This window comes from Canis aureus, chromosome 30 (genome assembly GCF_053574225.1).
Source record: "Canis aureus isolate CA01 chromosome 30, VMU_Caureus_v.1.0, whole genome shotgun sequence".
Lineage (NCBI taxonomy): Eukaryota > Metazoa > Chordata > Mammalia > Carnivora > Canidae > Canis > Canis aureus.
The window spans coordinates 5,993,871-6,065,959 of NC_135640.1; positions in this window are offsets into that span (position 1 = coordinate 5,993,871).

The following is a 72,089-nucleotide window of genomic DNA, read 5'->3' on the forward strand; positions in this document are numbered from 1 at the left end:
TATTTTTTAAAAGCATAAAAACAAATAATTCAAAAACTTTGTGTCAGAAATGTGAATGTTTAAGTAAGATTTAAATGTAAAGAAAAAATTAAAGTCATCTACATTATCCTACTCCAGATGGTATTCAGCTTGTGTCTTTTTTTGCGCACAGCCTTTGAAAGTTATGACTTTAACATAAAATAATGATAATAATAATTGTCATAACAACAGCAACCTCATGAGTTCTAGCTGGGTTATTTGAAAGCGAATGGCGGCAATGCTGGGTTTGTGCAATTTAACCGAGCAGTTCAGCAACCATTGTTATCACTGCAACAAGCAGATGTCACTGCAGACTGTGTGAAAATGTCAGAGAAAATGAAGCAAATCCAAGTAGTAGTCAAAATGAAATCTCACCCTTAAAGTGGCTTCTTTCCCACCCCGAAGATTGTCAATTTGAAGACTCTTTTGTTCGTTTGCAGCATTTACTCTGACTGCAACTCATAGTCTGAAAATATTTCCATTTATCTCGACCTGGAATTACAGCTTCCTTCTCAGGCTCATTAGGTTCTGAGGGGTCTCACCAAAGCCTGTTAACTGCAGAGTCTGATAAAAGGAGCTTGAAACCTGTTCAGGTGCCCATGGAGCCCCAGGGGTGGGGATGGGGTTGGGGGGGATGTTATTAAGTTGCAGAACTGAGTATGACATATTTTCTGGATAAATGGGTAGAGTAATGCATGTGCTGATCTCAGCTCTGCAGGAATAAAGTGCTTTTAGTTCAATCTGTTTTTCACCACCACTACAAACAAGCCTTCTAAGGACTTTTTCATTAAAAGTAAAGCCAACAATCTCTGAACTTAAGCTTGGAATTTGAGAGTGCAATCCTCTAAAATCAGACACTTTATAATACAAGAATGGAATCCTTTTTCTGGGACTAATTTTCTACCCACTCAGGGTGGAGAGTATTTAAGTTTCCACAGTGAAATACTACTACCTGGAAATAGACTCCTATTTTCTTTTTCCAAGTAAAAAGAGCTTAATAAAATGTTCTTAGGGTACATATTCTTTAAATTATAATTTTAAAACTAAACCCAATCTGTAATGTATGCATGTATCATTCATATTAATTTATTTTATCAATAACTAATTTGATCTCATAAAATATAATTTAGGTGCAATATCTACATACACCATATCTGTCAATTTATTATGATAACTCCAATCAAATTTTGAGGGTGCTAAAAATGTCATAAGTTGTAACTCTGGAGTGAAAGCAAAATATAATCTGAGGACAGATGAAATACAAAACTACAGCAAATCAAGGTATTTATAGAGTTCATGGAAGGTGAAGCTATAAAAATTTGGAAAGAAAATTCATCTTCTCTCCATCAAATCATTTTTTCATAAGAAATTGATTAATTATAGATGCAATTTTTTAAAAATCAATTCTCTCACAGAATATTTCAGTGCAATAGTGTTGGAAAGAAAGAGCTGTAGAAAGCCCTGGACCCAGCCTGTCAGTTCCATTGTGCCCACTGTGGGTTCTTTGGCCACTCATCCAACCTCTCAGCATCCTCTTCTGCAAAATGTACCTCCTGGCTGTGTGCGACATCATCTGATCATAGGTGTACACATGGTTTGCAAACTGCTGATACTTTAAAATTTTTTAAATATGAAATATCATATGTCTAGTCTTTACCCCACTGAAAAAGAGAATGAGTTCGTGTCTTGGTAGTTGTGTACTAGGTTGGAGAATGTATGGCGTGGTCTACCTGCAAATCTGGCAGTGCCAGCTCAGTCTGTGGACCTTGAAGCTATGAAGAAGTTGTGTGTCCCTCGGACATCTCCCAAGGGGTCTTACTAGTATCTGAATTCATGACCTGTAGAGTTAAAAATAAAAAAAGAAAAGAAAAAAACAAAAGAAAAAAGAAGGAAAGGAAGGAAGAAAGAAAAAAGAAAGAAAGACAAGGCAAGGATTTTCGATAGCAATGAAGAAAGAGAAGTCTGGTTTTATAATAAAGGGCTTAGGTTCACTAAAACAAAGCATTTGAGTCGAGAGGAAGGAATGATTTCTCTCTTGTAATGAGGAAACCTAGTCCCCAGAAACTGGAGGGCAGGATGGGAATGAATATTTCTGATTCCTCAGTTTTTCCATCCTCCTTACCTCCCTTACCTTATAAATTAGCAGATTTGCATACATAAAATATACCTCAAAAAACTCAATAAAAGCATGGTTTAAAAATACGCAGCTAATTATATGAGAATGTTCATTTCTTTTCCCTATAAGGCAAATGAATATTTATCAAGTTAAATTCCAAGATACTTATTATCTCGCTTGCAATTTGAATATAATTACATCGGAAGGCAATTGTTCTGATGGGTGTAGGCAGAGATTAAAAGATTTGTATGCACTTCTTAAAAATGCAAAGTAATCATCACTTTTTTTTTGTCATTAACAAAGTAGCTCAACCCTTTCCTTCAGCTGAAAAATAAGTTAGCATTAAAGCATAGCAGTTCTAAAGATATTACATAATAAATGAAAGTGGGCGAATAAAAACTAGGTTGCAAGTATTTTTTGGAACCTAAATTTATAAACATGAGAAGAAATACCTGAGATATTTAAAGGGCTTTTTAATTTATTATATTAAACCTCAGATTTAAAAATAACTGCTCTCAAATTATTTCATTAATGTATAATCTAGGTAAATAATAATCAAAATGAACAGGACTTATGAAATAGAAAATAAGCTGCAATTGTCTTTAAATTAATGAAATTTAATTACGCTAAGGCAAATAAAATCAAGGTTTCATACATCTGCATGCATAAAACTTCCATAATCATACAAGGTTTTTTCTCACACTGCATTTTATAACAGCATCAAAATGAACTTCTCCACATATGCACCTTATTTTCTAATCTATAGCTAAACTTCCAGAAGATATAGATTTTGTATTGTATTTCTTTTTGATTCCAAACTATCAAAAGGGTCTTAAAGCTATTTGGTATCCAATAAATATGTTTACTGCTAGCAATAGAAAAGATGAGTTAGAAAATTTGAAAAATTATAACACACATTAGGTAGGAAACTGGACTTGATTAAACTACAGAACAAATAGCTGACCTATTATGTATGTTTTGTCGCATATAAAATCTATTTTATTGTATTCTTGTTCTTTCATATATCTCCCTGCCTGCTATCACAAATATTTTCAACATCTTTCCAGATGAAATATGGAATCTAGAAAATCATAAAAACTGTTTGACTCCAAGTATACTGAGCCTACTTTCATGTTTGACCAAAATACTTTGATAATTTTAAGCAGCAAAACTAAAATGTGGGGTGGTGATATTAGACCAAAACTCATATAACAACTGCCACTGAAGTAGTGGGACAGTCAAAATCTAAAAAAGGCTAATAAATTTTAACTGAGATGAGTTCTAGAGAACTTTATGGCCAAATAGGAATAGAAATACATTACTGCTTAGAAATGAGTTATGCATTTTGTAAAAATACTATATGTACATGTAGTTTGGTTTGAATTAGGGGAAAATAAAACAATCTTTTGGACTCTGGAGCCCTTTTATGAAAGTTCTAATTAATTTTGATAAAGCCCTTTTAATATGGCAAGGAGTTCCACTTGGGCTTATCAATTTAAGAGTTATACTTGCACTCAGTGGACTAGAATCTGCCCTAAGCTAGTTATGCATAACACCTGCTAAAGTTAATAGACGTTCCACATGAGTAGCTGATTTGCCAGAGAGTCATGTGGAATTAACTAATAATGAAATTTGGCTGACAATATCTTTAGTACTTTCATTTAAAGAGTATTTATTACCTTGTACTGCCTCCTTTTATAATTAACTATTTTTTATGTGTACTCACCTTATTTCAGATGTCATCATTCTTTTTCTTAGATGCCATATAATCAGGCAAAGAAAATATTTTTAAAGTTTTTGTCGTCCAATATTCATTACAAGTCATGCAGTGGTGTATTATCACACACACACACACACACACACTCAGAGCATATGTTTAAGAAAACTCCTAAGGAGGGCACTTGATGGGATGAGCACTGGGTATTATACTATATGTTGGCAAATTTAATTTAAATAAAATGTTAAAAAAAGAAAACTCATAAATGGATGGATAATATATTATTTTTGGAAATCCTTTTGGGATCTCACAGACTAAATGAGCTGTCTTCTTTCAAAGAAATATCATTATCGATTTAATAAAGTACTAAAATCGTAAAAGCTGTTGTTCTCAGTAAAAAAAAAAAAAAGAAAATTGCTACACAGAATGGCAGGCATGACTATTCTCAACTTAGTCACTCTTCCCAAACTAGTTTCCTTGTCTGTGTTCACATTTTGATTCACATGATTTGTCCTTCTTAGAAGACCTTTCCAAAATCTCTGTCAAACAGGATCTTTAGTTTGGGTCCCACCTCACATTTTTGGTGCAGTCTTTCCTCACCCCAGAAATTACTCTTTCCATCAAATTGTTACCTTACTTACTCTGGGTACTTTTCTCATAACGAACAAGGATTATATTCCCTGTTTGTGTGCCTTGTTTTCTTACTCAAACTGTAAGCACCTGAAGTATCAGAGGAGTATTTGTAGTTAGACTTTCTTCCTAGGCTCTTATGCAGTGACTTGTACTTGTTTAGAGATGGACTAATGAAAAGTAATTTTTTAATATTGATGCAAAATGAATCCATATGAATGTGAATCCTAGATAAGGTATTAGTGTGATGAACTTGCTTTGCCCAGCAACACCAAGTTCCATTTCCCTATACGAGCATACTTCCTATAGGGAGGAGAATACTACCAGGAATATTCGTGGTGTGTCACTCGTTTATTGAAAACAAAGCTAGTTACTAAGATATATATTCTGTTATTTCTACTATGACAGTCCAGTGATTTCAGATGGAAATTTGCCAGATATTATTCTTTTTGTACCACTTTTTAGGATCCATATTTGTGTCATTTTATTTGATAATAATTGGCATTAATTTTGTATATGTGCTCTATATTCAACATATTAGAGGGTAACATGAAGCCAGAGTTATCATTCTCCCCACCTCCCACAGGAATTTTCAACTTGTTTGGCAAGATAGAAAAATTAACATCTAAGGACATATTACAATTATTTGAAACACAAAGATAGTGGGGATTTGTGCATGTGTCTATAAATAGTTCAGGGAAATGATGTTATATGCTGAGAGAGACAAGAAAAAGATTTTTTAAAAGGCATACTGGATTTCAGATGCAGATGAGGGATCTGAATAGAAATATCCTAGGCAGATGTTACATAGCCTCTAAAGAGAGGATTATATCAATGGGGATAGAAATAGAAGAGTCCTCAGCATATTGGTGATAGTTAAATCCACTTGAGTATACACACTGCCATAACAAATGTAATTGAAGAAGATTAGAGAGTCAAGCACTGTAAGTTCTGAGACAACCACTCTCAACAAGCAAGACAGGATTTAAGAAAAAGTAATCTAAGCTAAGAGAATGGGCAGAGAACAGAGATCTAGAAACTGATAGAGAACTTCAAAGTAATTGGTCAGGAGATATTCGCAGGTTCTGTCAATAGCCCTCTCCCACTATTTGTTATCTTCTTAAATTCTGTCCTTTCAAGCACTGCATATATGTTATCTTCATCGCAGATCTCTCTTCTGACTTCTAGACTTTCATGTTCAGGCACTTTTATGAAATCCTGTCCTGGACCTCCACAAGCTTTCAAACTTTGGTGAGTTGCTTAGCTAGAGCAAAGATAGCTACTTGTCTCTTGTTCCTTAGTAATAAAATATTCAGAGTATATCTGGACACGTGACCAGCAAGAGTAAAGTCAACATTCCCCGGGCCCTCTTGCAGAAAAGTTTGGCCTTGTGACCAAGTATTGGACTGTGGGATGGAAGGAGAAATTTTGAGTAACTTCCCAGAAATGTCTTTAAACAACATAGGCAAAACTTCCCTTACCTTATTGTTTTTCCTTCCAACTATTTTCATACATAGATGAAGTGTATATTTTATTTTGTTTTGTTTTCTTAGATTTTATTTATTTGTTTGACAGAGAGAGAGAGAGAGAGAGCAAGCACAAGCATGGGGAGTAGCAGGCAGAGGGAGAGGCTCATCAACAGGGAGCAGGGAGCCTGATGTGGGATCCCTGGATCCTGACCTGAGCTTAAGGCAAATGGTTAACTGACTGATACACCCAGGCACCCCTGAAATGCACATTTTATAGCTGGACATGGAGCTAGATAAAATATACTATATATGAGTTAGATCTGGAAGCTTAGGAAATGCAAGCAGAGCAACAAGATCAAAGGAGTCTTAATCTCCCACCCTCATGAAAAACTAAGCCAGCCATGGACATATAATTGGTTTTTGATGTGAAACAAGCTCTTGTCTTATTTAAATTACTATTATGATGAGCCTTCTGTCATTACCCACCAAAAATAATTCTAATTAATACAGTATATTTATCACAAATCTCTTTTTACTCTTATATTCCCTGTTTGTGAATAACATCATCAGCAAGTAGCCACTAAAAACAGAACCTTTCCTTTCTCCCTCACCCCTCATGACACCAACACAGGTGTGGCCTCTCCTGCCACTGCCTTAGTTATGCTCTTGTCATTTTTTTTGCCAGGATTATCCAAAATTTGTCACTTCACATGTCCAGTTTTACTCCTCCTCATTCCAATGTCTGTGCTTTGCAACTCAAGTGTTCTTTTTTACAAATTAAAAGTCTTATCTTGTCATTCCTTTGTTTAAATTCGTTTAATGAATTCATTTAACAAATTTCCATTCATTATCTATCAGTTGCTTCCTGATGTGCCTCCTGCCATGTCTGTAATCTCATTGTTCAGATTTCCATACTGCTCCCACTCCCCAGGCTCCAACCATGTAGAGTCTCTTGAAGAAACTCATTTGGCTTTTTCATGCTTTCTTTGGAGCTATTTGTTTCTTTTATGTGAAACTTCCTTTCTCTCTATTATTTAGCAAACCTCTTCTTGCCTTTAAGTCTGTGTTTAATAATATCTTTCTCTTAGAGGCTTTTGGTGAAGACTGGCCCTTTATTCATTCCTGGTACCCCATCACACTCTGGGTGAAGTTCTTTTTCAATGTGATCTCATTTCTCTATACATTCCCTAATGTAGGAACCATCACAGTGTAAAAGATTATTTACTCCTCCACCTCCTTCATCTGTTTCTAGGATTTTTTAGAGAAGGACCTTGTCTTTCATTTCTGATTACTAATGTCTAATGGTGCCTAACATTCATTCGTTTGCTCATGCAGCTGATATTTATTGAACAAAGCTATGAATATGTGAAAGATCACGAGTAAGAATTCAGCAATTACTATCCAGTTTGAAGAGTAGAGATCACATCGTATCTTAGAGGTAAAACACATTCATTACATATGAAGTAGAAGATAAGAAATCTGCTATAAGCAGACCTTGGAGATAGTGCAGGCTCAGTTCTGGAACACTGGAATAAAGTGAATATTGCAATAAAGCAAGTCAAATGAATTTTTTTTTTGTTTGTTTCCCAGTGTGAACAAGTGTTACATTGTACTGTGGTCTATTAATTGTTCAATAGCATTATGTCTAAAAAACAATGTACATAACTTGAATTAAAAAAATATTCCACAAAAATGCCAACCATCCTGTGAGCTTTCAGTGAGTCAATCTTTTAGCTAGTGAGGGTCTTGCCTTGATGTTGGTGGCTGCTAGCTGATCAAGGTGGTGGCTGCTGAAGGCCGAGGTGGCTGTGGCAATTTCCAAAATTAAGACAACAGTAAAGTATGCTGCATCAGTTGACTTTTCCACTCATGAATGATTTCTCTATAACATGTGATGCTGTTTGATAGCATTTTCCCACAGTCAGAGTTTTTTACAAAATTGGAGTCAATCCTCTTAAATTCTGACACTGCTTGATCAACTAAGTTTATACAATATTTTAAATCCTTTGTTGTCATTTTAGCAATCTTCATAGCATCTTCACAGTGAGTAGACTCCGTATCAAGAAACCACTTTTTTTTGCTTATCTATAAAAAGCAAACCCCATCCATTCATGTTTTATCAAGAGATTATAGCAATTCAGTCACATCTTTAGGCTCCATCTCTAATTTTAGTTCTCTTACTATTTCTACCACATCTGCAGTTCCTTCCTTCCCTGAAGTCTTGAACCCCTCCAAACCATCCATGAGGATTGGAATCAGCTTCTTCCAAACTCCTTATTCATGTTGGTATTTTTTACCTCTTCCTGTGAGTCACAAATGTTCTTCATGACGTCCTTTATAGAAGGTTTTCTATTCACTTTCCCAGACCCATTAAAGGAATCATTATCTACTCTATCTATGTCAGTTGTAGCCTTAAAAAATGTATTTCTTAAATAATAAGACCTGGAGGTCAAAATTACTCCTTGATCCGTGGGCTGCAGGATGGATGTTGTGTTAGCAGGCATGAAAAGTACATGCATCCATTTATTCATCTCTATCAGAGCTCTTGGGGGACCAGGTGCGTTGCCAATGAGCAGGCATATTTTGAAAGGAATTTTTTTTTTCTGAGCAGTAGGCATTAAGAGTGGGTTTAACATATTCAGTAAGCCACGTAAAAGCATGTACTGTCTTCCAGGCTTTGTTATTGCATTGATAGAGCACAGACAGAGTAGACTGAGCCTAATTCTTAAAGGACTTAGGATTTTTGAATGGTAAATTAGCATTGGTTTCAACTTAAAGATCAGCTACCCTAGCCCTAACAAGAGAGTCAGCCTGTCCTTTGAAACTTTGAGGACAGGCATTGACTTCTCTCTAGCTATGACAGTCGTAGATGACATCTTCTTCTAGTAGAAGGCCATTGTGTCTACAATGAAAAATCTGTTATGTTTGGTGAGCCACCTTCATTAATGATCTTAGTCAAATATTCTGAACAGCTTGTTGTAGCTCCTACATCAGCACTTGCTGCTTCACCTTGCACTTTTATATTATGGAGACAGCTTCTGTCTTTGATTTTTATGAAGTAATCTCTGCTAGCTTCAAATTTTTCTTCTGCAGCTTTCTTACCTCTCTCAGCCCTCACAGAATTGAAGAGTCGTGGATTAGGCTTTGTTTTAAGGGAATGATGTGGCAGGTTTGATCTTCTACCCAGACTACTCAAACTTTCATCATGCCAACAATAAGGCTATTTTGCTTTTTTATCATTTGTATGTTCACTAGAGGAACGCTTTTTTCACTTCCGTCAAGAATATTTCCTTTGCTTTCATAACTTGGTTAACCGGTGCAAGAGGCTTACCTTTTGGCCATGTCAGCTTTTGAAATACCTTCCTCACTAAGCTTAATCATCTCTAGTTTTTGATTTAAAGTGAGAGACATATAACTTTTTTCACTTGAATACTTGGAGGCCGTTATAAAGTTATTGACTGGCCTAATTTCAATATTATGTCTTAGGGAATAGAGAGGCCCAAGGAGGGGAAAAAGATGAGGAGATAGCTGGTAGGTGGAGCAGTCGGTACACACAGAACATTTGTCCAGTAAGTTCACTGACTTATGTGGGTGTGGCTTATAGTGCTCCAAAACAATTATAGTAACCTCAAATGTTATTGATCACAGATCACTGTAACAAATATAATAATAATAATAAAAACTTTAAAGTGTTGTGAGAATTACCAAAAGTGACACAGAGACATGAAGTGATCAAATGCTATTGGAAGAATGGCCCTGATATAGTTTTTTCATTCAGGGTGGCTACAAACCTTCAATTTGCAAAAAGGTGAAGTATCTATGAAGTGCAATAGAACAAAGCACAATAAAATGAGGTATGCTAGGACAAAAAATAAGACTCAAAGAACTCATGGCCTGTTCAAGTTCAAGTTTATTAATTAGTAAGGTCATATGTGTACAGGAGATGCTGTATATAAACATATATATATATTTGCTGTATATATGTATATATAAATATATATATATAAAACAAATGTGAATATATATATTTCAGAAACCTGAAGACTAATGCATGTCGAGTGAAAATTATCAGGTATACTGCGCAAAAATTTGATTAACCTAGTTAAAAGCCCATAGCATTCTTCTCACTGATGGTTTTTCTATATTAATAAAACTTTAAAGAACTTATCTCAGTGATACCCTTTTTTTGGTCCGTGACATTCTAATCACCATACGTGTAAAACCATGCATGAGTAGATTGAGAATTTAAGAAATCCAAATAACTGTGTAAATATACATAGGTACTTGTTTCATCATTTTTAAACTGCTTAATTTCATCTTTATTTTTCTCTAGATTTGAGGAGAGTAAAGCCTTTTAATTCAGCTTGAACCTTTTCTTAGTATCAAAAATATTTAGGGTTATATAAAAAGTGTAAGTATCAAATGATGTAGAAGGTTTCCTTGTCTGGCAAAAATCTGTTTGTTATAGTCTTACATTTACATCTATGCACATGGGCCAGCCTTGGTCCTTGGGACTTGCGGGCATCCTAGTGTCAAGAGCACTTCAAGATCCCTCTCCTTACCCTTTAATCTTTTCTCTAGATGGAGAGATTTGACTACTTCTAACTTAATAAGAATGTTGTATTTGGTTTACTCTGTAGTTCTTCCAATTAGCTTTCTGAGCTCCTTTTTTTTTTTCTTTTTTTTTTTTTTTTTTTTTTGGTGTGGAGGAGCCTTTAATCTTGTGTAAACTTGTGGAGAAGTAGATGAAGAAAAAGAACACGCTTATTTAAAAAATATATTACAATGAACTGTCAGTACACTTGGCTTAAACCATCTCATACTTTAACTATGTGGAACTTAGTTCAATTATATGATATATAACATAGCTTCTAAATGAGCATCATTTTATTGGAAATTGGCTAGAGTTTGAAATGAAGGGAAGTTCTATAATGAGACCAATGGGAAGAGAATTGTAATAGTCTTAAGTTTAAATACAGCATTCCTCGATAGTTCTAAAGCCTCTCCTTCAAAATTAATGCAGATTAAGATAGTTCCATTAAAGGTATCCCTTGCTTTCTGAACGTTTGCATTATGCCACTTTGCTTAATGAAAGACCTACATTATCCCTGTTTTCGATAACCTAAATAAATCTGAAGAGAATTTTTACTTTTATGAACAAAGCCATTACCATAATAATATAGATCTTTCTCATAAAAGTGAAAATCCTCTTCAGATTTCCTTAGGTTATTGAAAACAGGTACTAATATAGGTTTTTCATAAAAGCAAAGTGGAATAATGTGAACTCCAGAAAGCAGGAGATACTTTCTGTTTTCTACCATTTTGGCTTATAAAAAGTTTTATAAGAGCATGCTACTTTCAGAAAGTGGGGAAAACCTGTCTTTTTAAGACCTGCATGTACATATACGAATGTGCCCATATTTATATATTTCTTTTGAAGTATTAGGTGTTAGAGTTACAGTTTACATTTATCTTTGTAATCAGTAAACTGGAGTAATCTGATGCCTACAGAGTGTAGCCACTTACCTATGGCAACTTCATTAACTCTTTATAAGTACTAATATATAGTACTCCATTGTTCTGAGAATATCAAAGTAACTCTAACAATATCTCACAAACTTGTTTGATACAGAAAGGGCTTATATCATTATCCATTTGCCTCCAGGGACAGTTAATAATTTATATGTCAGGGCTTTAAGAAAACAACTACTTGATTTCTTGAATTATATTAACTCTTTCTTAAAATAGTTATAATGGCAGTATATAAATAAAATGCCAATTTGATAACCAGAAACATTTAACTTATTGGAGGTAGCTCAAAAAAGTATATAAATTCATAAGAACCAATAGGATTAGGAGCTTCAGCAATTGGTTAATTATATTTGCTGTAAACCATCCCATTTATTAACTAATAGAACTGTCTAGTAATTTATGAAAAAATAAATCAATATTTAAATACATTTTTCAGAGAAAATAAATGGAAATACACAGCTCTCAATACAAAGAATAAAGTCAATACCAGAGATTTGATGATGCCAGGGAGAATCAGTGAATCTTGTACTTGAGTCCAGGTCTTATTGGATCTAGCTCAAGATAGGGCATGCATCCTCAGTTTGGCACGTGGTTGCCAGGTCTTACAATTACACTCTGAGGAGCTATTCCACCATGAAAAGTGACTTGTAAAGCTCCGCTTGTAGGCCAGGTGAATGGCAAAGACATCTGACATCAATCAAAGTCACGTATGGGAGAAATAAATCACTGGTGAAATATTGAAGTCTAGTCCTGTGTTATACAGAGTTGCAGGTTCCAAATTAATACTACAGTATGGCGCAGAAACTGAAGCCAAGAAATTAACATAAAACAGAATATTTACATCCCTAGGGTTCTTGAGGATAAGCAAAATCATCTGTCCAAAACCTTTCACAACTCAGGGATAACAGCATTCTCACAGAAAACAGGTCTCATTGAACAAGAGCTAACAATATCACTTAGGACAAAGATGACAAAAACTGATTAAAAAAATGAAAGGACAAGTGGTTAATGAAAATAAAAATATTAAGGTATACCTCCACAGAATTGGAGATGAAGGAACCGTTTGAAAACATGACAACATAGACATGCTTTAGATGACTCAAGAGATTAAATAAGACACGTGAATCAATAAGAAGAATAGGAGAACATGAAATAAAACAAGTAGCTTTGAAAAAAACTAAGAAAAGTAAATTGTATTTTAGAAACATTGTCATCATTGTAATAAAAAAAAACCCAATAAGTCAATTACAATGAAAAAAATAATTACTGTCCTCAGTGGCCATATTACCCAGATTTAAATACAGGGAGACACAGATGTGGAAAATGCTCAAGACAGATCAAAAATATAATAATCAAAAAACAAAAAAGGTCTACTACATGTGTCTTAGAACTTTCAAGCATAAAGAAAAGGAGGGGAGAAGTAATACTTAAAGAGGTTTTTTCTGATCATTTAAAATGCTTAAAGAAAGAAACATGGATTCAAAAGGAAGTAGCACAGCCTGCCCCCCAAATTTAAATAAGCATCAATCTTCTACCCAGTCATATAAAGAAGAACTTAAAATATAGAAGAGCACTCTTTAAACCAACTTTAGGAAAAAAGGTGGATTTTCTAAAAAGAGATTGGGATTTGTTTTTTGTATATTTTTTATTGGAGTTCGATTTACCAGCATAGCATAACACTCACTGCTCATCCTCTCAAGTGTCCCCCTCAGTGCCCATCACCCAGTCACCCCATCCCCCCACCCACCTCCCTTTCCACTACCCCTTATTCATTTCCCAGAGTTAGGAGTCTCTCATGTCTGTCACCCTAACTGATATTTCCCACTCATTTTCTCTCCTTTCCCCTTTATTCCCCTTCACTATTTTATATATTCCCCAAATGAATGAGACCATATAATGTTTGTCCTTCTCCAATTGACTTACTTCACTCAGCATAATACCCTCCAGTTCCATCCACGTTGAAGCAAATGGTGGGTATTCATCATTTCTGATGGCTGAGTAATATTTCACTGTATACATACACCACATCGTCTTCATTCATCTGTTAATGGACACCGAGGCTCCTTCCACAGTTTGGCTATTATGGACATTGCTGCGAGAAACATCGGGGTGCAGGTGTCCCAGCGTTTCACTGCATCTGTATCTTTGGGGTAAATCCCCAGCAGGGCAATTGCTGGGTCGTAGGGCACGTCTAGTTTTAACTATTTGAGGAACCTCCACACAGTTTTCCAGAGTGGCTGCACCAGTTCACATTCCCACCAACAGTGTAAGAGGGTTCCCTTTTCTCCGCATCCTCTCCAACATTTGTGGTTTCCTGCCTTGTTAATTTTCCCCATGCTCACTGGTGTGAGGTGGTATCTCATTGTGGTTTGATTTGTATTTCCCTGATGGCAAGTGATGCAGAGCATTTTCTCATGTGCATGTTGGCCATGTCTATGTCTTCCTCTGTGAGATTTCTGTTCATGTCTTTTGCCCATTTCATGATTGGATTGTTTGTTTCTTTGCTGTTGAGTTTGCTAAGTTCTTTATAGAGCTTGGATACTAGCCCTTTATCTGATACGTCATTTGCAAATATCTTCTCTCATTCTGTAGGTTGTCTTTTAGTTTTGTTGACTCTTTCTTTTGCTGTGCAGAAGCTCTTTATCTTTTTTTTTTAATTTTTATTTATTTATGATAGTCACAGAGAGAGAGAGAGAGAGAGAGAGAGAGGGGCAGAGACACAGGCAGAGGGAGAATCAGGCTCCATGCACCGGGAGCCCGACGTGGGACTCGATCCGGGGTCTCCAGGATCGCGCCCTGGGCCAAAGGCAGGCACCAAACGGCTGCGCCACCCAGGGATCCCCAGAAGCTCTTTATCTTGATGAAGTCCCAAAAGTTTATTTCTGCTTTTGCTTCCCTTGCCTTAATAGATGTATCTTCCATGAAGTTGCTGTGGCCAAGTTCAAAAAGGGTGTTGTTGCCTGTGTTCTCTAGGATTTTGATGGAATCTTGTCTCACATTTAGATCTTTCATCCATGTTGAGTTTATCTTTGTGTCTGGTCCTAGTTTCATTCTTCTGATGTGGCTGTTCAATTTCCCAGCACCATTTATTGAAGAGACTGTCTTTTTTTCCAGTAGATAGTCTTTCCTGCTTTGTCGATAATTAGTTGACCATAGAGTTACAGGCCCATTTCTGGATTCTCTATTCTGTTCCATGGATCTATGTGTCTGGTTTTGTGCCAGTACCAAATGTCTTGATGATCACAGCTTTGTATTAAAACTTGAAATCTGCCATTGTGATGCCCCTGGCTCTGGTTTTCTTTTTCAATATTCCCCTGGGTATTCAGGGGTCTTTTCTGATTCCACACAAATCTTGAGATGATTTGTTCCAAGTCTGTGAAGAAAGTCCATGGTATTTTGATAGGGATTGCATTAAATGTGTAAATTCTCTGGGTAGCATTGACATTTTCTCAGTATTAATTCTTCCAATCCATGAGGATGGAATATTTTTCCATCTCTTTGTGTCTTCCTCAATTTCTTTCAGAGTGTTCTGTAGTTTTTAGATCCTTTACCTCTTTGGTTAGGTTTATTCCTAGGTATCTTATGCTTTTGGGTGCAATTGTAAATGGGATTGATTCCTTAATTTCTCTTTCTCAAGTCTCATTATTAGTGTATAGAAATGCCACTGATTTCTGGACACTGATTTTGTATCCTGCCACGCTGCCAAATTGCTGTATGAGTTCTAGCAATCTTGAGGTGGAGTCTTTTGGGTTCTCTATGTAGAGTATCATGTCATCTGCAAAGACAGAGTTTGACTTCTTCTTTGCCAATTTGAATGCCTTTAATGTCTTTTTGTTGTCTGAATGCTGAGGCTAGGACTTCCAGTACTATGTTGAATAGCAGTGGGGAGAGTGGACATCCCTGTCTTGTTCCTGATCTTAGGGGAAAGGCTCCCAGTGCTTCCCCATTGAGAATGATATTTGCTGTGGGCTTTTCATAGATGGCTTTTAAGATGTCGAGGAAAGTTCCCTCTATCCCTACACTCTGAAGAGTTTTGATCAGGAATGGATGCTGTATTTTGTCAAATGCTTTCTCTGCATCTAATGAGAAGATCATATGGTTCTTTTTTTTTTTCTGTTGCTGATATGATCAATCACATTGATTGCTTTATGAGTGTTGAACCAGCCTTGCATCTCAGGGATAAATCCCACATGGTCATGGTGAACAATCTTCTTAATGTATTGTTGGGTCCTATTGGCTAGTATCATGTTGAGAATTTTCGCATCCATGTTCATCAGGGATATTGGTCTATAATTCTCCTTTTTGGTGGGGTCTTTGTCTGGTTTTGGAATTAAGGTGATGCTGGCCTCATAGAACGAGTTTGGAAACATTCTGTCCCTTTCTATCTTTTGGGACAGCTTTAGAAAAATAAGTATAGTTTCTTCTTTAAACAGTTGATAGAATTCCCCTGGGAGGCCATCTGGCCCTGGACTTTTGTGTCTTGGGAGGTTTTGATGACTGCTTCAAATTCCTTCTTGGTTATTGGCCTGTTCAGGCTTTCTCTTTCTTCCTGTTTCAGTTTTGGTAGTTTGAGGTTTTCGAGAAATGCGTCCATTTCTTCTAAATTGCCTAATTTATTGGCATATAGCTGCTCATATTATGTTTTTAAAATAATTTGTATTTCCTTGGTATTGGTTGTGAGCTCTCCTTTTTCATTCATGATTTTACTAATTTGAGTCTTTTCCCTCTCCTTTTAAAAAAGATTTTATTTATTTATTCATGAGAGAAGAGGGACAGAGGCAGAGACATAGGCAGAGAGAGAAGCAGGCCCCATACAGGGTGCCTGATGCGGGACTCAGTCCCAGGAATCAAGGATCATGCCCTGGGTTGAAGGCAGGTGCCCAAGACCTGAGCCACCCAGGCATCCCTCTGTTTTGTTTTTAATAAGGATGGCTAATGGTTTATCTATCTTATTAATTCTTTCAAAGAACCAATTCCTGGTTTTGTTGATCTGTTCCACAGTTCTTCTGGTCTCTATTTCATTGAATTCTGCTCAAATCTTTATTAACTCTCTTCTGCTTGGTGTAGGATCTATTTGCTCTTCTTTCTCCAGTTCCTTTAGGTGCGAGGTTAGCTTGTGTATTTGAGTTTTTTTCCAATTTTTTCAGGGATGCTTGTATTGTGATATGTTTCCCTCTTAGGATTGCTTTTGCTGTATTCTAGAGATTTTGAATGGTTGTATCTTCATTCTCATTGGTTTCCATGAATCTTTTTAATTCTTCTCTAATTAATTTCCTGGTTGACCCTTTCATCTTTTAGCAGGATGATCTTTAACCTCCACGTATTTAAGTTTCTTCCAAATTTCTTCTTGTGATTGAGTTCAAGTTTCAAAGCATTATGGTTTGAAATATGCAGGGGACAATCCCAATCTTTTGGTATGGGTTGAGACCTGATTAGTGACCTAGTATGTGGTTTATTCTGGAGAAAATTCCCTGTGCACTTGAGAAGAATGTGTACAGTTATGTTTGGATGTAAAGTCCTGTAAATATCTGTGAAGTCCATCTGGTCCAGTGCATCATTTAAAGCTCTTGTTTCTTTGGAGATGTTGTGCTTAGAATATCTGTCATTTGCAGAAAGCACCGTGTTGAAGTCTCCCAGTATTAGTGTAGTATCTAAGTATGTCTTAACTTTGGTTATTAATTGATTGATATACTTGGCAGCTCCCACATTCGGGGCATAAATATTCATAATTGTTAGGTCCTCATGTTGGATAGATCTTTAGGTATGATATAGTGTCCCTCTTCATCTCTAACTACAGTCTTTGGCATAAACTCTAATTTATCTAATATGTGTTTGTGGATTGTTTCCTTGGACTTCCTCTTTCTTTTACAGAGTCCCCCTTTATATTTCTTGCAGAGCTGGTTTGGAGGTCACATATTCTTTCAATTTCTGCCTATCTTGGAAGCTCTTTATCTCTCCTTCTATTCTGTATGAGAGCCTTGCTGGATAAAGTATTCTTGGCTACAGATTCTTCTCATTTAGTACTGTGAATACATCCTGCCAGCCCTTTCTGTCCTGCCAGGTCTCTGTGGAGAGGTCTGCTGTTAATCTAATATTTCTCCCCATATAAGTGTGGGATCTCTTGTCTCTTAGTGCTTTAAGGATTTTCTCTTTATCTTAGGAATTTGTTAGTTTCACTATTAAATGTCGAGGTGTTCAATGTTTTCTATTGATTTTAGGTGGTGACCTCTCTATCTCCTGGATCTGAACTCCCCAAATTAGGGAAGTTCTCAGCTATGATTTGTTCAAATATGCTTTCTACCCCTCTGTCCCTCTTGGTGTCCTCTGGAACCCAGAGTATACATAGATTGTTCCTTCTGAGGCTGTCATTTATTTCCCTTAACCTTTCCTCATGGTTTTTTAATTGTTTTTCTCTTTTTTCCTCAGCTTCCTTCTTTGCCATCAACTTGTCTTCTATGTCACTCACTCTTTCTTCTACCTCATTAACCCTCATCGTTAGGACCTCCAGCTTGGATTGCATCTCATTTAATTGATTTTTAATTTCGGCCTGATTAGATCTAAATTCTGCTGTCATGAAGCCTCTTGATTCCTTTATGCTTTTTTCCAGAGCCACCAGTAGCTTTATAATTGTGCTTCTGAATTGGGTTTCTGACATCAAATTATAATCCAAATTCTGTAACTGCGGCAGAGAGTACTGTTTCTGATTCTTTCTTTTGTGATGAGTTCTTCTTTCTAGTCATTTTGCTCAGTTCAGAGTGGCTGTATGAGCTGGCTGTGTCAACCATGACCTTAGTAATTTTCACCCTAGATGATTCTGGTGAATTCAGAAACCAGAAATTGAAAAGAGAGATCAGAAATAAAAGGACCACTAAAGTGAATAACAAATTAAAAAAAAAGTAGTAAAAAAATAAAAGGCCAGGAATCCTAAAGAAGAGGAGAAGAAAAAAAAAAAAGAAAGAAAGAAACAGAAAAAAGAAATAAAGGGAGAAAAAAGGGGGGGGGGGACTGGGAGATGGTGGTGGTGACAAAGTTGTAGTGAAGTGAGAATGTAGTCTACCTGCGGGGTTCTAGAGGGTGATCCTCTTGGTTCTCTTTAAAACTCAGGTCAAATTTGTAGGTTTCCAGAATGATTTAAAAGTTATCTAGGTAAGTTGGTGGGGACAGGTGAGTTGAGGCACCTACTCCTCTGCCATCTTGCCCCACCCCTCCCCCCAGATTGGGAATTTGACATGAGGTAGACCTCAATAACAACAAATGACAAAAGAAAAGAGAATGTCTTGTGAAAAGGAAATGTGTCAATCTACAATATGAAATTCAATTACTCATTCAAGAATGGGGCTGAAATAAGGTATTTTAAAAAAAACACACTGCATGATATCATTTGGATTTTAGGAGACTCTAAAGTCAGTATATTTATTTCATAATTAAATACAGTGTATATTTTCTTTACCTGATATGAAATACTAGAGTTTATAAATTTTATTATCCATGTACCAAATCCTGCATGAATTCCTAAAAAGTGAATGAATAGATATGTTAAATCTGCGTGCCTAAGGGTAGTAGATAACTTGTAATGGATATTTTTGATGGATTGCTTTTAAAGGATTTATTTTTAGTATATTTCTTTAGCTGTCTTACCTTCTCATCCTTATTTCTTATTGTTTAAAACTGGTTTTAGGGATGCCTGGGTGGCTCAGTGGTTGAGCATTTGGTTCAGGGCATGATCCTGGGGTCCATTGAATCCCACATGGGCTTCTTGTGGGGAGCCTACTTCTCCTCTGTCTATGTCTCAGCCTCTTTCTGTCTATGTCTCTCATGAATAAAAAAATAGAACCTTTAAAATATGCAAAATAAAAAAAAACTTGTTTTAGTTTATATTACATCAAATTATTAAATTCACTCATTAAATATTTTCCTCAGCTATATTTCTGAGTGAATAGTCTAGCTTTTGACCCAGACATCACTTTTATTTCATGACTCAATTATGAAACATGTTACAAGAGTATTAAAAACTTTTAGTAAAGAAATGTAGTGTGATAAAAACATTCAGTCCCACTCCTCTTGGTAAAATTAACTGGTAAAATTAGTACGTGGTCATTCTCATAAACTATTCTTTGGAAAGGCTGGATTATAGCCAGGCCTAATTTGTCACTCTATTTTAGGTATGACTCTCCAGGAGGCACACCTATTCACATAGATCCAAGGTCACAAACTCAAAACTTGGTATAGGTGACAAATAGGTCCTATGAATGAATGAAAGAGGCTGACTGTAAAATACATTTTCTTTGCTCATTATTCACATTTATTATTAGAGAAAAAGGCACTAACATTTTTCTTGAGACCATGGCCTTCCTGGATCACCCTTTATTTCTCCACTCTTAAAGATTACTTCTTTTGTATACAAATTTAAATGCAAGAAGAGTGTTGACAAATAACAATTGACACAGAGCCACTGGTTAGGGTAACAGTAGGGGAGTAGTAGGATCTTTGAGGAAGTACATACCCCATAAAGGAAGGTACCACTATTTAGCTCTAACAAAGTGAGAGAATTACAGGAATGCAGATACAGATCCCAGTTATAACTTGAATGTGGAAGTGCTGATAGGACCCAACAAAACGTGTTTATTGACTTCTGGTTTGCATATCTTTCTTTAGGTCTTCAAGCAAAGCTTTAAGAGTTCTATTTCAGTAACTTACCCCAGAGGAATGTGGAGGCATCCCTAGGTTATACTATACTGGCCTGTAAGACATGATTTTATATTGAAGAATTCCAACTAACTTAGGTTTCTTGGTGCCTGGGTCCTGCCCATGGTGTTTTGTGTTTCCTCACTGTGGTAGTCAGATTAATACCCTTCCACAAATCCCCCAACAATGTCCACATCTTAATCCTTAGAATCTGTGAATATATTATGTTACATGGAAAGGAGAATTAAATTAGCAGGTTGAATCCAGTTTGCTAGTTAGATGACCTTAAAAAAAGGAGATGATCCTGGGTTACCGGGATCAAATGTCCTTAAATGTGGAATAGGGCAAAAGAAGAGTCAGTGTCAGAATGATGAGATTTGGTACTTTGGTGTCTTTGAGGATGGAGGGGTGTCACGATCCAAATAATGCAGGAAACTTCTCAGAGCTAGAAAAAGCAAGAAAATGCATTGTTTCTGAGAGCCTCTAGATATTTCATTTTAGATTAGTGAGACCCATTCCAAACTTCTGACATCTAGAGCTGTAAGTCAATAAATTTGTATGGTTTTAAATAACTATATTTGTGGTAATTTGTTACAGTAGCAATAGGAAACAAATACATTCACTGACATGAATTTGATCTTCCAGTTACTAACTTACCTTGACAATTGATCATTGACCTTTTCATGTGTTTCATCTGTTAGTCTGCATTATTGGAAACTGACTTGTCCAATTAGACATTTCTTTTTACCTACTCCTAATGGTCCTCAGTTATCTGAGATGGTCAGGTGTTGAGTTTAACTTGGATTTTGACCTCACTTCTGCCAATTATTGTCTCTTGGTTTCATATTTTTGATTTCATATTCTATAAAATGGCTACCTTATAGGCTTACTGGAGAGGAAAATTTAGATATTGCATGTAAAGTGAGTGCTTAGCATGGTGACTAACTTATAGTGAGATATAAAAAATCTAGCTGATTTTTTTTTGTTATTTTGCCCTTAAATTTTCACACTGCTTTGTAAGGTGATATTACACACCTTAGTTACTACAATGCTGCCTCATTCTGGAATACACTCTGAGTCTTCGACACAGCCTTTACTCTGTTTCACACCATTCACGTTCATCCTTTTCTTCCATACTGACTTTTATATATAGGCCATCCTTTTGTGTTTCTGCTCCAGTATTGGCATATCTCAGTTGGCTCCATTCAGCAGTCAAAGGAAGCCCATGTCTGCCACCTTGACACTTTCTTATGTAAAGATCAGAGCATTAAAATGATCTTATCAGCATACGTATGAAACTGAATAAAGGAAATCTCATTTAAAATGGAGACAGGAGGCCAGAAGGGGCACTCTCCTTACCGTTGGTAGATGTACCTTGCATTCCCAACAAAAAGAACCCTACTTTATTGCTCCAGCAGGAGAAAGGAAGGATTTCTCTTTGCCGAGCAACAAGCGTAGCCAATAAGAAAATGTCTTAAATCAGTCATGACTTGAGAAACCATCATCACCCTCAACTTTTGCTTTCCCTTCCATGGATTTTCACTCAGAAGAGCCCCTCCTAACTTCCTCCCTTTGTCTATAAAAATATGTTCCTCTCTTTTGATCTCCAGGCTTGTTTTTGCTTTGTCATAGCATGCATGTCCTAAATTTTAATTGCTTTGTTATTCCCCATAAGCCCATTATCTGGTAAAATAACTGGCTCTTTTACTTTTGCGGTTAACAGTAGAAATTTATGTACTCAGAATGTTAAAGAATGATATACAATTCAACAATGTGTATACAATGGACCATCAGAGGTATCTGGATATTTTGCTTCCAAAACATTCATTACTTGTTCATTGTACCACTGTGGACTCAAGTTTTTGACAACCCTTGATAAAATTTTTGACAAAATATGTAATAGGATATCTAGTAGAGGAACCAAGGTCAGTCACTTCCATGTTTTTTCCCTGATTCTCCTTTTTTTTTAAAAAAATAATAGAAGTGATAAGTAATAATAATAACACACCTTTACTGAATGCTTAGATTTTTCAAAATTACTACTCTAAGAGTTTGATTCATATTAACCCATTTAATACTTATTTAATACTTCTCTTTTGCAGAGGAGAAACTAAGTCACAGAGAGGTTAACTGCTTGGTACAAAGCCAACATAGTAAATTAAAAGTCCAGGATTGGAACCCAGGCATAAATTTCAGTGCTTGAACTTTTATTTATTTTTTTAAAATTATTTTTAAATAACCTCTATGCCTAATGTGGGACTTGAACCCACAATCCCAACACTTGCTTTGCATGCCCCACTCACTGGGCCAGCCAGGTGCCCCTCAGAGCTTAAACTGTTAAATGTTACATAATTCTAATAATATTCTCAAAATAATATTTATTACAAGTTTTTATGGACTGAATATGGACACAGAGAGGCAGAGACACAGGCAGAGGGAGAAGCAGGCTCCCTGTGGGGAGCCTGATGTGGGACTCAATCTGGGACTCTAGGATCACAACCTGAGCCGGAAGGCAGACGCTTAACTGCTGAGCCTCCCAGGCATTCCCCATGCAAAATTTATATTTAAAATAGTAACCTCCCATGTGATAATATTAGGAGTTTTTGGAGGTAATTAGGTCATAAAGGTGGAACCCCCATGAATGGGATCAGTACCCTTATACAAAGAGATATGAGACAGCTGGCTTCTCTCTCTGCTCTCTGCCATGTGAGGATTCAACAAGATGGTTATCAGCAAAGCAGGAAATGGGCCCTCACCAGACATGGGATTGATCAACATCTTGATCTTGGACTTCCCAGTGCCCAGAACTATGAAAAATAGTTTATTATTTAAACTACAGAGTCTATGATAAATTGCTATAGCAGCCCAAACTGACTATGACACAGGAATTGAAAGTGATTGCATCTTACTATTTATTGAGGTATATGATTTTTATTTTCAGGCTTTTAAAAATAAGTCATCTCATCTAATTTTTATTTCAAGAGAAATACAGAGGCTCTATATTACAGAGTTAAAGAACAACAAACTCTAATGAGTATATTGAAATAGTAATTTCATTATAAATAAGAAAAAAGAATAAGAGTATAAAGCAGCACAACTACCTGACATAGTGGGATCTTGGTATTTTATTAGTTTTATTGAAATAAAGGTAAAATGTAAGCCTAGTAGCTATTAGAAAGGCTTAACAGCACAGATAAACATTAAGAAAAGTTAGGACTCCATTGGCTGATACCTTCTAACATTTTACTAACCTAACATTTTACTAACTACATAGAAAAGTTTTAAAAATCACTTTCCTTTTCTCTTTGAATAAGACACCAACACAGTTTTGAGTACAGATATTGTGAACAATTGGATTTATTCATCAATGACTCATTTCAGCTCTTGATTTTCTAAATGTTCTATTATTCAGTTTTCTACTAATTTCAAAAGGGAAAACTGTTTAAAATCCAAATTGAGCAGATTTTAGGCTGTCATAGCTCAATCATGTATAGGGTAAAATGTACTTCCAATGTCAAATAAATGTATTTCCAACTGTCATCAAAGAGTTGTCCAGAAAATCACCAAGAACAACTATATATATGTGTATATATATATATATATATATATATACACATATACACACACACACATATATACATATATACATACATAAACATATATACACATATACGTATACATATATATACATAAACACAAAAACATTTTATTTTATTTTTTTTTCACAAAAACATTTTAAAGATGACAGTCATCATGTTAACGTATGTAATGTTTCTAAATACCACTGTCTAGAAAAGTAGGATTTACTTTTGATGCAATATTAATACTGATAGAAAATTTGTAGAGCTATTTCCATAGAAAGAGATTTTGGTATGTGCACTTTGATAACCATGAAATGTGTCATTCTTTGTCATATGAAATAGATAATTACACAGTTAAAAAAAAGTCATATATAATGCCTTTAGGTAATAGAAGAAACAGTATATGCATGGAGATGCTTAGTTAGTTTATGGGATTCCTGCATTTCAGAAGTCCTTTTCTTAATCGCCATAGGATAGTACTGCATTTTATGGAGTTATGGCATTTATTTCTTTAAGGAATAACATCAAGAAATAGAAGCAAGGCCCTAAAATACAAAACATATCTACTCAACAGGGTGGAGATCAACCCTTTCTATGGACAATATTAAACCAATTATATTTTAAAACCAGAGTCCTTAATGTTAATTGCTAACATATTGAAAAGAATACAAACTTTGGAGTTAGATCTCTTTAATCATGGCCTTGACATTTAAGAATAGGCAAACATACAATCCACTTTAACTCCCAGAACATGATTTTCTGTGTATAAAATGAGTGTAGTAATATCTACAACAGCAGAAAATACGAATATTAAAATAAGTGTCTTCAAAAAAAGTCATGCCTGGGATCTAATACATACTGAAAAAAATGACTTTTTTATTTACAATAGAGAAATATTGTATGATATATTCTTGAAGAAATGCACATAATCTGGGCAGCCCTGGTGGCGCAGCGGTTTGGCGCCACCTGCAGCCCAGGGTGTGATCCTGGAGACCTTGGATGGAGTCCCACCTCCGGCTCCCTGCATGGAGCCTGCTTCTCCCTCTGCTTGTGTCTCTGCCTCTCTGTCTCTCTGTGTCTCTATGAATAAGTAAATGAAATCTTAAAAAAAAAAAAAAAAGAAATGCACATAATCATAAAATGAGTGGCAACAAATAAATACAAAACGAATTTTTTCCACAGGAAATTTTGTTATATGTTAAGACTTTGAAATGTGTTTTAAATTATTAAAAAGATGTAATTTGTGCTTATCCATATAATTTATAAAAAGTAGAATGCACACACTTTATTTAACTGTGTCATAAGTCACCCTAAGTGGACAAGTGACGGCTGAATTATTTCCTTGCAGTTCTCTATGAGGTACTATGTATATGAGTCAGTCAGTTTTTTGAAGACACTCTGTCGTGAATTTTACTGGAATTATATCAGAACCAGGTTGATTCTCTCCTTCTGATTATCTTAATCTTCTTTATATACGGTCTTAGAATCAAGCATCATAAGCTAGGCAGAAAGAGAATGGATTTGGTTTGATTTTAAATCCTTCATTTATGAATAAAAAATTGACACATTTTCCTCTGAGCTACGCCACAGGCATTCTTAAATTATCTTGGTGGATATGACCATAATATGTGCAATGGAGAGCAAAAGAGCAAATTTCACTAGAGCAAAATAATAATATTGAAAATGTATTAGGATTGGGAACATGCACGTGGAGCTGGCCATGAGCCATTCCGGAGGCGGGGTAAGATGGCTGAAGAGTAGGGTCCCCAAGTCACCTGTCCCCACCAACTTACCGAGGTAACTTTCAAATCATCCTGAAAAACTACTAATTTGGTCTGAGATTTAAAGAGAGAACAGCTGGAATGCTACAGTGAGAAGAGTTCACGCTTCTATCAAGTACAGCTTGTTTTTGGCCACTCTGCACTGAGCAAAACGACTAGAAGGAAAAACTCACCACAAATGAAAATGTATTATGACTAAGGTTAAAAGCCTGGCAATGGGTCACATTATGGAGAGCTTTGTGGGCTAAAACGATGGGCTTAATTTAATAGGGCTGTCATAGAGAAATACTGATAAACCATATGCAGAGAATAACATGGTTAAAAGAATACTTGAATATTGATCCACTGGTGGGAAGCAGTATGGATTCTTAAAAGCTGTTTTCTCCATTCATTCTATTGTTTAATTATAAGAGTCCTAAAAATAATTGCTCCTTTCTGAAAATACACTTGCATTCTCTTAAGCCAAGGCAAAATTTACTCTTCTACCGAAAGACACTTCTAAAGTGCATTGATGTATGTAAGAAAAACATATCGAGGAAGAAAAAAAAAAGAATACTATTTTAAAGAGTAAACAGAAAAATAATGCCAGGTATAAATTACTTATATTTTACTTGAGCATGGCTGCATATTGTCATTGCAAACAATCGTCCTAACAACCTCAGAGAATTCAGTCTCAAATAAATTACATCTTGATAAGGTATCTACTCTGAATAATTCTGCATTTCTTTTTTGCTTGGTTATCCACAGAGATTCAATTCTGATACCTGAAATGGATAATAATTATGCTGAACATCCTATTGCCAATTCATATTTGCATGAATGGTAGCCTATAGAATTGTACAATAGTTCAATTCAGGGGGACAAAAGGACCTGGCAAGTGAGTCTCATGCTCAGATTACAGGAAGTCTCCTGTCTTTACAGGAAGGCTTCTAAGGGATTCTGTGCATCAAAAATCCATGAGTATCTATTTCCTACATAAAATGCTTCAAGCAGCTGCTTACTTTTTATGTATAACTTTCCTTTCCCATGTTCTTTCATTTTCTGATTACATTAGGGGAAATCCTTGATTAGGAGCCAGTGGTCTTTAACACCTGCTAATCTCCTTTTGAACAAAGAGAGTGTTTGCCAGGCCGGGCATCTGCAGGCAACAAAGGGCTAGAGTGGCACCAGGGGGGCAGGATACAGTGGGCATTCAAATATGCATATCCTGAATCTTTGAATCAAGAGGGTTTCCTTCATTGAACACTTGAGTGGGGTCTCCTGGCAGCTAAGGAAGCCCTGGAGATGTGTAATTAAAGGAATCCATTATGCCCTAAACACAGCGAGACTGTAGCTACTCTTAATTCCCATAGAAATGAGCCAGATCCTTGTACCCACTGCAGAGTGTGTGCTCATTCTCCAGGAAATGCCCGGCTGCCCCTCCACTGTGGGAAGGCAAGTGTGAAGGGGCTGTAGTATGTTTCCTTGCAGTGGAAAGCAGCTCATATATTGTTGAAAAGGATATAGTGTTGAAGCCAGCACCTGGGCTCTCCTAACATCCATGCCTGTCAAGCCTGGCTTAAAGTTTAATGAGGTCTTTTGGGAGAGGACATTCTACATATTTTTAGTACATGCCAATTCTAGTTCACAAATGAAATAAAACCCCCAGACCTGAGCTGCACCTTAGAAATGATTCCATGTACCTTTGTCATTTTCTCAGGAGGGAAATGTAGCCAAAATCAAGCTGTAGTTGCTGGAGGTTCTCAATTCTCGGTTTCCCAGATCTTTCATATTCATATCATCCCAAAATTCAATAAAAAATACTGATTGTTCTTGCATTATATGCTATACTCTCCGCTCCGGTTTGGGGATATAATGGAGAACAAGATAGAAATGGTCCATGACTCCATAGAACTTACTGGCTAACAGAAGATAAACAAGATTTAACCATTATAATAAGCAAAAAAGTTTCTATGTAAACAAAAAAATCAAATAAGGAAGAGTAAATAACATAGATTAACATCAAAGTTAGGCTTTTATTGCTAAAACAGTACATTTTTATTTTTTTTAAAAGATTTATTTATTTATTATAGACATAGAGAAGCAGAGACACAGGAGGAGGGAGAAGCAGGCTCCATGCTGGGAGCCGGACGCGGGACTTGATCGCGGGACTCCAGGATCCCGCTCTGGGCCAAAGGCAGGCGCTAAACCGCTGAGCCACCCAGGGATCCCCAAACAGTACATTTTTAAATTAAAATATAGAGCTACTTGTAAAATTTATGAAGCTATGCTGAAGAATTTGATTACTGAGACATAACATATCTTCTGGAAAGAATGTTATAAAACTTCAACAAAAATATTTTCCAACTTCAGATTTTTGTGGTTAAAGGGGCATGGGTTCATTAAAAATGTATAAATGAATGCATTAATTCAAACAAGTTTTCCTAGGTTGATTAAAATACTTTCACACCTTATAGGAGTAAGTATTCTTTAATTTTGCCTTTTTTAAAATTGTCTACATTGTGTTTCTTTTCTGTTAAATTTTTTACTATTGAGTAAAGAATTGCTTTCTGTAGGTGGTAAATATAATACTAAAATCATGCCTTAAAACAAAGCTGTAAAATACAATAGATGGATTGGTACTAGTTTAATCTTAGATCCAATGTATTTGATTATTGATTCATTTTTGAATAATAGTTTTAAAATATATTGGGGATGAGTAGAGTCTCAAGGCCTATTTAAATATCATATTAAAGCTCCAAATAACTTTCTTTAAAATATATGTACACCATTTTTCCCCAATAGGCTCCATATCCTGATCCAGAGAGATCTATAATTCTATAGCTTAGGTTTTGACACTGACCCTACCTTGTTTTTATAAATATATCAGATTATAAATAAAAAGAATTTAGCAAAACTATAGACTATTCTGAACAGAGTAGATAAAGTAAAATATCTTTGGTCATATAAAACAATAGACTCAAAATAGTAAGACTGAACATTCCAAAGGAAAACATATAAGGCTCTATATCTCTGTTAAAATAATCAAAACTATTTCTACTTATTTTCACTTGGGTATAACAACTCGAGTTCCAATTATAAGTATCAGTCCCAAGTCTATAAAAGAGGATGGCAAAACCAGAAACATTAAGGTAACACTACAAAAGCTGATGAGATCTGGAAATAGTCACTGAAGCAACAATTTACTGCCCTACAGATTTCTAGCTTATAACAGAAACTTAGATGCACACATTCCTTCAAATACCCATAAGACTCTATCTGTGTAGAGGTCAAAATTAACAGCAATGAGAGAATTTTACCACTTGATTACAGGTTCTTAGAAACAAACTCCATAATAATTTATTGCTAGAACAATGCTCCAAAAATATTTGTTGAATAAATTAATATATTTTACAGGGAAGAAAATTACAAAATAAAGAGAAATGTTCAAATTACTATCTGAGAGAGACTAGAGCTGTCTGAGCTCACAGCTCTGGAAGTGCCTCAGTAGACACTAAATCATCATTTATTAGAACTGGAAGAAGAAATTCTTAAATTGGAGATGAGATACAGATAGATTATTTCTAAGTCTCTATTTAAATAGTTTAATATTCCTTTGTGAAGGGGACATTTCCTTTTCTTCAGGGAATATGATGGGCTAATATAGAAAAGCAGGAGTTCATTTTTCATCTAATAATTCTCATATTAAATACGGCAGTACTTCTATATCTTATAAACTTATGAACTTGCCAACACAACATACATTTAAATCAGAAAATCTTATCTTTTGGAACAGAGTGGTAAATTTCAATATTCTGTTTTTTGGAACTGTAGTAGTAATCACTACAATATCTCTCTAACTAATGGCTATGACTAACATACAATTACAAATTTATCGTCAGATGAAATTTCTGCAAGGACCCTAACTCTAGGAAATAATAAACAATAAACAATAAGCTCTATTAGATCTAGAGATTTTTGAGTCTAAAAGAAGATATTTAAAAATAAAACAAATGAAACTCACACAAATGTTAAAATATTTTTTTTTTACTCATGTAAAATCACAAAATAAGTTGAATTCAAAATTTTCTTCTGTTTTTTTCTGTTTGAATATTTCAACATGCAAAAAAACTAAAATGCAAGTATATTTTTTTTAGTGGAGATCAATGAAATATGACTGGTATCACACTATTTGCAAATATGTCTTACATGTCAGCTTTCAATCCATGCAAATGTTTTATTTTGGTAGGAAGCATGGTTTGGGCCCATAGTTTATCACAATTTATGTATGTAACTGTGAGATTCTACTGCAAATCCTTTCAAAAAATGGTTTGGATCAATTCTATGCATAATAGAGAAAAGAAATGAAGAAATATTAAAGGAGAGGAGTCATCTTTCTGTAAAATTAACACATTTTACAGGCAGATAGCTAACCCAAATGATGATGATGAATAGCTTATCTAACATTTTTGAATGCCATCTGTAAGCTTATGCAAAGCTTATACAAAGAATGTGTTTTTATATTGCATTGTTATGTTTTTACTTTAACACTACTCAAAAAAGAGATAGAGTCCATATGTAACATTACATTAACATATGTAATGTTAAAAGAGTAACTACTAGATGGGATAAGGAAGGATAACTATGCTACCATATGTCTCTTAATACTTTCTGGTTTCCTATTTTTAATTATTGGACTTATTCATTAGAGATTCCATAAAGAAAAATTTACTATTTCTGAAAAAATACCATCTCTGCAACCTATAAAGCATAAAAATTTATTAAAAAGTTAAAATTTACTAAAAATTGTCAAAAAATTTAGGCTGCCATTTTATTTCAAGATGGCAGGTTGTAACTTGTGATACACAGTCTTCAAAACTCTTTTGATACTCAGTGTTTTGTTTTTGATGTTGTTATGTCACCTGACTTTTTAGGTAATCACTATAGAACTTTTATATAAACTCCAAAAACTAAATGATTGTGGTAAGAAGTAAGGACAATGAAAAATATTTGTTAACAAGCTGTTATATGCTTGGCAGTTAACCATACAAGTAAAACAAAAGAAGTAAAAACCTCAATTTTATTTGATAAATATTTACTGGCTTAACAGTTTTCTCATCTTAATTTGGATTCCCAATCAGAAAGAAGTGTGCTAGCTAATGAGTTGATACAAATTTCTGGTCTACTTTGCAATTATAGTTTTCAAAATGATTTAATATATAATTCTTCTGGATAATTAACCAATCATTTATTTTAACATTTTATTTGCATGAAGCTATTCATCAGAATCTACTCTTACTTGATAAACTGAAAATATGTTTCAAGTTTCTAAAGCTGATACTTGTATCACCGAAAAGAATAGACAGATAAGAAATAAAAATCTGAAGACAATAAATATATAGTACAGTGACATATTCTGGAATTCTCTTCTTTAATATCTATATGCCATTTAAAATGATTTGCTGTGCAAAGGATTATATATCATACTAGGAAATGATGATAACTTAGACAATGAACTCTGAAATCAAAAGAATAGCATGTGGTTTCCTTGGTGATAATTTACAGAGGGCTGTACAGTTTAAAAGGAAAACATATGCAGAGACGTAAATTTTATGGACATTTGTGCCTTCTGATCATATATCTTTTTAGTTTCCTCTCCAACCATTCCCACTGAACCTCTATTATAAAAATATGTACTCTTCCTGTCAAAATCATATTATGAATTCACAGAGAAATAACCAAACCTCTACTGAAATTTATAGCAGTGATGGCTGAAACATATGCCAAAGAATATTTAAAAAATATATAACCATGGTCAAAAATAAAATAAGATATATTTGTTTACCTAACATAGAACAGTGAGAAGCAGCAGAAGCCACAGATCTGCTGAACTGCGGATTAGAAAAAGGATGCAGAAACATCTTATAAATGGTGAGGAGAACCATGCTTCTGGGGAGAACTGGAACTAGTGTGGGTTCTCGTTGTCTATGAAGGACATTAAATGCCTACAATTATTCCTTAGGTTTACATCTAGCTTTAAGCTGCTGTTCCAGGAATAAGAAATTAAGAAAAGCCAGATGATCAGGACTATAGTCATACCATGCATAAGCTATAAAACTAAATCAAGAATAGCTCCATACAATGAGAGCCCTGTTTACCAACATAAAGTCAGAGTTTGAAATGGAAAACCATACTTGTATGTTACATTATACACTTGTATGGCAGAGGGAAGTATACTTCTAGATATGAAGGGGATGTCATAAATGTGAGGTTGGAGGGAAGGAGTTAATAAAAAAGAGGAAGAAGGAGAGAAGAGTGAGAAGGAACTCTCAAGATGAGCTTGCACTCTCCATTTCATAACATACTAAGAACACTAAAGGAACAAAAGCCAGAAAGTTCTATAAAGGGGTTGATTCATTCCAATGAATTAACTTCAATGAATTCATTTCAATGAGCAATCTGAAAAGGACATAAAATAAGTAGGATAGTGAAATATAAAAATAGAAATAATAGCTTAAAAAAAGAATCACAGTTTATAAAGCAATGAAAAGTAGACATAAATCAAGACCAGAAAGAATTGAAAAGAAGCAAATAGGAGATGATATAGATATAGTTATATCTATTTATATCTATCTTATCTGTATCTATATGTAGATACAATAAATTCTTTTTTATATGACAGAAGAGACACAGGTTAGGTTGGTCACAACTGAAAACAGAATTAATTATAAATAGAGATGAGAAAATTAAAACATGAAAATAAATTCGAGAAATGAAGAAAATGGATTGAGGTGTTCCAACAGATGTCTAATAAAAGCTCCAGAAGTAGAAAAGAAAACACAGAATGCAGAAGTGCTATTCAAAAGGAAAATGCCTGTAAGTTTTCAAGAATTGAAAAAAAAGTAAATCCTGAAAGAGAAAATATACATCCAGTATTGAAGAAAAAAAGTAAAACTACATCCAAACTCAGAAAGTTTGAATTGAAAATAAAGACTGTGATTAAAAAAAAAAAAGTTACTCAGAAGGTAAAATGAAATTATCTATAGATGTTATTTATGCAATAGAATTTTATTAGTAAAAATTTTTTACAGAAAAAATGGATTAGTATTTTCAAATTGTTGAAGTAAAATAACTGTCAGTCAAGATAGTATTCTAAATTCTGTCACTCAAAAAAAAGGGCAGCATTTTCAGGTATAGTTTACCATTTACAGATTCTAGAAAAAGAACGAGTAAGGTATCTTGAATCTAGAAATTTAACTCGGAGGTAATGCAAACTAAAAATTAGTCAGAACAAGTTGGAAAATATGAATTTAATCATCATCAACATCATCATAAAATTAGTAGCTAATGAGTTAAAGGTAGATGAGATTCACATCTTTTGTTTTTTAAAGAGTTTATTTATTTATTCATGAGAGACACAGAGAAGCAGAGACACAGGCAGAAGGAGAACCAGGCTCGCTGTGGAGAGCCCAATGCAGGACTCAATCCCAGGACCCCGGGATCACAACCTGAGCCAAAGGCAGACGCTCAACTGCTGAGCCACTCAGGTGACCCGAGGTTCACATCTTTTAAGAGAGGGGGATTGATGTACTGAGTATCCTTAAGTCCAACAAATTATGAAGGTAAATGTTTGATAAATTATTAAATGTAGTAGATAACATAATAGAAATAAAATCTGTAGTATCCAAATCAGTAAGAAAAAATCTGAGAGAAGTCTATAAAGGCATTTAAGAAAAAAATGATTAAAAGATGAAACATATTAGGGATAGTAGAAATGAGTGAAAATAGATCAGTAATCACAAGGTAAAAGGGCTTTAAGTTATTAATTAAATATTAATTAAAATATACAAATGATCAGAAGTTATTATATTTTATATTTTAGCAATATGATATTTGCAAAAAACATACCCTAAACAAATATGCAATTAATATGGAAAGAATAAAAAGGTAAAAGTGACAAATGCTTTCACCAGGCAAATGATAGCCAATATAAAGCTCTTATAGTTATATTACTATCAATAAAAAAATTGAATTTAAGGTAGAATCATAAAATTGTATGCAGCCAATGATACCATCAAAAATATATAAAAACTGATAGAAATAACAGAAAAAAATAGGTAATTTTATTCAACTTAAAAAGTGAAAGAAATACTACTGATGCATATTCATGGGCACTAAAATGGTAATAAAAGAATATTTTAAATCATTTTGTAATAAAAATGCAAATTTAGATGAAATACACAAATTTATTTTAAAAAATCTAAAAAATTGACACATGAAAAATTTTAAATCCAAATAACCCTCCATCTATAAAGACATTAAATTCATAACTAAAATTTTCAAACAAATAAAACTGGCCAGCAGGGTCCAAACAGGAAACACAAACCCTATTAGCAGTCTCCAAGCCAAGTTGCCTGCTCATTCTGGATATCCCACAATCTAATATATTAATAAATCCCCCTTTCAGTATTCTGTTGTCTATAATTAAGATACTTCACTGGTGCAATAGTGGAGGGATATAGCTATCCACAAAATTTTTACAAGAAAATTTGCCCTATCAGATATCAAGACTTGAACTATAGTATATAAAACAGGGTACTATTGCTTCAGGGAGTAAATGAAAGAGGTATCACAGACATGAATCCACAACTATATGGACGGTGTCCAAATGTGTAGGGATTGCAAGAAGAACAACAAAGGGAATTTTAAATCAATAGTTTGGGGTCCACTGGCTTTCTATGAGAAAATAAAGACATAAGATATTTTGGTACTTCAAAGCCATACACAGAGAAGTACACTACTTTCAAAGGGATGTCAATTAGGGGCACCTGGGGGCTCAGTCTGTTGAGTGTTGCTTTGGGCTCAGGTCATGATCTCAGGGCCTGGAATTGAGCATCTGCATCAGACTTCCTGCTCAGCAGGGAGTCTGCTTCTCTCTCTCTCTCCCTCCACCTCTCCCTACAGTTCTCTCTCTTACTCTCTCTCTCTCTCTCTCAAATAAATAAGTAAAATCTTAAAAAAAAAAAAAAAAAGGAATGTCAAACTTATAGCTGAGTACTCTTATGAGAAAAATGTAGGAGGAAGATTTTTCAGGTTAAGAAAAAAAAAAAAAAAGGATCCCTGGGTGGCGCAGCGTTTTGGCGCCTGCCTTTGGCCCAGGGCGCGATCCTGGAGACCCGGGATCGAATCCCACGTCGGGCTCCCGGTGCATGGAGCCTGCTTCTCCCTCTGCCTGTGTCTCTGCCTCTCTCTCTCTCTCTCTCTGTGTGACTATCACAAATAAATAAAAAAATTAAAAAAAAATACTATAAAAAGAAAAAAAAAAACCTTAAATAAGACCCTCCCCCACCAAAAAATAACACATATAGATAGCAAAACATGGATGATTTTATAATAATATAAAACATGCTAACAGCAAAATTACAGTTTTCTGTAGAACTGTACTGTAATAAAAATTGAAAATTATCTTTGAGAAAAGATAATTGTGATATTTTGACCAGCAATTAGTATACACAATTGTCTAAAGAATTCCAAAAATAAAGAGATAAGATGAAACCATCCTGTACCATAGAGTAAAAAAGATTTTCAAAGAAGAAATCGAAACTGCTGGTATGTACATAGAATGAAGTTCAAGCTCAAGAGTATTAAAAAAGATGGAAAATTTAGAAAGATCAAATCATCATGTCTAGACGTATGACTTACCCAGAGTTGATGACATGGTGAAATCGGAGCTTATTCAGTGCTTGGTGGGTATCCACATTGGCACAGACTTTTAATCCCGGTAGTGACTGGGCTTCTTTTTCCCTCTCAACTTCCCTTGCTTTGAAGTCCACTCTGTTAGAAATGCATGCACTTACCCCTGCTTTTGTTTGGTCAGTATCAGCATGGGATATGGCCCTGAATCTGTTGACTTTTAATCTAGACATGTCTTTAGATTTAAAGTGGGTGTTTTATGGACAATATATAGTCAGGTCTTGTTTTTTTTTTACCTACTCTGATGGTCTCTTTTAACAGGGGCATTTAGACCATTGACGTTCAGAGTGATTATTGATATAGTTGGATTAATATCTACCATGCTTGTTATTGTTTTATTTTTGTTCTTGTTTGTAGGGTCTGTTTTTGTTTTTCACCTTTTCTCTGCTTATTGTGGTTTTTAATGAGCATATGATGATTCCATGTTCTTTCTTGTCTGAGCATAATCAGTTATACTTTTCTTTTTACTTTTTTTAGTGGTTGTCCTAACATTTGCAAAATACATTTGCAGCTAATCCAAAATATTATATCAAATAAAACTATACCACTTCATGGTTAGCACAAATATCTTAAAATAACAAAATATTTTTTCTCTCTTCTCCCATCCTTTGTAACTTATATATAAAAGCATAAATGAGCACATATGTGTATATATGCGAATAATATATATGCATAGAATATATATATAAACATACATAGTCAAATGCATTGCTGCTATTGTTAATTTGAATAAACTGTTATGTTAGATTAATAAGAAAATGAAGAGTTTTTACTTACCTTCAGGTATTTCTTCTTTGATGTTATTCCATACTTCATGTAGATCCGAGTTCCTGACCTATAATACAAGTCCTTCTCTCTAAAGAATTTTAAGTATTTTTTGCAAAGCAGGTCAACTGGCAACAAATTCCCGCAGTTTCTGTTTATTTGACAAAATCATTATTTCTTTGCTGTTGAGGGATAATTTTGCAGAGTACAGAATTCAACATCGGAGTTTTTGTTTTTGTTTTTGTTTTTCCCTCAGCACTTTGATTTGCATGGTTTCTGGGAAGTTAGATGTAATTCTTATCTTTTTTTCTTTTGTAGGAAAGGTATTTATTCCTCTGACTTCCTTCAGGAATTTTTCTTTATTTTGAATTTCTTCAGTTTGGAAATGATATGCCTATTTAGTTTTACATATATATTTATGTGTGTATGTGTATGTATGTTGTATGCATGTGTATGTAGTATGTATGAGTGTATATGCATGTGTGTATGTATGTGTATGTGTATGTATATATGTGCATATATATATGTGTGTGTCCTTGGATACTCTGTTGTTTTGTGTCATTTTTGTTTTGTTTTGGTTTGGTTTTAGTTTTTGGGAATTCTATTGATATCCTCCTTTCGGTCAGAGATTCTTTCCTCAGCTGTATCCAGTGTACTTATTTAATAAGTCCATAAAAAGGCATTCTTCATTTCTGGTACAGTATTTTTTTATCTCTAGCATTTAATTTTGGTTCTTTAATAGGATTTCCATCTCTCTGCTTCATTGCCCATCTCGTCTTGCATGCTGTGTACTTTACCTATTAGAGCCCTTAGCGTATTAATCATAGTTGTTTCAAATTCCAGGTCGGATAATTCCAACATCCTTGTTATGTCTGGTTCTGATGCTTGTTCTTTTTCCTCAAAGTGTGTTTTTTGCTTTTGGTATGCCTTGTGGTTTTTTTACATTTAATTAAAACAATTTTTAAATAGCCAAACATAAGGTATTGGGCAAAGAAACTGCTATAAATAGGCCTTTTAACAATGTGGTAGTTGGTGGGGAAGGAAAGCATTCTGTAATCCTTTGACTGTTAGGTCTCAGACTCCTAGTTAGCCTCTGCCTGTGGACTGTAAATCTCACAAGTGTTTCTCATCTTCACCACACTGAGGGGAGACAAGCAGCTAGAGTAGGTTGGAGCCTCTGTTCCAGGTAAGCTATGACTCCCTGTTTGCCTACATGTCTCTCCAGTCTTGGCAGCATTGGCTTGACCTGTGTCCCCTGTTCTTTTATGAATCCACGAAGAACTGTAGAGATTTAAGTCCACCAAGCTTTTTTTTTTTTTAATTTAAAAATTTTTTATTATTTGCTGTTAGGATGCAGTGGTGACTTCCAGGCTCCTTACGTATGGAATTGGAAACCAGATATGAGTAATAGCTATTAAAATTGGAAAACATTGCATGTGTCTGATGATCCTGAAGTCTAACTTTCATATTTATATCCTAGAGAAATCTTTCCTGATGTGTACAAGACTGTGTGTACAGAGATGTTCATTGTAGCATTATTTATAGTTAAAAAACCATAGGAATAACTTAAATGCCCATCAGTAAGAGAATGGGTGGAATACAGTTAGTGCATACTTGGAATACTTTGTACAAAAAAATTAAAAATAAAGTAGTTTTACATGCATCAAGTTGGCTATATTTCAAGAAAATAAGTGAATAAATCAAGCTGCATTAGGATTTCGCATTTTATAATATGTAAACAATCCCTCTTTGTATTTAAAGAAATATTTATACATAGACAAAATATAAATAAAAGGATTACAAAGTATTATATTAAATTATGACCGTCAACCTACCCCTCTCTCCTCATTCCTATGGAGAGATGGAATTAAAATTTTACTGGAAAGAAGGGGGTTAAAGATTATTTGCAATATTTTATTTTTAAGAAAAATTACATAAAGTCAAAATTGAGATAATCACTTAATTATGAAAGAAAGATACACAAGCTTTTAAAATGTTTTGTATTGTACTTTTCTGCTTAATAAAAATAAAATTCTCTCAGTTAATATATTCTAATTGTAGAAAATTTAAAATATGATAGCCACTGTGTTTGACTCTTGGCAGGCCTTTATAAAGTTTGGTTGAAATAAATGATATGGAAATTATCCCATATGTACAATACTGTGTTCTGTATTCCCCCCCACACACACTTAATAGCATATTATGAGAAGTAGTGAAGAGTGGATTTTGGAGTTAGATTGCTTTTATTTGAACATCATATTGGTGGCTGGATAGTTTATTTAACATCTTTGTACCTCAGTTTCCTCAAAAGTAAAGTTAAGTAACCCCAAAGTGAGGTTGTGTAAAGATTACATGAAGTAATACATGTAAAATCCTTGGAACAATGCCTGGTACATAGGAAGTTTTGATATCCGTTAGACTTTGTTATTATTCTTCAGGACACTTAAAACTTTTTGAATATATAATATGAACAGCTGTATAATATTTTAATTTCATACTATTTTACAAGGTTTTATCTTTTACCACAACTTTTCTAATCCTGGTTAATAGTCTTAATATATGTTCCAATTAACTATGTTTATATCACTTTACTTTTAAAATAGAGGTTAAAGATGGTAGTAATTGTTGAACCTTTACATATTTAAGAATCTTTTTCTATTGGGCACCAAAGGAATAAGTAATTGGATCAAAACATTTTTTTCCTCAAATGTCTGAAAATATTTGTTGTTTGTGTTTAGTGAGAAATTCAGCGAAAATTTAAACAAGTTTTATTTTGTACTATTATACATAATTTTTGGTGGAAATATAAATTAAATAGAAGATATACATATGATACATGAGAAATGCATATTTTGTGTCTGAGTGAACTAAATTTTTATTGGTACTTAGTGGGAAATGATGAAAGCTTTATACCAGTCTTTTTCTTTCTCTTTAACTTTTTAAATTTTTAATTAAATTGTTTGGGTATTGCTTTTGTTGTTTTTTTCTTTTTTTTTCATGGATTATTTTTTTCCCAAGGGGTTCCTAACACATATTACACTCATGATTACTTCTTTTATGGTTATCTTCCTCATAACCGAAAGATCCATGAAAACAGAGATCGTCTTTTTCTCACTAGCAACTTTAAAGCTGAGCAACATTTTTGGAGCAAAGTAGGAGCTCCCCCTCAGTTTGTGCATGCATGCTGTTCCTGGCCTAGAAGGCTGTCTTTTCTCTAAGTTGTCATCATAACTCTTCTCCTTTGTTCTATAGAATGTTTGATAGTCTTTGCTAAGGACTGAATGTTTGTGTCTCTCCTTCCCCTAGATTTATATTTTGAAGTCCTAATGGTAATTAGAAGTGGGACCTTAAGGAGATAATTAGGTCATCAGAGTGGAGCCTTTATGAATGAGATTAGTGCCCTTCTAGGAAGAGTTACTAACTAGAGAGGTGATTTCTCTCTCTCCAATATGTGACAATGCAGCAAGAAAGTGTTCTCTGCAAATCAGGAAGGAAGTTTTTACCAGAGAGCTAAGCTGCTGGCACCTCCATCATGGAATTCTCAGCCTCCAGAATAGTCAGAAATAAATCTCTAACATGTAAGTCACCACAGTCTATGATATTTTTGTTAGGACAGCCTGAACAGATTAAAACAAGCTCCATTTCAACATTTTTTCATACTATATTAATGTGCACAGTGATGCATTCTTACAACATTATGAATTATTTCACCTTATCTTATTAGGCTTAATGAGGAAAAGCATCATTCACATAAGTTATATAATTAGATCATATATTGTTTGGAATAAATTCATATCAAAGAATGTTTTTTCAGTGACCTGCTCTACAAATTAAAACATGACTTATTCTTAGTAAACAAAATGAAACTAGCCAGACATATATTTATTTTTAGCTCAATTATAACCCAGTACTAACGGACATTGCTATCATGACTTCCTTCCCTTGTGTAGTCATGGTTTCCTTTAGTTCTTTGAATATATTTATAGTGGCTGCTTACAGGTCTTTGTATTTTAAATGTTGCATCCATTTGTTTTTACAGGCAGTTTCTAGTGCCTGTTTTTTCTGGTGTTCGGGGAATACTTGTTTCTTTGTATGTCTTAAAATTTTTTTGGTTGGAAGATGGACCTTTTAGATAATATAGTTGATCCTCATTTTTCACACATTCAATATTTGTGAATTTATCTTTTCACTAAAATTTATTTGTAACCTATACTCAAGACTCACCATGCTTTTGGGATCTTTCATAGATATACACAGAACAGTGAAAAATTTGAGTCACCCAATGTACATGTGCCCAATTGAGACCGAGCAAGGTGATTGATGCTCTCTCTTCGCTGTTTCCACTCTTATATTATAAACAAGTGTCTTTCTCAGAATTTGTTTAGAGCTGTGTTATTGTACTTTATGTTGGTGATTTTTGCTGTTTAAAATGGCTCCAAGCATAGTGCTGAAGGAGGCTGTGATGTTCCTTAAGGAGAAAAAACATGTGTTAGATGAGCTTTGTTCATGTACGAGTTGTATGCTGTTGATTGTGAGTCCAATGTTTATGAATCAACAATATATATTAAATAAGGTGTCTTTAAACAGAAACACATGTATGGTACGGTTGAACTGCATTGACAAAAATGTCATGACCAGAGGCTGAAAATGCAGGAACTTACTCCTGTATTTCTCCTTGGAGCAAAGGGTTCAGTATTCATTAATACAATGTTTGGGGTGACTTTGTAGAATATAACTACTATGAATAATGAGAATCAACAGATAATGTAGCAGCCTTGTGTTCTGACCTCCCCAACCTTCCCTCTCTCACTGGTTTGGTTATGTCTCAGGGCTTACATCCCCTGACCATACCCAACAGTTAAACCCACTATATTTGCTGGTTGATTGCAGTATTGTTTTCAACAATGCCTTCAGGTATAAATTGATTCACAGACTGATCCAGGTTTTAAAGGGATAGCATCTGAGGCCAATGGTTCCAATTTATAGAACCCAAGAAGGCTCCTTTTAGCTGTCTCTTTTATTCTTTCTTTCCACAGACTCACAGACCTACAGCTTATCCTCCATCTCCGAGGAGTCTGTCAATCTCCTTTTGACTGCCTTTCATTACAGCTTTCACTGTTTTTGAGTGTCCTTAGGGTTGATATTTTCCAAGTACCATTGTATAATTTACTTTAAGTCCACTTTTTTGGGGGAAGGATTGGGGCTCTCTTCTGTATTCTGCTTTTCTCCCCTGAGCAAGATTTCTGAGCCACTCCCTGGTCATGAGAACCATGGTATGTTTTTCTCTAAGCAACCTCCCACTTTAGGAACTGAGCACTTGGTAAATGGAGGGTGGGGGAGGCCTGGGCTTGCCTCTCTCAGTGTGTCACCCTAACTTCACTAGATGGGGCAAAGGTTTTCAGGACCCCACTATTCTCAGCAGTACTGTTCCCAGAATAGTGCTTGTCTACAAGTAGGAGCTGAATGGATGAAAGGAGCCCTAACCCTCAGCCACAGTGGCACAGAGCTTAGCTTCAGCAATGGGTAGCTGGGAGAGGATGAAAATTGCTGATGCCCTGCCCATCTTAGGAAGTTTGCCCTCTAACTGGGGGCTGGGAGTAGAGAGAGCCCTGTGTTTTTGGGTATACAAACTGAAGTGGAGTTTCTTTCTTGTTGAGCCAGGAGATTTGGGGGTGGGTATAGGACTTGTTTGGAACAATGCAGACTTTTGTAGTTCTTACCAAGTCTTAGAAGGTTTTCTTGAATAAATCTTTTTCATTTGTTATACTTCATTAAGGCTTACCTTAAAATATTTTTAAAAGCACATTGGAAAAAAAAATAAAATAAAAGCACATTGGAAATGAATGTTAAGATATAGAAATATAATGTAGTTTTTTTTTTTTTTTACATTCCTCTAGCTATTTGGAGTTTTTTCTGGTTCTATATAAATCTTAGGAATATTTGTCCCAACTGAAAAATTTTGATGATATTTTGATAGGGATTGCATTGAATGTGTAGATTGCTCTGGGTAGCATAGACATTTTAACAATATTTATTCTCCCAATCCTCAAGAAGTTAAAAATAGAGCTACTTTATGACCCAGCAACTGTGCTACTGGGTATTTAACCCAAAGATACAGATGTAGTGAAACAAAGGGGCACCTGCACCCCAATTTACATGGCAACAATGTCCACAATAGCCAAACTGTGGAAGGAGCCTCGATGTCCTTTGACAAATGAATGGATTAAGAAGATGTGGTGTATAAAAACGATGGGCTATTACTCAGCCATCAGAAAAGCTGAATACTTACCATTTACATCTACATGGATGGAACTGGAGGGTATTATGCTGAGTGAAATAAGTCAATCTGAGAAAAACAATTATCATATAGTTTCACTTACATGCCGAATATAAGAAATAGTTCAAGAGACCATAAGGGAAGGAAAGGAAACAGAATGGGGAAAAATCAGAAAGACAAACCAAACTATGAGAGACTCCTAACTCTAGGAAATAAACTGAGGGTTGCTTAAGGGGAGGTTGGTGGGGCGATGGGGTAACTGGGTAATGGGCATCAAGAGGGCATATGAGGTGATGAGCAGTGGGTATTCTATGCAACTGATGAATTATTGAAAACTACATCTGAAACTAATGATGTAATATATGTTGGCAAATTGAATTTAAATTAAAAAAATTTGTAATTTACAGTTTGGCTATTGTGGACATTGTTGCCATGAACATTGGGGTGCAGGTGCCTTGTATCCTTGGGGTAAATACCCAGGATTGGGTTCATTGGGGTGCAATTGCTGGGTTGTAGGGTAGCTCTTTTAACTCTTTGAGGAACCTCCACCCAGTTTTCCAGAGGGGCTGTACCAGTTCACATTCCCAACCCCAAACCCACATTGCACCAACAGTGCAAGAGGGTTTCCCTTTCTCCACATCGTTTCCAACATCTGTTGTTTCCTGTCTTGTTAATTTTCGCCATTCTCACTGGTGTGAGGTGGTATTTCATTGTGGTTTTGATTTATATTTCCCTGATGGCCAGTAATGCAGAGCATTATTTCATTTGCTTGTTGGCCACATGTAGGTCTTCTTTGGAGAAATTTCTGTTCATGTCTTTTGCCCATTTCTTGATTGGATTGCTTATTTTTGGGGTGTTGAGTTTGATTAAGTTCTTCATAGATCTTGGATACTAGCCCTCTTTCTGATATGTCATTTGCAAATATCTTCTCCCATTCTGACAATAACTTTGTAAGATAGGTGATATTATTATTTCCATTTTACACATGAAGAAATTGGAACACAGAATGGTTGATTAACTTGTCTGAAGTCATATGGAAAGCAAATGGCAGTTGGAACTCTGAACAACCATGAGTAGTCCTTTCCATACCAGTATACTTTCAGTATATGTCACTTGTGCTTGATTCTGCTTGTGTTTGGTTTGTGACACTTATAACCAAAATTCTCCTAATGTATGCCTCACACACAGTATTTAAAATGCCTTCAAAAAATAACAGGAGTAATCATAGCAGCAGTCTTTCTATCACTGGTGATTATTATTACTTTTTATTATTTAAATTGTGTTATTTACTCTATAGCATGGTGATATGTGTCAATATGTAAGACACTCTGAACTGCTTATAAGCAAGTTTTTATTATGTATATTTACAATGGAATTGAGTGATAAACCAACAACTACTGTATGATAACAAAAAGGTTAAAAAAGTGACACAAAATAACTCAAAAATCTGACTTAAGATATAAGCATATGTGTAAAGTAACTGAATAGTTTATGAAAAACTGTCAACATGTAGTCAGTGTAAGAATTGAATTAACTAAGTTTTAAATTTAAAACTGTTTTCAACAAGTAATTTTGTTTAGTTTTTATTTCTTCTTTATGTTTTCCTTAAATTAATGCAGAAATTCTTATATTTAGGGAGAAATGTACTATAAATTATTGCCCTAAATGTGACAACACATTTGCAAGTTATTAATGTGCTTATTAGAGAAACATTCTGTATTTCCTTTGAAAATCTCATAGTGCTTTTTTCTTGTTAAGAAAATCTTCAACCTTTTGCCTCAAGCATTGTTTTTCTGGGTGATATAATCCCAAAGAGCACTGGTGATGAACAATTTTAATAGAGAGAATAAAAATACCTTTTATAAAGGACATACTCCAACAGAAATAATTTCTTTTCTAACAGACAATATTTTTTCTCAGCCTCTTTGGTTTTATCTTCAACATCAAGACTGTAAATCTCACTTTGCCTTTCATCCTCTCCATTTATGGTTGTGTAGAGCTCTTGGTCAATCCAGTTAGAGTGACAGATAGATTACCAGCTAAAAGCTGCAAAAAGATTATCATGCACATGCACATACATGCACTAAAACACTATAAAGTTAGAGATGTCTAGAAGATAAGAATTTTAAATCACTTTTTTCCCTTTGTTTTATTTTCATTCTTTCAAATATTGGATTACTAACATCTCTGAGGATGTGAAGGTGGCTTATTTACAGGTATATCGAAATAGAAAACAATCATAAGATATAGAATCAGGCCAAAGTCACTACTCTTTTTTTTTCAAAGTCACTACTCTTTATGATGAATGAATGAGGAAGAATGAGTAGAATGGAATATATTTGTAAATTGTGAAGTATATTTGCATCCATAGGCAATATTAAGGACATTCCTTATCAAAAATATCAGTGAGGATTACCTCACTCTACTTTCACTGTTCTATTTTCCCCTTGCCAGCTTGATTCAATTTTTACTGTAATTCCTATCTATCTATCTATCTATCTATCTATCTATCTATCTATCTACCTATTTTTTCTTTAATAGTACCCTCTCCTCATAGAATATTCAAGAGAACTTTAAAGTCTTTAAATAATTCTTATAAAATTAAAATGGACTAAAAAATTTGAAGAATTTTAGGCTATCTCGAACAAAGACCTAAATAAGCATTCAAATAACTTGACATTCTTTACAGAGATATAATCTTTAACCGTTATTTCAAAATTTACAAATTTGTATATATTTGTTCTACATCTGGAACTTTCGTAAAAATGAGAGTTTTAAGATTATGAGAGCCAAGCTTTTGAATAGCTGTGTAATGAAACAAGTGGCTGAGTAGATATCTTTGAAACACCTCAGTTTTTAAAGTATTATCAGTGAAAGGGGTCACAAGCAAAATATATTAGCAGGATACATTTAAGATATATATATATATAGTAGGATAAATAAAGAAAACGTTCTGGTAGAACAGGAGTCTACATTTGGCAAGAGGCATTTATGTAATAAAGTGACAAGAATATAAGGCCTTGGGAGGGTGAACCAGACTTTGTGGCTTGTATAATTTAGTCACATAAACCTAGATCCAAAACATGTGCCACAGAGTATCCATGTAATTCAATTATTCTCTGTATCTCTTCCTCATTGTGAAATATAAAGATACCATGAATACTCAATATTTACTGGTTTGGTTAAGTATATAGTAATAGCATTTTAATTTGGTTTTACATATGCTGCTTTTAACAAATACAAGGCAATAGATCAAATTATATAGCTAACTCTGTTGTATCCCTTGAAAGGATATTAATAATAGATCCTATGTTTAAGGAAAAAAAAAAAAGAAAAGAAAAAGCCCAAGGTAGGAAAATTCTGTGAATAGACTCCAGTCGAGCCATTATTTGAATAATCTCACAGAGAACAGTTCCAACTCATGTGGAGACCTGCAGATAAAATATATAGAATTCTGGTTACTCTGAACTATGCCAGGGAGCTTCATTAAGGATAGGGTTCAAAATAAAGGTGTTATAGTCTAAACATGTGAAATGTATACGTGCACTTACCTCACCCCAGCGGAAATAAGTAATGAGGGCTGATTACTTGTGTATTTATAGTTCTGAGTCATACTGCAGTGGAATTAGTGTGTACATTTGATGATATTCTTGTCTTGGTGACTGATTCTAATATGATGGAAAATACACTAGACAAGGGGTATATTTAAAGTAACATCAGGTAAAAATTGAAATTCTGATCCCCTAGTAATGATAATGAAAAATTACTCAATCAACAATTAAACCGGGATCCTCTTGTTTGCAGAACTGCCTGCAGCCACGTTTACTTACAGAGGCTATGGTAGCAAATCAATAGAGAGCAATGCCCCATTTCTTCTGCATTGCTGGCTAATGAGGTGTTCCAACAAAGCGAATTTTCCCAGTGAAGTTTACCCTTTCAAAAAAAAAAAAAAAAGTGTTTCTGAAAACCACCCTCTAGCCTGTGGTCTACAGATTGTCATCTGCAAGTTTGAAAAGTTTATTTCTAAGTTCAAAGTAAGTGTTTTTGAAATCTTTCTAAATAGTTATATTTACTTTTTTTTTTTTTTTCCTAAAAGAGCTATGGCCTCTAGAGAATAAAGAATTCAAAGGTATTAAACTCATAACTGTTCTCAGTTCTCAGGTTTAATCTAGATAATACCCACACACAAGGAAAAGAAGTTCTTATGTTTTCTCTTATTGGGATTTTTTTTTTTTTTTCCCAAAGAGGACACTGGAGAATCAGCTGTCTGACCCTAGAGCTATGCTTGGAAGTATTTCTAGAGACCATTTTGGTTTATAAAGCTGGATAGTCCATACAGCTTCCTTAATCTAACCTCATTTTAGGATGGGGAAAGTGAGCAGCATTACTATATCCTACATTAAGGCTGGAAAACATGGCCTGCAGGTCAAATTCAGTCTTTCTTGTTTCTATAAATAAAGCTTTATTGGAACATCATCATGTCCCTTAGTTATATATTATCAATGGCTGTTTTCATGCTACAACTCTAGAGTTGATTAGTTGTAACAGAGACCAAACACAGAGATATCTGGTCCACAAATCCTAAAATACTGTTAGTCCCTTTTGGAAAACATTTGCTAAGTGCAGCCTTAAGTCAGCCCATTCACTGTCCAATATTTTTCCCATTTTTCCTAATACACAGTTTTTGTTTGCTGAATTTGCCTCATACATATGTACAAATAACATACAGAGGCCTGTGGAACCTGACAAAGGGATTCATGTATTAGTGCTTTGTCTACATGTCTGCTTCCACAGGGCAAAAAATCTGAAAATCAGATTGCTTTAAACCAGAGTACTCTTAGAGAGCATATTCCTTTAAAGATACACTATGTCACATTGCTCCAGCCCAAATTAATGAGGTGGGAAGGATACAGAAAGAATATATCTCCCTTTAATCTTCTTCCTACAGTGCATGTTTAGATCATTTAGTCTACTGGAGGAAGAAAATATATGAATTAGTTGCTCATAAACCTTGCTACATTATTATTACAATAAGAAATTTGATAATAATTTTTGATGTGATGTATTTATTTATGAGTAAGTATAAATTGCACCTGCTTTAGAATTGAAAACTCATATAAATTCACTTATGACTAGAAATTAAAGGATGACTACCCAGTAAGTGTCCTCCCCCACCATGGCACAGCCATCTATATAGAAGCCTGGGTAATGAGCAAACTTCTGATCAAATTCAAAACACTTCAGACAAGGTTTCTCATGCTCAAAATACTGCTTTTAATTGGTTCTTAACTAAATTAATTAAGCTGGTATGACTCACTCTCCAGTCACAACTCAACTTGAAAAACACAAAGGAATGTGGCTGGGATAACAAAAAGCTAAGAGTCCTGAATTGCTCCTGATTTTCATATTAACAAGGGAGTTCAGACTAGAGAGAAAAAGGTTAATTTGTTTTTTAATAGGCTTTTGAAAGATGTGATCAGGTCTAGTGTGATAATTTATGGTTAATCATATGTTTAGAGGCAAAAGGGATTAATCTTTTAATATTAGAGCCGTTTTTGTCTAACATAAAACAAAGTTCTCTTCATAGTAACTTTAAAAGTCAGGTCAGACTTTCTTTTTGAACAAAGCTGCCAAATTGACATGAAAAATGAAATTTTGTCAGAGCGGCAACATGGTAAGAATGATAGACTTACTCCTTGAAAAACCTTATTCACACTCTATGTCCTCCATTTTGCTATAGTTTATCTATCATCTATCATCTATCTATCTATCTATCTATCTACCTATCTATCTATCTATTTATCATTTTGCTGTATCTTAAACACTATTTCCACTGTCTTATCTGTTGGTGGTACTGAACACGGACTGTGTTCTGGACCTTCCCAAGCCAAAGGAGAAAGAAAACAATGTGTCTCTGTCCTCTCGGTCAGTCATTATCCCTAAAATTGTAATTCTTCAGACAGAAGTTTTGTAAACTCAGTCGCAGTTACTTTACCACATTGGGATCTTGCAAGAAGCACTCACGAAGTAACATACCGTTGTGCAAAGACAGCGTATGACAATATACGTCCACAAACCATGTTGAAGTCTCTTATGGGGTTTTGTTTCCCCCTCAGAAAGATATATTAAAGTGCTAAGCCCCAGTGGCTCAGAATATGACCTTATTTGCAAATAGGGTCTTTACAGAGGTAAAGTTCAAGTTAGATGAGGCCAGTACAGTGAGCTGTCATCTGATATTTCTGGAATCCTCGTGGAAAGGGGAAATGTGGTCACAGACAAACATGCACACAGGAGAGAGAATAGGGAGGCACACAGGGAGCAGACGGCCATGTGACTGGAGGGAGGTATCTATAAGCCAAGGAATGCCAAGGATTACTCCAAATAGCAGAAACTGGAAGAGGCAAGGAAGGATGCTCCCCTAGGCTGTAAAGCTCTGCTGACACCTTGATTTCAGACCTCTAGCCTCTAGGACTGTGAAGCAATAAATTTCTGTTGTTTTAAGTCACTTGGTTTTTGACACTTTGTTACAGCAGCCCCAGGACACTAAGACAGGACATTAAGCACCATTTATTTCGTGGGCAGTGAAAAACTTCAGTAAAAGAGTGAGAAAGATAGAAACAATGCTATATTCTGTGAGATAAATCCACATCTTGAAAATTTAAAAATCGGTCTTATGTGGCTCGAGCAGCAGCACCGTTTCAGAGATGTGAGACCATCCCACTGTGTACATGTCCTCATCTTGATCCACCTTGATGAAACCTGACACTTTTGGTGTCATTTCTGTCATAGACACGTGCATCTCTCCTTCTTTTCTTTTCTTTAAGATTTTATTTATTCATTAGAGACCCAGAGAGAGGCAAAGACACAGGCAGAGGGACAGGCAGGCTCCCTGTGACTGGATCCTGGGACCCTGGGATCACGCTCTGAGCCAAAGGCAGATGCTCAACCACTGAGCCACCCAGGGCCCCTGACACGTACGTCTCTTATGAGTAGGTGGGATGTGTGAAAGCTCAGGCACACTGCTGCACTTCCCCTCTTGTTAAATGCCAGTGACTGACAGGGTGGCTACAGACACAGACATAGTTAAGAATCTGATCACAAAAGCTCCACTTGAAAGATCTTCCAGATATAAGTTGTGTCCTGAAGAAACAATATTAGGAGAAATTATTTATTGTTAATAGGGACTTTTAAGATGTGAAAGAACCTTTAAACTTGCCCTGTCTACACACCTTTGCTGAACACCACAGGGCTTTTTATGTAATGAAAAATGTAACTTCCTTTGGCAACCACTGCTCCAGTACTTCCCCTCTTAGCACTACTAGGACCACTGGACTGTGCCTGTATACACTGCTCCAGCCAGCCTCTGAGTTGGCTGATCTCCTGGGTCTCCCCCTCTCCCACAAACAGGCCTGACCCAGTTTAGATTTCACATTCTTGGCTCTGTAAATTTATTTTATTTTCTGCTCATTTAATTGTGTGAGTCTTCAACCATATCAAATGAGTCAAATAATCATGGCCAAAGTCCTTTCCTTTAGCTGCTGTGTCATCTGATCACATCCTGATTGTCTTGAGCATATACCAGTTTCAAGTTACTCTCACTACCAAAGAAGGAAAAACACATTTTTTTTTTTATCCTCAAGTGACAAATAAATATGATCTGTTATAAACTTAATTCCTGCATTTCACTTCTGAGGAAATTTACTAATGATCCCAATTTTCTTAGTTGCAATCTCACCTTTGTATCTTCTTCTTGTGTCCTATTTTTGAAAATCTCCCCTTTTTAGGTCCCTATAATAACTGATTAAATGACATCTTAGACATGTGCTAAGGGAAAGAATACAGATTTCATCCCAGTGGGACTAACTGCTAGCTTTATCCAGTTCCAAGGCCAGAGACCACACACACATCATTACATTTGTACATAGAACCCAGCTAAATGTCTCCTATATTTAGTGTAATCCTGGTATTTTTCTAGAAGGACTATGGCGTCACACTCACAATTAGATTTTGTAACCCAAAATAAAGCATCCTATTTTGTTTTACATAAACAGTACTGACAGGAGAGATATCATATCAATAGCTTTTTTGTCCTCTTTGTTGAAAAAAAAAATCACTTGCTTGTTTTCTATGATCCAAAACAAAGGCATGGGTAGAAAATCTTTTAAAATAAAACACATTGCTGGTTAAAATCTAGTTGAATACACTGGGGCATTCAAAATCGCCTTAATCAGAGAATTGAGAAGAAAAAAATCAAGTTTAGATAATTTGGAATTGTGTTATAACCAAACCAGCTTTCCTTGTTACTCAGTGCTCAGTATTCTGCTTTTGTATCATCACACAAGTTATCCGTCTCATAGGTATTAAAAGCCTCTTTTTTTAAATTGAGGTAAATTGGTAGCATGGTAACATGTGATACGTTTTAGGTGTACACCGTTGTAATTTGATATTTGTATACACTACAGAGAGATCACCGCCATAAGTCTAGTTACCTTCCATCACCATAAAATTGAACCCCTTCACCTATTTTGCCTACCTGCCCCCAAATCTATTCCCCTCTGGTAACTACCAATCTTTTCTGTTTTATATATTTGTTTTGTTTTTTAGATTCTACTTATAAGTTGAAATCATACATGATTTGTCTTTTTCTACTTGACTTATTTCACTTAGCATAATATCCTTAGGATTCAACCATATTGTTGCAAATGGCAAGGCCTCATTCTTCTTTGTGGCTGAGTAGTAGTTCATCATGTGTATATATATTGTTAAGCACCCTCCTTTATCTTCTGAACTTACTGTTCAACCTTGCCCTGGCTTTTGCTGGTTTTTGGACCTTTGTGATTTTCAATGTTAGGTCTTGTTAGGTCCCAGTTGTTGAGAGAGTGCCAAGTGCTTTCAGTGTTCCAAAGGAAAGGATTTCAGACACTGCCTAGTTTCAGGCTAATTGTAAGCAGGCTTCTCCGCAGCAGTTTTAAAGTATAAATATATACAGTCTTAGAAGTCTGCAGTTGTAAACCCTGCTCACTTCCAGACCAGGAGAGCTAGAAGTGTCTCCTGGATGACAGTTGCAAAGATGGTGGCTTTTGTGGTGTGTATAAGCCCCATTCTGGGAAGTCTCAGCAAGCTGCAGAGAGGCTGAAGGCGGAAACTAATCTGGTGCCTTCCCTGCCCATGTTCTCCGGGCGGGGAGGGTGCCTCTCTAGCCTCTGGATGTGTAGTTGACCTGAGGGCTGTCCTTCAGCCTGAAACTCCAGGACAAGAAATAGGCCTTTTTCACATGAAGATTGAGGGTATGTTTCAGTCTGGTGTTTGTTCAGTTGCCCTGGTGGCAATCTACAAAGGACTTCTCTGTGATTGTTTCAGACTCTTGAAGTCTAGAAAGACAATCGTCTCTCACCCTCACAGCCAGGTGCTAATAGGTCATGCCCAGTGTGGGCTGCAGGTGCCTGCTGGCTGCGGTGAAGTGGGCGAGGCTGAAGCTGTGGTGTGTTTTGGGGGGGGAGACGGGTGGGGATGATGCTCCCATTAAAGCTCGTGATCTAGAAGGATGGTGCAAAAAAAATAACATCCACCAGCACCGGAACCAACAAGGCAGAAGGAAGATGTAAAAATGATGCCCGCTCTTGCCTCCAGCCCTGGAGATAGTCCCAACAGATTCCTACCTCTCCAGCAGACACATTAAGAATAACAAGTGAGCATCTTTGCATATGTTTTAAGCCCCTTCTAACTGTTGCTTTTGCACTGGGTCCCAGGGCAAGTGGGTCTTTGTGTGAGCCGGTTAAGGATATATTTTCCATTCCCCATGCATTATGATTCTCTTGGAAATAAGCCTCGTAAATTTTTAAGTTCAGATCCACGGAGGTTCGTTCATCTCTCTGGTGCAGCTCCTGAGGGTTGGGATGCCTAATGTAGGTCACAAATTCATTGCTTCCCAGGGACAAGATCCACAGTATGAGAATCCTCCCAATTGAGGGTTGCAGAGCCTGGACTGGGGTTTCTTGCAAGACTGTGTCTCCATCCTTCCTACCTGTCTCAGTGTAACCCTTTTAACATTTGCTGCCAAGGTGCTGTTCAGCTAGCTTTCAGGTTCTTTTCAGAGGGGATTGTTTGACGTGCAGCTGTAGATTTCTGTTCATGGGACAAAGTGACCTCAGGACCTTTCTTATCCATCATCTTCACCAAATCTCCCCAAAAGCTTTCAATTATCTGTCATTTGAAACAATCTATGGATATTTATCTTTATTAATTTATGTATTAACTCCAATCTCCCCTTTACTCGTTAAGCTGTGGGCTTTTAAATTCTGTAGCATACTGGCCCCATAAATCCATAGTTTGTGAGAACTTTCACTGCCATTCTGCAATCCAGGGGTACCGCTTTGAAATTTGCAGACTCCCTAGACCTCCAGATAATACCATGATAGGTAAAGTCAGCTGATTGCTCAGGCCAGGCCTTGCTTGGGAGTTAACAGTCTCACAGATTCCCCATGACCCAGTGTTACTATTCAGATGCTCACTTTTTCGGTGTATACACGTGTGATAAGTCCCTCATTCTCAGTGATCACACCTAAAAGAAATTGATTTGTAAAGCCAGAATGCTAATAATTTATTATTGGGTAGGAGAACATGGCATCGGCTCACCAAAGTCCCTTCCAAGTAAAAAGGTTTATTCAGATAAATGAAGAGGTTGCCTATGAATACTGTATTATAAAAAAATGAAGTTTACTACTTTAAAAGGATTTCTTTATCCTAACTGAAAACAGTTTGCCTCCACTGTAGAAGAATTTTAGTTTAAAGGAAAGGGATCCTTCATTAGGAATACTACCGCACTTTGAAGATATCAAGAAAACTAACAAAGCTCTAAGTCCTTACACTTCCATATCTCCCCCTTTGGTTGCATTTGACATTACATACCTCCATTTTCTTTCAAGACACATTGAACATTTATTTTGTCATCTTAAATTTTTAAAATTATGATAAGAAAACACATTAATTTTATTAAGAAGTTTTGTCAAAATTATAGCATGAATTATTTCTTTGGTTTCTCAAACACTCGATTCTAAATGTTGTGTCATTTGCTTATCCACACTTTTATATTCATTTATTCAAAAAAAAAGCATAAGAGTCTTGTTTGTTTCAAAGAGAATATATCTTTCTTCTTTTCAAACTTCAATTATTTCCTTCAATAATTTCTTGAATAATTATTAGAAGTACTTTTGTAATTCAAGTTTGGACTCATTTTTTTTTAATTTTTTTATGTTGGAGTTCAATTTGCCAACATATAGCATAACACCCAGTGTTCATCCCGCCAAGTGCCCCCTTCAGTGCCCATCACCCAGTCACCCCAATGCCCTGCCCACCTCCTCTTCCACTACCCCTTGTTCATTTCCCAGAGTTAGGTGTCTCTCATGTTTTGTCACCCTCACTGATATTCTCACTCATTTTCTCTCCTTTTCCTTTATTCCCTTTCACTAATTTTTATATTCCCCAAATGAATGAGACCATATGTTTGCCCTTTTCCGATTGACTTATTTCACTCAGCATAATACCCTCCAGTTCCATCCACGTCAAAGCAAATGGTGGGTATTTGTCATTTCTAATGGCTGAGGAATATTCCATTGTATACATAAACCACATCTTCTTTATCCATTCATCTTTCGATGGACACCGAGGCTCTTTCCACAGTTTGGCTATTGTGGACATTACTGCTATAAACATTGGGGTGCAGGTGTCCTGGCGTTTCACTGCATCTGTATCTTTGGAGTAAATCCCCAGCAGGGCAATGGCTGGGTCATAGGGCAGGTCTAGTTTTAACTCTTTGAGGAACCTCCACACAGTTTTCCAGAGTGGCTGCACCAGTTCACATTCCCACCAACAGTGCAAGACGGTTCCCCTTTCTCCACGTCGTCTCCAAAATTTGCTGTTTCCTATCTTGTTAATTTGCCCCATTCTCACTGGTGTGAGGTGGGATCTCATTGTGGTTTGGATTTGTATTTCCCTGATGGCAAACGATGCAGAGCATTTTCTCATGTGCGTGTTGGCCATGTCTATGTCTTCCTCTGTGAGATTTCTGTTCATGTCTTTTGCCCATTTCATGATTGGATTGTTTGTTTCTTTGCTGTTGAGTTTAATAAGTTCTTTATAGATCTTGGAAACTAGCCCTTTATCTGATAGGTCATTTGCAAATATCTTCTCCCAATCTGAAGGTTGTCTTTTAGTTTTGTTGACTGTTTCTTTTGCTGTGCAGAAACATTTTATCTTGATAAAGACCCAATAATTCATTTTTGCTTTTGTTTCTCTTGCCTTCATGGATGTATCTTGCAAGGGTTGCTGTGGCCAAGTTCAAAAAGGGTGTTGCCTGTGTTCTCCTCTAGGATTTTGATGGAATCTTGTCTCACATTTAGATCTTTCATCCATTTTGAGTTTATCTTTGTGAATGGGGCAAGAGAGTGGTCTAGTTTCATTCTTCTGCATGTGGATGTCCAATTTTTCCAGCACCATTTATTGAAGAGATGTCTTTTTTCCAGTGGATAGTCTTTCGTACTTTGTTGAATATTAGTTGACCATGAAGTTGAGGGTCCACTTCTGGATTTTCTATTCTGTTCCATTGATCTATGTGTCTGTATTTGTGCCAGTACCACACTGTCTTGATGACCACAGCTTCGTAGTACAACCTGAAATCTGGCATTGTGATGAGCCCAGCTATGTTTTTTTTTTTTTTTAAATTCCCCTGGCTATTTGGGGTCTTTTCTGATTCCACACAAATCTGAAGATTATTTGTCCCAACTCTCTGAAGAAAGTCCATGGTATTTTGACAGGGATCGCATTAAATGTGTAAATTGCCCTGGGTAACATTCACATTTTCACAATATTAATTCTTCCAATCAATGAGCATGTAATATTTTTCCATCTTTTTGTTCCTTCCTCAATTTCTTTCAGAAGTGTTCTGTAGTTTTTAGGGTAGAGATCTTTTTCCTCTTTGGTTAGGTTTATTCCTAGGTATCTTATACATTTTGGTGCAATTGTAAATGGGATTGACTCCTTAATTTCTCTTTCTTCAGTCTCATTGTTAGTGTATAGAAATGCCACTGATTTCTGGGCATTGATTTTGTATCCTGCCACATTGCTGAATTGCTGTATGCGTTCTAGCAATCTTGGGGTGGAGTCTTTTGGGTTTTCTATGTAGAGTATCATGTCATCTGCAAAAAGGGAGAGTTTGACTTCTTCTTTGCCAATTTGAATGCCTTTGATTTCTTTTTGTAGTCTGATTGCTGAGACTAGGAATTCTAATACTATGTTGAATAGCAGTGGTGAGAGTGGACATCCCTGTCTTGTTCCTGATCTTAGGGGAAAGGCTCCCAGTGCTTCCCCATTGAGAATGATATTTGCTGTGGGCTTTTTGTAGATGGCTTTTAAGATGCTAAGGAATGTTCCCTCTATCCCTACACTCTGAAGAGTTTTGATCAGGAATGGATGCTGTATTTTGTCAAATGCTTTCTCTGCATCTACTGAGAGGATCATATGATTCTTGTGTTTTCTCTTGTTGATATGATCAATCACATTGATTCCTTTATGAGTGTTGAACCAGCCTTGCATCCCGGGGATAAGTCCCACTTGGTCATGGTGAATAATCTTCTTAATGTATTGTTGGATCCTACTGGCTAGTACCTTGTTGAGAATTTTTGCATCCATGTTCATCAGGGATATTGGTCTGTAATTCTCCTTTTTGGTGGAGTCTTTGTCTGGCTTTGGAATTAAGGTGATGCTGGTCTCATAGAATGAGTTTGGAAGTACTCCATCTTTCTATCTTTCCGAACAGCTTTAGTAGAACAGGTATTGTTCCTTCTTTAAACCTTTGACAGAATTCCCCTGGGAAGCCATCTGGCCCTGGACTTTTGTGTCTTGGGAAATTTTTGATGACTGCTTCAATTTCCTCCCTGGTTATCAGCCTGCTCAGATCTTTTATTTCTTCCTGTTCCTGTTTTGGTAGTTTCTGGCTTTCCAGGAATACATCCATTTCTTCTAGATTGCCTAATTTATATTGGCAATATGTTTTTAAAGTCGTTTGCATTTCCTTGGTGTTGGTAGTGATCTCTCCTTTCTCATTCATGATTTTATTAATTTGAGTCTTTTCTCTCTTCTTTTTAATAAGTCTGGCTAATGGTTTATCTATCTTATTACTTCTTTCAAAGAACCAACTCCTGGTTTTGTTGATCTGTTCCACAGTTTTTCTGGTCTCGATTTCATTGAGTTCTGCTCAAATCTTTATTAATTCTCTTCTGCTAGGTGTAGGATCTATTTGCTGTTTTTTATTCTCCAGCTCCTTTAGGTGCAAGGTTAGCTTTTGTATTTGAGTGCTTTCCAGTTTTTGGATGGATGCTTATATTGCGATGTATTTGCCCCTCGGGACTGCTTTTGCTGTATCTCAAAGATTTTGAATGGTTGTATCTTCATTCTCATTAGTTTCCATGAATCTTTTTAATTCTTCTCTAATTTCCTGGTTGACCGTTTCATCTTTTAGCCAGATGGTCCTTAACCTCCACATGTTTGAAACCCTTCCAAACTTCTTGTGATTTAGTTCTAGTTTCAAAGCATTATGGTCTGAAAATATGCAGGGGATGATCCCAATCTTTTGATATGGGCTCAGACCTGATTTGTGACCCAGTATGTGGTCTATTCTGGAGAAAGTTCCCTGTGCACTTGAGAAGTTGTGTATTCACTTGCGTTTGGATGCAAAGTTCTGTAAACATCTGTGTAGTCCATCTGGTCCAGTGTATCATTTAAAGCTCTTGTGTCTTTGAAGATGTTGTGCTTAGAATATCTGTCGATTGTGGAAAACGCTGTGTTCAAGTTACCAAGTATAAGTGTATTATTATCTAAGTATGTCTTAACTTTGGTTATTAATTGATTGATATACTTGGCAGCTCCCACATTCGGGGCATATATATTCATGACTGTTAAGTCCTCTTGTTGGATAGATCCTTTAAGTATGATATAGTGTCCCTCTTCATCTCTTACTACAGTCTTTGGGATAAACTTTATTTGCTATGAGGATGGCTACCCCTGCTTTCTTTTGAGGACCATTTGAATGGTAAATCATTCTCCAACCTTTTATTTTCAGGCTGGAGGTGTCATTAGGTCTAAAATGAGTCTCTTGTAGACAGCAAATAGATGGGTCTTGCTTTTTTATCCAGTCTGAAACCCTGCGCCTTTTGATGGGGTCATTAAGCCCATTCATGTTCAGAGTTACTATTGAGAGATATGAATTTAGTGTCATCATGATACCTATTCAGTCCCTGTGTTTGTGGATTGTTTCCTTGGACTTCCTCTTTCTTTTACAGAGTCCCCCTTCATATTTCTTGCAGAGCTGGTTTGGAGGTCACATATTCTTTCAATTCCTGCCTATCTTGGAAGCTCTTTATCTCTCCTTCTATTCTGTAGGAGAGCCTTGCTGGATAAAGTCTTCTTGGCTGCACGTTCTTCTCATTTAGGACCCTGAATATATCCTGCCAGCCCTTTCTGGCCTGCCAGGTCTCTGTGGAGAGGTCTGCTGTTATCCTAATGCTTCTCCCCAAAAAGTTTAGGGATCTCTTGTCTCTTGCTGCTTTAGGGATCTTCTCTTTATCTTTGGAATTCGCAAGTTTCACTATTAAATGTCGAGGTGTTCAATGGTTTTTATTGATTTTAGGGGTGATTGCTCTATCTCCTGGATCTGAATGACTGTTTCTCTTCCCAAGTTAGGGAAGTTCTCAGCTATGATTTTTCAAATACACTTTCTGGTCCTCTGTCTCTTTTGGTGCCCTCTGGAACCCCAATTAAACATAGATTTTTCCTTCTGAAGCTGTCATTTATTTCCCTTAACCTATCCTCATGATCTTTTAATTGTTTTTCTCTTTTTTCCTCAGCTTCCTTCCTTGCCATCAATTTGTCTTCTACATCACTCACTCTTTCTTCTACCTTGTTAACCCTCGTCGTTAGGACCTCCAGTTTGGATTGCATCTCATTTAATTGATTTTTAATTTTGGCCTGATTAGATAAATTCTGCAGTCATGAAGTCTCTTGATTCCTTTATGCTTTTTTCTAGAGCCACCAGTAGCTTTATAATTGTGCTTCTGAATTGGCTTTCTGACATTGAATTGTAATCCAAATTTTGTAACTCTGTGGGAGAGAGGACTGTTTCTGATTCTCTTTCTTTTGTGGTAAGTTTTTCCTTCTAGTCATTTTGCTCAGTGCAGAGTGGCCAAAAACAAATTGTACTGGGAAAAGGAGAAAAAGATAGAAAAAAAAAGTGTGTGTTTGTGGGGAACAAACAGAAAACAAAATACAAGGAGGAGTATCTTCTGATTCTATATACTGTAAATCCCTCGACTTCCCCTGTAACTTTCCAGTGCAGCTGGCCAATAACTTGTTTTTCCCCCGTCCTTCCAGATGGTGTTCTGGGGAAGGGGCCTGCTGTGCTGATTCTAAGGTGTGTGCACCTGGGGGAGCTGCCACTCCCCTTGCCAGGTGCAGGGTTCAGTGGGAGCTGCTTATTCTGTGAGGCCACTGCTCAGTCCCAGGTACAAGGTGACACCAGGAGGAACAGCAACAGTGGCGGCAGCCAGCTCTCCAGCTCTAGAGTCAGCTCCTGCAGTAAGTACCGCAGATCCCAGTCTCCTAGTCTGCAGGGTCTGGATGCTCGAGGGGCGGGGGACGCTGATCTGCACAGCTCAGGGCGCTGGCAGGAGGAGTGTCCTTGCTCTCCTCTGGGCGCAGTTCCTCTGTTAGTGCCCTTGGGAGCCTGAGGGCATCCCTGCCCCTCCTGGGATCCTGCCTGAGCTCACTGCAAACATTTTTCTGTCTGGGAAGATTGGTAGAGTTCCGGCTTCTCTTGGACTGGGTTTCCCTATCCTGGGGGCAGTTGCTCCCCCCCTTAGCCCGGCTCCTTGTGGGAGCCCCTCCCTCTGGATGCTTTTTTATGTCTTTATTTTTTTCCGTCTTCCTACCTTGATAGAAGCACAAACTCTTCTCATTGTAACATTCCAGCTGTTCTTTCTTTAAATCTTAGGCCGAATTCATAAATTTTCAGGATGATTTGAAATTTATCTAGGTAAATTGGTGGGGACAGGTGACTTGGGGACCCAACTCTTTTGCCATCTTGCTTGGACTCAATTTTTAAAGCCTATTCTGGTCAATTATGATATTCTAAAGAACATCTAACTTGATTGTAGGTCCCTGTTCTATTTTGTGTTTTAAGATTTTATTTATTTATTCATGAAAGACAGAGAGAGGCAGAGACACAAAGGGAGAGGCAGGCTCCTTGTTGGGAACCCGATGTGGGACTCAATGCCAGTACTCCGGGATCACGACCTGAGCCAAAAGCAGACGCTCAACCACTAAGCCACCCAGGTGCCCCTGTAGATCCCTTTTTTAAACTTTTGCATCATGGAGGATGTTTCTGGAAATCTCAGCTCTCAGTTGCCTGTCATTAACAGCAAGAGAAAATGAATGCTTCAATGAACCCTCAGAGACTGTTCTAAAATGGAATATGGATTTATCTACTGGTTCTATTCCTAGAGTTAAGACAAAGAGGTCAACAATATTATGAGGTTAATCAGCTTTAAAACATGAGCTAAATATTCCAAAACATGACAGCATACATCACCATAAAAATCACAGAGAATGTAAATTTTCTCAAGGATACAGAATCTGATTATTCTCCTAATCTTCTTACCCTTTTAGTTCTCATAATGGTGATTAGTTTTCAGTATTATATTTATGTTTTAATATATTTTAAGGAAGATGGAATATATCAAATTTTTTTTTTTATTGGTGTTCAATTTACTAACATACAGAATAACACCCAGTGCCCGTCACCCATTCACTCCCACCCCCCGCCCTCCTCCCCTTCTACCACCCCTAGTTCGTTTCCCAGAGTTAGCAGTCTTTACGTTCTGTCTCCCTTTCTGATATTTCCCACACATTTCTTCTCCCTTCCCTTATTTTCCCTTTCACTATTATTTAGGAATATATCAAATTTTATCTCTCAAAGTCATACTAATTCTTCACAAATATAAATAGAATATGCCTATAAGGGCATATTCGACCTGTTTGCAACACTGTTGCAAACAAGATTGTTAAAAAGACAAGTAGGAATTGTCTCTCTTGACCTTGATAGGATTGTAAGCAGATCGTCCCTCTTTTCTGAAGTGTTATATGATAGTTTACTCTCCTCAGTCTAAGAGTTGAGTCACTGTATTTTCCAATCCAGGGGAAAGAACTGGACATGCTGCTGAAGAAAAAATCAAGGTTGGCTCAAATATCAGATAAGCACCTACAAAGTATAGTCTATCCCTCTACGCAGTATGAGGTCTAAACTTAGAAAGTAGACTTTTAGATCCTACATTGTAGTTGATTTCAAACTATGGATTTCTAAGGACGTTATTCTAATGAGGTCGTGAGGGCTATAATAACATAGAATTAATCCGATTATATTGAGATTATACTTTCTAAAAGTAACACATAAAACAATTATATTACACGATGGGTGCAAGAAATAATGTATAGGTATGTTCTGTCTTTTTTAACGAAGCCTAGTACACAAATAAGTACACTTATTAATGAAGATAAATGAAGTAATCAGTTCTACAAAGACATTCCTGGCCAAACTCTAACAATAAGAATCTTAAGTACATTGAAATATTATTCAATTTAGAAAATTTTATTCATGTATATATTTTTTAGAAATACATCTAATTCATAAATGTAATTTACAAATGAATACAGAACTTGTCTGAGACATTCCTGGGCTATTTCTCCTTTGCAGTCATACAAACCTCTGATTCTTACAGAACAACTAATAATTTGTTTCTGTTTGTTTTATGTCTTTTTGGGGAAATCATTGGTATTTATAAATACAAGTACCAAAAAACTTAAAAATAATAAATATTTCAAAAAGAGAAATAATCATTAACCTTGCAAAATTCTTGTGAAATATTTTTGCCCCAATTGCTCCTAATCTGAAATTTCACGTGTCTGGTAGAGAAAAATGCCAACAGGGCCTGCCTCAGCAAAGGTAATGGGACTATGATTGAACTTCTTTTGTGCCAATCATGTATGCCCTAAAAAAAAAATTAGCAAAAGAAGTGAGGACATTCCCTCTTTTAAGCAATCTCTAACTTGTGTTAGCAACGAGTGCTAGAACATCCCTCTGTGTGTGCCCATAGAACAAATAATGATAGACTCTTGGATATTTAAAGGAAGAAATTGATCTCCACAGTAAGGAAGATACATTCAGAAAGTATATTTTATTTTGTTTGGCATTGTCTTGAGATGGGTAATAGAGAAGATGCCAAGTTCTGTCTCTTGGTCTTTGAAATTTCTTTCTAATTGGTTTCAAAGGCTAATCCAAGCCTTCAAAATGATGGTATTCATTCATTTACTCTCAACATTCATGGGATGCTTATTTTGTGCTCAAGACTGGCCTATGCACCAGAGATAATAGTGAGTAAACCCCTCCATGCTTAAAATAAAATAATCTAAGCTTCTCAAAAACATCACACCTATGAATCAATTTAGTCATTAAACAGCCACAGGGACTGTATAATGTGCACACAGGAAGCATGAGCCCGTGTTTGTGTCCGTGGAAGGGAGCTTTCACTCCAGACTCAGTCTGGAGCAAAGTCTCCTTGTGCAAACAGCTGGCAGGGGAGAAACCTCCCTTTGCAGTAGCAAAAGCAGATGATAGAGGCCATGATCAAGAGAGACCCAGAGAGCGGAGCAGAAGGAGGATGCGGATGGAGGGACAAGCGTTTCTTCAGGAGTACCTGGTGCTCCACCTTCTGCTGAGCATATCACAGGGAGGCAAAGAGTCAGCATTGAGTTACTACTGGTCTGTGCCTCCTATGAATATGTAGCAGTAGTACAAACACAGGCTGAGGATTTTCTGTAAATCACAGGGGCAAGCACTAGTGCAGACGAATCCGAGAGAAGAGTGGTGAAGGGATGCTACAAAAACAGCAGCAGGACCCGGTAACGGGACTCAGGAAAATACCGTTCACAGACCCACAAAGCAGATGAAGGGTTTTCTCTAGTTTTTTAGGGGATAGAGTTAACATTAACTTCACTGTTTTCACATTTGTTATTTGGTTTCTGAATACAGTGAAGTTTATGCTACTTCAGGTCTATTTTAAGCTGTGTAGCATTCCTACTCCAGAGGTCAGCTCCTTAATTTCATTAATACTTTTATCATATTCACAAACACTTCTCAAATAATTCTGCATTAGTTTTCACCATCATCCTGGGATTCTGTATTGTGGAAAACAAAACGGTATCAGGTAAATACAAGTATATGCATATGTATGTAGGTAGTAACCAACCTGGAAACAGACCGAATGACCATCTGTAAGAAAAGATGAACAACTGAAGTAACTGGTCTGTGAGTTAACCAGAAAGTAGTCAGGCGAAAAAAGCAAGGTGTAGGAGAGTGAAAAATATACACATTTGTGTAAAATGCCCAGTGGACCCCAAACCCATTGTACGTTTATGTGTATGCATGCAAGCATTTACAAAACATCCCTATTATGTAAGATTAAGCATGAAGAGAATAAGGAAAGGTCCATACTATGAGGATAACAAATTCCTGAGAGAGGCAGGGGTATAGAATGGTGCTGTTTTGAAGATAAAAGAACAAAAAAGCAAAGCCAAAAAAAGAGAAGGGAGAAGAAAAAGATTGTTCTTTAAAAAAAATATGGAGAGTACAACATTGTTTATGTAGTTACACATCATATTATGTTCCATGTGTATGAAGAACCTTAATTATAATATCAAAATTCAAAAAATGATGATTCTATTTCAGACTGTTAAAAATATTAAATGGCACACAGGTTTCTTTTTTTACTTGTTTGTTTTATAGCTCTTGAGGTTTGAGCCTCATTCCAAAAAGAACATTTATTCAATTACTTTTGCTTATTTACAATGTAAATATTATAGTCCAATCCCAATTTTTAAATGTAATTTGAGATAATTTCCAAAACAAATTTTCTGAATAATATTATGATACTCATAGAAAACAATAATATATTCAGACAAATATTTATATGTAAACTCTCCTAACATTTTCTAAATCTAATTTCCATAAGTTCTGAAGCATAACATAAAATTAAAATATAAAAGTTTTAATGTCCAAATATTAAACACATGTAAGGATGTTATCAGTACTACTATTTAGCATCTGACTGTATTTTATAACCTTTAAAATTTGTTTTGCAAAATTAGCAATAAAGCATTATATATATATGTAATATATATGTGTGTGTACATATATATAAAATATAAACCTTATAATATCAAATATGTATATTTATATATGTATTTTATATATATAATATAAACCTTATATATATAAAATATAAACCTTAATTATAATATCAAATATATTATAATTAAGGTTTACACACACACACATTATATATATGTAGCTGTTTCCTGGTTTAAGTCTTGATTAAGTAAAGCAAAGATTTACTGTTCCATGTACAGTGCAGGGAAATGTCCTTTTAATGTTGAATCATTAAGGAATAGGAATGAAGTTATTATTTTTTTTCTGGAAGTCCTTTGATATTTTACTCTAATTGAATGAAGTAGATGAAGTATTTGTAATTGGCATATTATTTTATATAAGGGTTTTTTTTAAAGCTTAAAAAATTGGGGCACCTGGGTGACTCAGCCGTTGAGCATCTGCCTTTGGCTCACATGATCCTGCGGTCCTGAAATCGAGTCCCGCATCCGGCTCCCCGGAGGGAGCCTGCTTCTCCCTCCGCCTATGTCTCTGCCTCTCTCTCTATGTCTCTCATGAATAAATAAATAAAATCTTTTTTTAAAAAGCTTGAAAAATTAAAAAAAAAAAAAAAGCTTGAAAAATTTAACTCCCGAAAAATATAAATAATCTCCAGTGATATGTTGAATGGTTAGCAAAACTTTTTTTTTTCACTTTGTAAGAGATACATTTTGGCCAAACCCTAGAGATTCACAATTTTAAAGGTCCAAATTAATCAAGTGTGTTTGCAAACTTAAGTTACTATAAGAGTAAAAATTGTAGCTTTCTCTACACCCAGTATAGTCTAGTGAAAAAAAAAAAACTGGACTAACAACAAAATGTAAACTTCAAATGGAAGCAAGTACACTGGATAGAGCCCTGAAAAGTACATAAGAAAACTGAATTGGCACATTGTACTTCAAATTACCTTGATTCGGGTTTTTGTAAATTTCCTGATTTTTTTTTAAGATTGATTGATTGATTGGTTGATTGATTGATTTATGATAGCCATATAGAGAGAGAGACAGAGGCAGAGACACAGGAGGAGGGAGAAGCAGGCTCCAGGCAGGAAGCCTGACGCGGGACTTGATTCCGGGACTCCAGGATCGCGCCCTGGGCCAAAGGCAGGCGCTAAACTGCTGAGCCACCCAGGGATCCCCCCATTCCCTGATTCTTAAAGAACTTAATACTAACTAATATTTATTGAGTGCTTTGTATGCCAGTCACTTAAAATAATTTTGTGAAATAGGAATTATTATTATAAGCATTGTATAGATGAAGAAAATAAAGCACTAAAAGATTAGGTACATCATCAAGAAATTCAATGGATGAAAAGAAAAAGAAATTCAATGGATGTAAAGTTTCAGTTATGCTAGATGAAAAAGTTCTAGAGATCTGCTTTACAACATAGTGGCTATAATTAACAGTATAATATTATACACTTCAGAATTTGTTCAGAGGGTAGATTTCATATTGTGTTTCTGCCACAAAAACAAAAGCAAACAGAAACAAAGGGACATAAGGAGACTCTGGGAGGTGTTGGTTAAGCTTGATTAGAGTGATGGTATTATGGGTGTTTGCATATGCTCAAACTCATCAAATTGTAGACAATAAATAATTGAAGTTCTTTGTATATTAATTACACCTTCATAAAGTCATTAAAAAAAAGAAGAGAAACTTCTTTAAGTCACTTAACTAGGATATGTAGAAATGAATTCAAAACCAGACGGATTATGCTCTTTACCATTACATTAGGGTTTCTCAACCTCCATACCACTGACATTTTGATTCAAATAATTTTGTTGTTGTTGTTGTTGAGGTTGTTGTGCATTGTAGGATGTTCAGTAGCATTCTTGTCCTATACTTACTAGATGCCACCCCATGATAAAAATCATGATAATCAACAAAGTCTCTAGATATTGTCAAATGTTCCCTAGGGACAAATCTCCCCTAGTTGAGAAGCACTGGGTTACACTATTCAGAACATTAGGAATCATGACTTAATAGAGGAGGATAAATGAAAATCAGGGTTCTATTTAGAAGGGCAGAAGAAAATACAGATATTGGGTAAGTAATTTAAAGTATCCACTCACCATATAATAATTGCCTATTGGCCTTTGTCCTCTAGAATGAACATTTTTTTGAGGTTTTATTTTGCTTCTTGCTTTTCTTATTTCTAGTACCAGAAATATACTAGGGATTGTTATTGAATGGATAGATATATAAGTCATCCATTGTGGAAGGGATTTCTTTAGCACTCTTTCCATTCTACCCAACAATCTTTCTATAATTCTGTCATTCTATTCTATAACATTCCATTGTCAGATGTCCCGTAGGGGAAAAAATTGCCTAGGCCGAGATCCATTGCACCGAACAGTGCCTCTTACTTGCTAATACATATGTATTCATTTTCATTGACTTGATTATTTAAAACTTGTATTAGACCAATTATTTGGGTTCTCTAACAAGAGTGAAGTATCAAGATAAGAAATATGGAACTGCTATCTCCTTTTTTCCCTCATAGCACTATGACATCCTCATACCTCATCATACCCACTCTCAAATTCTGGGTTCCAGGTAATCTAAGCTATGTGTTCTCTGAATGCAAGTCCTTGTTATTTTTATCTCTTTAGTCAGAAAGGTTCCTCTTCCCATCTTTATCTAGCTAACCCTATTGCTTCCTAGGACTCTTCACTCAGGATTGACATCTTAGTAACTCAACACTTCACTATAGCTTCTCATATGATTCTATATATCTTATGTATACCTCCAGCATAGCTTTATCACAAAATATATTTGTGTAGGTTTTTTCTTTTCCTTTTAAACTATAAGTTTATTAAGAGACAAGTGTATCATTATGTATACTCCCACTTCCCAGGACATAGTAAATCTCTACTTGTTGAATAGATGAAGATTAAAATAGAATAATTGGCAATTGATGAAGGCCAATTATTGAATGATTTACTCCCTCAAGAAAATTTTTTAAAAAGTTTTAAAATATAAGTTTAGATTAGCATCTGTCCCATAACTTTTTGTTGAGTTACTAGATGACTACATGACAACTGAGAACTCTGAAAAAAAATTAACACACTTAGAAATGCTACATAGTGTAAAAAAATTTTTGAGTGTCAAATCCCAACTTTGGTGCTTATAACTGCTGTGTGACCTTGATCCACATCCTCTAAAATCTTTGAATGTTATTATCTTTATATATCAACACCTATGGGATTACATTAAGAATTAAGTGAGATATGTGCACAAATAGCTAATGTAGTCCCTAGTCTATGGGCAGGAAGACCACATTATTTCTTGTACAAATCAAGATATTTGAAAGTGAAAGAGACTAGGGCAAAAAAAAAAAAAAAAAAAAAAAGTCAAGCACTGTTTAGAACCCACTCAAGACACAGGATACTAATAAAAAGTAGTAGATTCTTTGTGGCCTATTCTGAGAGAAGTAGCAATGTACAGTATGCAGCATTGTGATTATAGCATGTAACCATACTGTTAAAAACATATTTTATGGTTCCTTACCCTGCCCATGTTATATTTTTTAACTGTTATAGCACTAAATTTACCTGAAATAAAAATGAATTCTCAGCTACTCTTTCTGTCATTTTGAAGATTGTTGTATTTGCCCTTAATGTAATCTGGCCTTCTTGAACAAATACATACATTGGTTCCACAGCTGTGTAGAACACAGTATATCCCTGGTGATTCTACTAAGAAAAACAGCTTCCGTTTTACCTCTGTTTAAATATGTGTTACATTGAGAAGGATGCTTTACGACATGATTACAAAAGCTCCGATTTTCATGGGCAGATGGCCCTGTGATTGAAATATATATATATATATATATATATATATATATATATATATATATGAAAATAATTATTTGATTATATACTGCATTAAGTGGACACCCTGGTTTACACTGCACTATTTCATCAGTAACTACTCTTTAGAGAATTTATATCCATGGTTAAAAATGACATCAACCAGAAGCTGAGAGGTCAGCCTGGATAATCACAACTTTATGTTTAAAATAAAAAACAACTTTTCTATAGAAGAATGTGACTAAATTTAATTATTCTTCAAAAGAACACTATTATACTTCTTTTACCATTTATAACTTTATGTAACCATCACAACACACTTTTATCTATGTGTAAGATATGTATCTGTGTTTAGGCAGTACTGACTCAAGTGAGCTAGACTCTAAGTGCATGGACCCAGATGGAGTTTATATTCAGAATGTTTCTCTTTAATTTATATATATATATTTGTTATATTTTGCTAAATTATTCTAGTGACTTGGATTTTCAAAGAAAATTTACAAATGGCTCTAAGCACATTTAAAGAGAAAAATTCTTCTGAAAGCTATCAAACAGCTCTTGATCGGTTCTCCTTACAAATGTAAGACTACCTTCACAACTCTATCACCTCTAGGTGATAATATGGAATATCCTCTATATGGATAATAACTGAGGGAAGATCATTGATATTTAAAAATGTTTAAATGTGTTATATGGTGCCATTATAGATGTGTTCTAATCCTGTGCATTTAAGGATGATGACACCAATCACAGCTCAGGAAATCTCCTGTTCACATGGGTATTGACCATCAAAATCTCCATTTACTTATCTGGCCAAGGTGTGAAAAGAAAGTGGTACTTGTCCCTCCTTCTTTACAATGTGGCAGACAAAGGTTTAAGATGAGTTATTCCAAATATGAATGTTTTTCTCTAAGAGGGTGAATTGAAGAAGGGAGAAATGGATCAAAAGGAGAAATTATATACAATCTGGAAATATTTAAACCATAGAAAGCTAATTATATGGCAAACAATTTAATTTTTAGTGCAAAAAAGCATCTGCTAATATTTCAATTTCAGTGCGACTCTCTAACCCTGCAACTCAAAACAGATCCCACTTCTGACTTTAGATACCCAATCCCAAATCTCTTGTTCTTCACAAGTGAAACTCCCAGGTAGAGTGGCTGGAATGAATGAATAAATAAGTCTCTGGCATATCATAAGTAAAATTAACATATACTATTATTTGAATAGAAAGTAGATCAAAGGTGACATGTAGCTCTCAAATATGTTATAATTCTAGTTTTATAAACCTCTTATGAAGGAAAGCTTAGTTTCTACATATTGTAAAATCTCAAGAGTTGGTAAATGGATACCATGTTGTTAACATCACTTGTGACAGGATAACAATAAGTAAAGGATGGCATTATATCAATAGCAATAAAAGTAATGAAATTAAATAGCAGGGAAATATCAGACTAATGATCAAATGAATAAAGAAATATTATTTATTATTTGAATTTTTGTTAAGTGATATTGAACTTTCATTGTTTTCCTGTCACAAATAGAAATTTAATTCTTATAGTAGTTTCCTCCTTATAGACGGGGAATATGTTCTAAGACCCCCAGCGGATGCCTGAAATTGTGGATGGTACCAAATATAAATATATATTATCATATATACATGATATGTATGGATGTGATAACTTCTAATTAATATTAAGCATGTATTTTTTCAAGTACAGGACACTAAAGCAATCTCTTTAAAAGTGCATTGTAAAATAAAATCACTTACAATAACTGTTGTAATCTATCGGCATTTTCTCTGGGTAAATTTCTCAGGGTTGAGGAGTGAAAAAAAAAAAAACAGAATTGGAGAAAATAATCCTAAACCTATTATTATAGTACATAGTTTATTTCAGGTACCAATATAAGTTTTTTCCTTTGGTCCTTTTAATTAGTCTATAATATAAATACTATTATTATTCTTCCCATTTACCAATGAGAAAACCTAGGTCCAGGTGCGTTCAATGATTGCCCAAGGTTACAGAGCCAAGAAGTGACTGAGATTAGAAGCATGGATGGTCAAAGTTGACATAGAACTCTAAAAATTTACTATAATTCTGACTCTGGTTCCAGAATCTGTTTTTTTTTTTTTTTTTTTAAGATTTTACTTATTTATGAGAGAGAGAGAGACATAGGCAGAGGGAGAAGCGGGCTCCCCAGGGAGCACAATGTGGGGCTCAATCCCAGGATCCCGGGATCATGACATGAGCCGAAGGCAGACAGACGCTCAACCACTGAGCCACCCAGGCAACCCAATCATACTGCTGTTTTGATTGTAACTAGAATATCTTATAATTATTTGTCCTATCCTTCTAAGTTAATACCACTCTTCTGCCTTCATTTTTTGTTCCAGTGGAAACTATCAATAAGAGGACTTCTTTTCTATCATCTATGTATGAACGGAGCTAAGTAAAGCTCTCCATAGGCAACTCTCTCTAAAGCGAAATCCTTGAAAGATATGGAATATTTATCCTCTTTATTGAAGAAAGTATAATCTGTAACTTGTGTGCAAGGTTCTCTGAAGCAAACAACAGCATTGACACTGCGCTCCAAGTCAATAATTTGAGTTAAATAAGATTCTTTTCCCCCCAATATTTTGTTATGAAATAGCTAATTATATGATACACAAACAAATTACGAAGCAAAAGAAATAAAGCAAACGTGAACCCATCACTCAAGAAATAGGACATTTTAGTGCTGTTATTTAAGACCACACAGAATTTCTTATATGACAATTTCAAATAAGATTCTCTCATGCTGTTTAAAAAAATGTGCTGTGAAGCTGAATTGCTTAAAATATTTTAAAAATATTTTGATGTTTATATTTAATTTAATTAGCATTAATATTTAACTACTTATTTAAAAATATTTTTAAAAGTAGATGAGAGTCTATTAGCCTAAGTATCTTACATCCCTTTCTTTCTTGGCAGATGAGATAAACAAGTAAGCATAAAAGAAATTTCATACTATTTAAGGGACTCTAATCATACTTAATTAAAAACTTTTTAAAGTAAACTGAGAGTTGGCTCCTTGCTTATTTTTTTAAATTGAAATATGGTTAAACAATGGTACAGTAGTTTCAGGTGTTTACAACATAGGTTGATTCAACAAATCTATCCGTTATGTTCTCACAAGTGTGCAGCTACCATGTGTGACCATATCACACTATTACAGCATCATTGCCTATATACCCTTTTCTCTTCACAACTTATTCTTTTCGTAACTGGAAGCCTATACCTTCCACTCTAGTTCATCCACTTTTCCCAACCTCCCACCCTCTTCCTCTTTGACAACCATCAGTTTGTGTTCTTTGTAGTTGCAGGTCTGTTTCTGCTTTTTTGTTCATTTTGTTTTTTAGAGTCCACATATAAGTGGAATTATGTCGCATCTTTTATCTGTCTGACTTATTTCACTTAGCTTAATAACATCTAGGTCCATCTATATTGTTGCAAAGGACAAGGTCTTTTTCATGGCCGAGTAATATTCCATTGTATGTGTGTATGATTTGTATGTTTTCATCTATGGACAAACACTCAGGTTGGATAATGCCACAATAAGCACAGGGGTGCATATAACTTTTCAAATAAGTGTTTTTGTTTTGGGTAAGATAATTATTGGTCTTTGAATGAGGGAAAAATCTGGCAAATACATAATTTTTAGAACAACACAATTCATCACCAAAATCTAAATATATAGTAAAGATTATCTTGATACATGTGGGCTTTACTGATAGAAACCAATCTCCTCAACTCTTCTAATAGAGAGATAGAAGTAGAGATAATAGAGAGAAAAAGGAATGTGTGTCTTTTTTTTCCTCTAAGAGTTTATCAAAGCAGGATTTAATGGAGGATCTTTGTTTTGGTTTTACCTTTCAGTGTAGCATTGTTAAAGACAAAAAATATTCTTTAATAATGGGAAAGTCTTTTTTGTACAAGTAGAAATATCTTCACAATGTTCTGTAATCAGCTCAGCTCCCTATAAGTTAAAATATTGTGATTTGTCTCACACCATCAGTCCTTATACATTGCTAAAATTAGCCAAAATAATTTGAGTCTATTAAATTGTTTTAAAAACTATTAGTGACTGTTTCCATGTAAATAAGTACTTAATATTCTAACACCTTATTGAATATCTAAGTTACATGTGCAAGAAAAAAAGAGTAAAAACACTTGCCTTGTCTGCAAAACGTTCTTTAAGTCCTCATAAGCCTATGAGTCAACTAACTTCAAATTTTATTTCAAAGACTTTTAAAGTTGCAGAGCCAAAATAGGTATTTTTGCTACACTGTTATTCATCCAGCACTAAGTCAGTTTCTATCTTGACATGATATTCAAAGTTTATTTTAGAAATATAATAAATGTCTCCTAAAATATGCCTTATTCCTTTATATAATCATATATCACAAAAAGCAAATCATGTATGCCAGAGCAAAATAGATTAATAAAAAAAATTGGTTATGGCATGGTGAGCTAAAATAGCATCTTATAGCAAATATTAGTGTTGTTCATCATTATTAAAGAAGGATAATCTTCATAAATGATTTCTTATAAATGTTTGATGCTTTCTCATTTTAAAGGGAAGTCTGAGAAAAAGATGTTTCCTTCTTATTTTCAAGCAAAATTAAT